The sequence below is a fragment of the Bidens hawaiensis genome, unplaced genomic scaffold (genome assembly GCF_021521415.1).
Source record: "Bidens hawaiensis isolate Kalapana, Puna unplaced genomic scaffold, B.hawaiensis_p1.1 tig00002123_1, whole genome shotgun sequence".
Taxonomy (NCBI): domain Eukaryota; kingdom Viridiplantae; phylum Streptophyta; class Magnoliopsida; order Asterales; family Asteraceae; genus Bidens; species Bidens hawaiensis.
In genome coordinates, this window is record NW_027491112.1 from 3,201,038 (window position 1) to 3,273,126 (window position 72,089).

Genomic DNA, 72,089 nt, shown 5'->3' on the forward strand with positions numbered 1-72,089 from the left:
CTTGTTTTTGTAGATTTATCATACTTCATAAATTTATTGTTAACACTTATCTTCTTGTGCAGGCGTGGATGTTGACGCATTCCAGGGTGGAGTTCCGAGTAATACCTCTCCGCCGATGACGGTAGGCTTGGTCAGCCTTCCTGAGGTGTCGACCCAGGCCCCTGCGCCTGCTCCCGCTGGTTCAGTTGCTCAGTCTGAGCCGACTGTTCCAGCCGAGACGACGTCACCGCCGGTGGTAAGTGCGATTTTTACAGCATCTTTCACCGAGCCGGCGGTTACGATTGCTGAGGATTCTGCGGCAGCGACTGCGGCGGCTGCCACCATGCCCCCGCCACCGGCACCGACGGCCGGCCCATCAGGTACGCATGGGAGTACTCGCCAATCTTTGCCACCTTCCCATCTGCCTGATCTTTTGGATGGATTTCCTTTGGGTTCAGGTGATGGGTTCGGCGGCTATCGGCTTGTTATAGACCCTACAGGTGCGTAGGGTTCCTTTGGCCCTTTTTCACTTGTATATATATATATTTTTTATTTTATTATTTTTTTTTTATATATCATCTTTTCCTAACTGCTTTTTTGTTTTTTGCAGTGTCGGATTCCAATGAAGTGTATGTTCCGCGATGGAACATACGCCGAGGAACAACCCTTCGTACCCCTGTGGAGTGCGTGGAATGGGCTCGCCACGCTGCTCCCCATGGTGCGTTGGGGGAAGCCATGGCTAGCTACCAGGAGGGTAGGCTAACCAATGAGCTTCGGGTTCTCCAGGCCCAGATGCAGCCGCGCGTCGAGCTGCTTTGTCGTGAAAACGACAAGTTGAAAGCAGCTCGCGCCAAGGAAGTATCTCAAGCGCGGGCTCTTCGGGAGGAGAACCAAAAGTTGGCCGCAGCTGCTGCGGAGAAGGAGAAGGCCTTCAAGGCCCTCGAGGTTGAGGTTCAAGCGCGACTCGAGGCCCGCTCCAAGGCTGCCCAAGCTGTTAACGAACAGCTTCGGCTGGCTAAGGAGACTGCGAGGAACGCAACCGAGAGGGCCACCAAGGCTGAAGCCGTTGCTGAGCCTTTACGCGTGGAGAACGAGGAGCTCAAGGCCAAATTAGAGGCTCTCCAACGTGCTCATGATGCCTTGGCAATGGAAGATGCCAAGAAACTCCAGGAGATCTTGGACCAGAGGGGCGTGCTTGATCACACCGAGCGGAAGCTTAAGGGCGTTGAAGAGGCTGCTGCAAAGGAAGTTCTACTTGCCAACCTTAACAAAAGCGAAGCTGAACGCGCCCACACCCAAGCTCAAGCCGCCCTCCAAGAAGCTCTGGTTGCCAAGGAATGGCTTCTTCGAGAAGCGTTGCCTCAGGTATTTTAGCTTTGTCTTCACGCTTTCCTTTGTACATAGAAAAGGTGACACTTGTATATTTTCTTTGTAGGTTGTGCATCGGGTCTTTTCAGAGACATCTTACGACGATGCTATGAGCGCAGCCCTCAACGCTTCTCACGAGGATGGGGAACGGGCTGGCTTCCTGCTTGGTCTAGGGTTCGTTGAGAAAGGCTTCCCGCCTTCCAACTTCCCTTTGTACAATGTTGATACTGAAGCCATATATGACCAAGCAGTAAATCAATATGCTGCCTTCCCGCATCCAGTGTTGGAGAAGGTGAACCAAGTAGCTGCTGCTGATGATGGGTTAGCTATCCTTAAAGCTTTCCTCGAACCGCCCCGTTCTTCTGATGGAGCGGGTCTAAGTGGAAGCGGCCCTGAAGCTTGATCCTGAAGATCCCTTCCCACTGCTAGGATAGTCATACAGATGTATTTATTTTCTTTTCGTAGGCGGGTAGTTACCCGGCCATTCTTGTAATAATCCGTTTGTGAAATATTAATCTTTTTGCGTATAAGATTGTTATTTCCTTCTTTGGGTTTCTTGCTTTATAAACTTATGACTTGCATACTTAGTTTAAATTAGCAATTTTCCAAGTGTAGAATAAGTTAACCTGTTGAACGTGGTTGACAATGGGTTAAAGTTTTGCTTCCTCTTTCATGATTGTGCGGGTAGAACCGTCACTTGCACTTAGTAGGATGGCTAAACTTTAACCTTCATCTGACCTGCGTGTAGGTTTTCCTCATCTTTTGAGGATAAGTGAACCTTTGAACGTGGTTGATAATAGGTGTGAGGTTTTGCTTCCTCTCTCGTGATTGTGCGGATAGAACCGTCACTTGCACTTAGTAGGATGGCAAAACTTTACCCATATCTGACCTGCGTGTAGGTTTTCCTCATCCTTTGAGGATAAGTTAACCTTTGAACGTGGTTGATAATAGGTGTGAAGTTTTGCTTCCTCTTTCGTGATTGTGCGGGTAGAACCGTCACTTGCACTTAGTAGGATGGCAAAACTTTACCCTTATCTGACCTGCGCGTAGGTTTTCCTCATCCTTTAGAATTTTGTTTTGAACCGTTCGACGCGCGGTTGTCAATAGGTTATTGTTCAGTTTCCTTTCATGATTCATGCGGATAGACCGGCACTTTCATTTAATGGGATAATTGAACTCTTCCCCTTCAACTGTCCTGCTTGAAGGTTTGTCACGTTATTGGGTTTGTGCGGGTAGGACCGCCTTCCCACGCAACGACTTCACGTAATGTGAATGCCGTCACTAGTGTTGCATAGTCTACCGTTCGACGCGCGGTTGTTGATAGGTTATTGTTCAGTTTCCTCATTATGATTCGTGCGGATAGACCGGCACTTTCATTTTTGGGTGCTGAACTTTTCCCCTTCAACTGACCTGCGTGAAGGTTGTCACGTTATTGGGTTTGTGCGGGTAAGACCGCCTTCCCACGCAACGACTTCACGTAATGTGAATGCCGTTACCAGTGTTAGAAAAGTATAAATGTAAAATCATCAGCTTCGATGTTCTAAAGAGAATCATTTCCATTAGAAGTGGCTCTTGGCCTTTTCTTTACAAATTGGAATTGATTTACATGCAAACTGTGTAAATGAGCTCCCTTCCATGTTGTTGGGATGGGAGCGCCATCGAGCCGACACGCACCTGGTTCGGGATCTCGTTCTTTACGCAGCATGTAGTCTCGATATTGAAGCTGGAATTTTGATTCGTGTTTTCCCCAGCTGGGGTTCTACACGCACCCGCCTGCTCAGCCTTCATTGCGCCACGAGGTGCGCGAGCGTCCCATCTCTGACAAATGCTTCGACCATGTCTTTTACATCTATGCATTCTTCAGTGTTGTGGCCCTTTGTCTTGTGAAAGTCACAGTATTTGCTCCGATCAGCATCGTGACGATGTCGGATTATTGGAGGCTTTGGCCACGGGAGCTCTTCAGTGGCGAATATCTCAGTGACGCTTTTGGTGAGTGGCGTCCATCTGGAGTTTCGGTGCGGCTGTACATTATCCCTTCCGCCCAATCGATGTTGCAAGCCGGATGAGGTGTCAAAGTTTACCCTTGACTGCCAAATGCCTAGCTTTCGCTTTTTATTTAGTCGGGCGGTGAGGACGTTGTCTTCTCTCGTCTTCTGAGTGTAGAGGTTTGTGCTTTGTGGGAGATCTCTACCCAGTTGCTTCTCCGTTTCCGCATAGCGTTTTGCTGCTGTCATGATGGCATCCCATGTGGATGGCATGCCATCTTTACCCGTTAGGGTGCGGATGAGCTCTGGGTCATGCGCGCCCTGGATGAAGGCAGCGCGAACAAGATCTTCGCTGATATTGCCCAAACTTAGCTTCTTTGAGTTGAAGCGAGTGATGAAGTTTGGCAGAGATTCATCTTCTTCTCGTATGCATTTGAGGATTGTCCATTGCTCCTCGGTATACTTCCGTTGCTGGCTGAAGTGTTGGCTAAACTTCTGCTGGAAGTCTGCCCAGTCGTAGATGTGGTTGACCGGTAGACGATCAAACCAAGCTCTAGCAGCCCCAACAAGCGTCATTTGGAACATGTAGCACCACGTGGGTTCCGTCCAATTGCTGACGGTTGCCCCCGCTATGAATCTGTTCAAATGATCGTCTGGATCAGATATACCGTCATATGTGCCTATGTTAGGCATTTGTTTGGCACTTTTTGGGGCGATTGCTTCCGCAATGTCCCTTGCAAACTTGGACGTTCCTGCATTTGCAACGTTTGGTCTGAACGTTTTGGAGAAGTCTCGTGGACTTCCACCTGTGCTTTTTGGTTTGAAGGCTTGTCCAAAATGCCTTTTCGGTTGGGATTCCATTTCCTTACGCTTCCCTTTTGCCCTATGGCGAGGGTTCGCGTCGGAGTCGGATTCCTCCGAGTCATCCTCCCAGTATTCGAATTCGTCGGCCTGTTGTACGGAACGCAAGCGTTCGTTCAACTCAGCCTGGAATTCCTTTTGTCGTGCCTCCGCCCATGCCTTGACTTCATCGAGAGTTTGGCGGGGGAGTCTTCGTTTCTCAACCTGGGTATCAGTGGATCCCAGTAGGCGATCATTTACTGCACTTGCCCCAGGATGAGTAACCGGGGTAGTGTTCGTAAAATTTACTTCACTTGTCCCGGCTTGGGTAACCGGGGTAGTGTTCGTAAAAACTGTGTTACCGGTCACCCCAGTAGCTGGGGTTGTGGTTACCGGAATTTCTCTAACCATCTTTGTAGAAGTTTGAAAAAACTGGAGAAAAATAAAGTTCTAGCTTTATGCACGGATGGCGCCAATGAAGAAACACTAACCGGACCCCGGACAGATTACTGGTAACCTGGGGGTTGGATAGCTGTTTCCCACGAGGGGTTAGACCCTTGGAAGATGGTTCTTCTGATAACCTGCAAAACAGACACCGTGAGCTCGTCACTGAGAAGGGGGGGTTCCTCCTTGTGACCACCATCCGGCGTGAGAATCAGACTAGATTGCTCTTTAAATATAAAAGTATATTAAGAGATTGCTAGAGCAGATATCAGGTATAATATGATGATAATAGATAAGATGAGTTGGTCATACCATTTGTGGTATTTATAGCCGAATGTAGGTTTCCAAGGAGGTATGGCCGGCTACAACAGTGTTCCTGTTCCACCAACAGTAGCCTACGCACGTGCCCTGCTGGTAGTTGGTGGGTAGGCAGCGGCTGATAGTGACCAGGCCTGCTGTATACTATTCCTTTTCTACCAACTGCCAGCTACGCACGTGGTATGACAAGAGTTGGTGAGTAGGCAGCGGCTAATAGTGACATACAGTGTAGGAGCATGCTGCTCGCCATACTGTTGTCCATAAGCTGTCGTATCTTTAGTCAGATCTTTTTCCCATACCTCGTCAGGTACAGTACAGAAGATCTTCCCATATCGTACGGACTGGCTTATTTGGGCGGGAGTATTCCCCCTCCCGCCCTTGTGCGGGATTGTTCCCGGCTTCGCTCATTCCTTCAGGTGACACTGAATGGTTTGAGAGCTAAGTGCCTTGTGCGTGTAGCCTTGCTGCGCGGGTGGCCTTCCCTAATGGCTTGTATCCGAGGCTGCGGGGACAGGCGGAGTCCTTCACCATTGGGAGGCATTTCCTGCGGGACCAGCTTGCGTACTGCGCGTAAGGACGTCACGTCTCTGAGCATGGTTGGTCCTGCGGATCCAGTTGGTTTCTGCGCAGACGTTCCTGTTTAAGGTGAGTCTTGCGGGTCCAACTGGGCTCTGCTGGGACCTACCTCTTCAAAAACATATCATAGGGATCAAACACACATGAAATCTGCTACAAAACTTAGTGTTTGTGATGGTTATTGTGGTAGTGAAAATCCATTTGCGATCGCGGTTACAAATTTTGCCATTGAAGTTGTGACTTGTGAGGTAACTAGTTTTTTTATTGTTGTGATTTTAGTTGCAAGTAGATCGCTTAATTTGCGATTTTGTTAGCAAAACTTAGTCATTGTAATCAAGTATATGTGACACAGTTAGAATTAAGAATAAACAAGGTGAAAGAATGTGATGATATTTGACACCATTAATTGATGGAATGGGTGAAAATAGATGCATATTACTATATTAGTGAGTGTTGTTGATGTTGATTCATTGTAAGGAAATATGGACTAATTAAGGGCTGCTTCACAAATTACAATCATGTCTTTTAAGTTATAACATATTCAACTCGTCTATTAACGACTTAAGAATCCATGGTACGTAAACCAAGACGAACGCTTCTGACTTCTTTTTTGCAAAGCTAGGATGGTTGAGCCGAAATGTTTCCAAGCTTTACCATAATTTGAATGTACCATCATACCATATTCCGTTTGATGATCGTGATGCTAAGTCAAGCTTCACTTCTTCACTCTCTTGATGCTTTAGTTGTTATAACAAAAACTAACTACCATTGGTGGGTTATTTGGGTTACACCAAGACACATTTGGCCATAACAAGTTATTAACTTATGCAATGAGAGCTTCAGTTTATTCAATGTTTATGCTTAATTTCATCATATTTATTCAACTGCTACTAGCCATATATTCCAAACTTATTTCATCTCTTGTGTTACTTCTAATCCCATCTCGTGTGCTCACACAAACGCATACATAGCTTATTATGTCGATCATCTTATACATTCACTCGATAGAGAATCATAATGGAGAACTCTATAACTTAGTTATACTAGCATATATTATCTTGTAACACTCATATGGATGATGATACCTAAATAAATTTCTTCTCCTTCAAGCTCTCAATGGTATCTTTGATGCCATCTTCAAGAGATATATAGTCAATCCCAAAGCTTCTTACTTTTTCATTAGAAATTTGATACTTGACAATTGGACCATCATCTGCACACCTACAGCCATCCCAAATGTCCAAATTTATTAACCTCATTACTATATGATATATATCATTTATGTTAAAATGCTCATGTTTATTTGTGGCTAATTTAGACTTTAAAATGACCAAAATGTCCATTTGATATGTCAAAGTCTAGAAAAGGTCCATTTGACCAGCTTCTTCCCATAATGTCCACCTCAACCCCGTCGATCTGCATACTTTTTAATTATTAGTCAGTAGTATTTTTAACCAATAGGATTCTGCCACTTGTCCAGAAAATTTCGTCAGAATCCAAAAAAATCTCGCCAGACTCCTAAATAATCCTGTTGGCTCTGACAATTAAGTTTTTTAAAATTAAGCTTTATGGCGCGTGGCAGAATCTTGTTCATTGAAAATATTGTTGGCTAGTGATTAAAAGTTCATGGGTCGACGAGATTGAGGGTGAACAGTATGGGAAGAAACTTGTCAAAGGGACATTTTATTTTCTTTGACCGGTTAAATGGACACTGTGGTCATTTTCATGTTTTCTTTTACTTCACATTCAACGTTATGTCCTTATGACCTGTCAATTTTAACGAGTCCAGTATCGTCAGATTACAAACCGTTTGTGTGCTTTTAATTAGATAATGAGATTAAAAGAACTTACTTATCAGGAAGCTTGAATGAAGGATATAGCTTGTGTATTATTTGTACTAGTTCAGAAAAATGGACAACACTTTCAGCCATGCAATATCTTCCACTTGCATAAGGGTTCTCAAAAGCCAAAATATGTGCATTAGCTACATCCTTGACATGAACACACCCGACAGTGATATTGCTGTATGTTGATGCTGCTTTGTAGTGAATATATTAGTTAACAAATTTAAGAATTTTTATTTTTATTGTGTTGTTTTACTATTATGTATTATACAAGATAAAGAATGCACAAAAGGTTTTTGTGTGTGAGCGCAAAACGTTTTGATATGTGACTCAACGTGTCATGTTTAGTGTGAATGTGTACATACGCGCATACCATTGATCAAGCTGAAAATGGCCCGTGAACTTGTGTTGAGGGTTGGCTGCAAGAGCGGACCGATGACCATGGCAGGGTTAATGGTGACCATGTCTATTGCTTTCTCCTTAACAAATTTCCATGCAGCGTCTTCGGCCAAAGTCTTTGAAAGAGGGTACCATAACTAAAATACCAAGAAACAAACCATATCATGTGTATCCTATCTATATGTGCTCATGACCTCAATCTTTTTTGGGTTCATAAGCCGGATTCTAAAATCCGGACCCTTTTTTAAATTCTATTTTTCGTTCAGGATCTTAACACGCCGTTCTTGGAGTACAATTTCCAAAAAGCACACATGTTCGAGTGAGTTTTAGTGAAAAGAAAACCATTCCAAGTATACAAATTCTTTGCTCTCCATGTCGAAAACTAAAATTTTAACGAAGTTAAACTCTAAATCACCTATTCACATCCAATTTGTGGAAAATGAAAAAAAGAAAAAAAAAACACAAAAATATATAGCAATTCCATACCGGCCCGGCCCACAAGGAGGGCAGTGTGGCCGATGCACCCCGTCCTGACACCCCATAGGCCCGAAACTTTTTTTTTAATTTATATACATTTTTATAAAAAAAATATATGTATTTTTTTATGTTTAAACTCCATTACCAAACTCATTTAAGCCTATTTTTATACGAAATTTTATTTGCACAACTCAAATCATAACCAAGTAAGCCAATATAAAAATTTGATAGTTTAAAGTTTAAACTCAACAAAAATCCCTTTTACTTATGGTCCAAAAAATTTTCGCCTTCGGTCCAGAAAAATTTAACAGTTCTCGAAGACACCCTGAATTTCCATAGAAAATTCGAGAAATTATAGCTAAGAGAGTTGTGATTGAAGTGTACGAATCAAATGGAATTAAAGCAGTCAAGTCCTAAAAAAAAATTGGACCCTTAAATATTGGGCTCAAGCTTTGGTTATTATTTTTTATGGTTGACCACCAGCCAAAGGGTTTTGGGTTCAAGTCTCAAAAGTTAAAACAAAACATCAAGGATTAATTTGGTCATAAATATTTGATAAGTGAAAAGGTGTATTAACACACCTTTGTTTCCTTACAAAACTCATGATCAGAAAACCAGCTTTCATCAACCACAACTTCTGGAGTCAAAGGTGAACCATTGTACAATACTGCAGCCACTGATGAAGTCAAGACTACCCTTTTGATGGATTTAACCTTAGAACATGAACTCAAAACATTCAGTGTTCCTTTCACTGCTGGATCAATCAGATCTTCCTAGATTAAAACAAAACAAAAAAAAAAAAAACATAAATTTCTTGTCATAAAACCTGAAAAAAAAAGAAAGCAAATTAAAGTGAAAGAACCTGTGGGTTATCGGTATGAATAAAGAAGGGAGACGCGCAATGAAAAACACCATCGCAACCTTTAACAGCATCATCGAACGAACCATCTTTTAATAAGTCTGCTTCAAACAAATGAAGCCTTTCTTTTGCTCCATCGAGTGCAAGCAAATGCTCGGTTTTCTTCGGATCACCTAAATGATTGATTTGCGTAAGGGAAAATGACCAAAATGTCTATGTAAATCATCAAAGTAAAAAAAAATGTCTATTTGACCATATCATTCCCAAGATGTCCACCCCTAAATCTCAACGAAACGATGGCTTTTAATGATTACTCGATAGGATTTTTAACCAATCAGATTCTGCCACTTGTCCAAAAACTCTCGTTGGAAATAAAAAGTAATCAGTCCGACGGTTTTATGACGTGTTGCAGAGTTTTGTTGGTTGAAAATCTCGTCAACTACTAATTAATATTAATATAAGGAACTGAAAGAAAGAAAGAAAGAAAGAAAGAAAGAAAGAAAGAAAGAAAGAAAGGAGTAGTTACTGAGGTCACGAACGGTGGCTTTGACAGTGTAACCACGATGGAGCAAGAGTTTAACCAGCCATGAAGCTATGTAACCGGAAGCACCGGTCACACACACCACCATCTTCTTCTTCTCTTCTTCTTCCTGTTTACTCATTATTGTGTGTTTAGATTTTATGCAGGTTCTGTGCATGTTTTAGTGGAGGGTATTTGTTGCATTACAACTAGTATTTGAGGTGGAAAGTTGGTGCGGGTAAGGTAATGGCAAACAAAGAGATTATCATCCTTACTAATAAATTATATCAAAATGGTCATTAACTTTCTTGCTTTAGAAAATAAAATGTGATTTTTAAATAAGAGACCGATGGTACAATAACACGTGGTTCACCTACCATCCTCTCTATGTGGTTCATCAAGTTCCATTGAAGATGAACTTGAAATAATTAGGTGTAATTTCGAGTTTTAACTATATAGTGTTGATTAGTTGCTCATGTAACTAATAGAAAACATGAATAAAATAATAATAATAATAATAATAATAATAATAATAATAATAATAATAATAATAAACATATGACCGTGTTACAGTAGGAAGAGTAGTAACCGCAACATAGTATGATGTAGTCGACATGTTTGTCGTCATGTTCGAGTTCCCCTTTAGGATGTATAGTTAAGGATGGTGTTAGGGTTCTTGAGAGAAACCCGATTTAGGAGAGAAGATACATAAAATTGTATATGAAATTAGGTTATGATGTTAATTTATTCTCTCTAGATATACACCCAAGTGGAAACCCTTTATTAGCGAATAAGGGTATATATATATATGGTAAGGTTAATGTAAAAAACAATATTTTTGTGAGAAGAATAAGAATAGATCTAGGGCCTTGGATCTATGATCTAGTGGTTGAGATTGATAGTTTCTAAATAATTGTATTGTTTCATATTTACATTGTATAGTGTCATATTTAGATGGTTTGTTTTATTTTAAAGCTCTTCTCACACTTCTCAGTACAAAACACTTGTTTTTTATTTGAACTCTTTTATATATATATATAAAGGATCCAATACAATAATCCCTAATCGTACATTACGTACGCGACTCGCATCCCCGTCGATTTCAAATAACATGCGGTGGGAATATTGTAATATTCATCAAATCGTTGCTCCCATCGATTTCGTCCACCTTCAACATGTCCGTTCAGCAATCCGTCACCATCCAACGATTCTGTCCACCGTCCACCATCCAATGATTCCGTCCACCGTACACCATCTTCCTCCGTCACGACCTGTTGATAAAATTGACCAATTGAAATTGTTGAACTAATTGACCAATTAAACTTTGAAATTGGTTCAAATAAGCATCAATTTGAAGTTTTAATTGATCAATTTTGAGTTTTGGTTATGGGTTTTAACTGAACGTTTAAAGTTTTAAGCATCATTTGCAGAAACCCAGTTGCAGACATTCCATATTTTGTTCATATGATCGAATCGATGATTAAATTAACGGTCGATTGACGATTGTTTGATGATTATGAGATTATATGAAGTGATTTCAGTGTTCAATTTAATGTTTATAGGTGTTTAATTTTTTTTGTTAGTTTTAGAAGTTCTGAACACCTAGAACTTTTTAGAACTTCTAAACTTTATCAGAAGTTCTAAACTTTTTTTAACACCCAGAGCTTCTTAGAACTTCTAAACTTTATCAGAACTTCTAAACTTTTTTTAACAACCTGAACTTCTTAGAACGTTTAAAGATGTTCATTGTTTTTTGAACACCCAGAACTTTATTGAGTGTATTAGAACGGTTAAAGTTGCTCTTTTTTGGTCAGAACGTTTAAAGCTCTTCAGTTTTGTTTCAGAACGTTTAAACATAATATTTTGAACCCTAATCAGAGCTCGATTGAGTGTGTTATTTCTGCAATTCCATAATTGATTGATGATTCTAAAGCCTCTTGTGTTTATTTTGGTCAGAACGTTTAAACTTTGAGCAGAACGTTTAAACATGAACCCTAATCATAGCTCAATTAAGTGTGTTAATTTGCATTTTCATAATCGACTGATGATTCTAAAGCCACTTACACATCAATTCGATTGATTAAATCATCAATTTTTGATCAATTTGAAGATTTTTAATGTTCAGGGACGTTCTATTTCAATTTTGGTTTTTGACTTTAGAGATTTCATACTTTAGGCTATGATTAGAGTTTAGAAATTAGATCAGATTGAGCGACAAGTTCCGAATTTGGATTAGAGTTGATTTTTAATCGACGAAATTTGATTGCGAACTACTGTTGGGTTATTTACGAAACTTCCACCACGCGTTTTTTAATCAAATGCTCTGGAATGTCGCGTACCTAATGTATGATAAGTCATTATTATACGTTAACTCACCCCTATATATATAACTAGTTTGAGGTCCGCGTATTACACGGGTAATTGATGAAAAAAATTTAAACTTTAATCATTAAGTGAAATACAATCAACAATATGATCATATATATTGTTAATACAATTACAATTCACATTAAAATTACATAAATTATATAACTAAGATTACACAAATATGTTAAAAAAATAAGTAAAACCTTCCTTGTACACTACATTTGTAATTGTATTGGTCGGTATACATTGTTTATCAAAAATCAAAATTTTAGTGCATGTCTGCGTGTAACTCTTGATAATGTAACATAAAGGTTTGTTTATAACTCTTCCGTGTGACAAGTAAGGTTATTCAACTACATACCAACCCTAGATAAATGATAATGTATTCATGAAACTAACAAAAAAAATATTCATACATACAAAATATCATACATTTTAATCAATTAATATGATGCCATTTGAGATCATCTGCTTATTTTTATCCAAAAATCATGATTATCCCAGAACCAGATTACCTGAACTTTGATTAGATAATTATACTTTATAATTTAAAATTGATTGATCATGATAAATTTGTTGTCATTAATATTATGCGTCTGACAACTTTTTAATTGATTTTATATTTTACAATTAACAATTGTATAATCAAGCAACTTATATAACCGAAAATAAAAATATACCAAATGGTTTGTTTCATTTCATATGAATGTAATTGCTAGAAAAATGACAAAGACAAACTAACCTTAAAGCATGTTCAAATAACAGTGATTATTCTGAATTAACAGAATATTAGAAGATTTAAAGTTACATAAAGTGAATGTAGTGATTCTTATTTACAATAGTTAAAAGTATTATATTAGGAATGTTTAAGTTTTGAATACTAATCCCGTGTTATGACTTAATATTATGGGAAGTTGTTGGAATATTTAACTAATCGATAGATACATATTTTAACTTATAGAAAAAAAAAATTGAAGCAAATATTTCGGATTTTATGGAAGCGTGGTAAATAGCTAACTTATAACCGGGTTAAAGATTTACTATAATCCATAGGTAATGAGATTGAAACAATTTTTTTGGTTTAACGTCTTGAATGCTTTTAGTTAAGTAATTTATCTTATAAGGCATATGAAATTAAATATATTTGAAAATAATATAAATTAAGCCATAAAATATATATTTCTGAAGTATTTTGGTCTGAGTTATGGAAGAAAATATTAAAAACTAAATATTAATCTTCTTATTGCTAAAACTCTTTATACTAAAAAAAATCATATAAATAAATAACAAATAGTTTATGTAGTAAATCATTATATATATAGATTATAATTATAATTTTCAAGATATATATAATAGGTATTCTCCATGCTTGCAATATTTATATAAAATGTCTAGAGAAAATTAAGAAAAATACACATTTTCCTGCGTTTAAATGTATATGAGAAATTTTTAAATCCAAATTTGAAACTAATTTTATATAAAAAAATTATGCATTGCTGCTTGAATCTTAATTAGTTTAAAAACAATTTATAGTTTCTATACAAATCCAAATTATTCGACAATGCTGCACATTTATTTTTTTAAATTTGTAATTACTTGTGACTTTAAAATTTTATTCTAACGTGCCTACAACTTCAATTTTGTTATTTCCTTATTTTCTTAGTTCACATTCAATGTTAATAAATGGATCGGTTAAGATTCACATTTAATAAAAATTGAATTCATTTATTGAAATTGTTTAAAAGATAATAACCATATATTAAAATGAGTTGGAAAAAAAGTGAGGATTGATAACAGATTGACAAGTAACAATAATGAGTAGTCTTTTATTAGAATAAAAAGATAAGATATATTAATAATTTTGATCTATTATAATATAAATGATAACGATGACCATATTAATAAATATATAATATATTTATTCTTACATATGGACAACACATAAAGAAAGACATGGTTTTACGGGATGCTAGGAACCATAGATTGTACATAGTGGACATGGAGGAAATGCCCAAATGAATGGAGGATGGATTACAGGAAGAATAATCACAAGATGATTTTGAGGAACGAACAACCCAGGTAATCGCAGGGACGAAAATCGTAATTTTGAAACTATTAATGGAGTATAACCACATATTTGAACAAATCACATGGACGAAAATCACAATTTACTCTTATTTTTTTATTAAGCTAATTAAATATAACAATCCAAAATCATAATAACTTCTTGTCCATGTTAGAAATATTCGCTCTTAATTAGTGTGTGTATTATGTGTGTTTTGAGTATGGGTGTGCATGGGTCGGTTTGGAGCGGTTTTGAGCCAAACCCATAACAATAACCGATATGTCGGTTAATGGATAACCATAACCATAACCGATCCGTTATGGCGGTTTCGGTTAATCGGTTTTGAAGGTTAAAGCGAGTCGGTTATGGGTCGGTTAACCGTAACCAAAACAATATTATTGAGCCTAAAAGTTTAATACCAAATATTAGAAAAAATGACTTGACATAATTCAACAAAATATATAATCCCTAATATTAATATCAAATGTTGAAAAAATGGCATTAAATAATCTAACAATGAAATTTAAGTTAATTTGATAACAAAAGTTGAACCGAATACATCAAAATGGTATAATCCAACAGTATGTTTGTTGAAAATAAATCTCAAACATATTTTTGGTTAAATAAATGGGTCGGTTTGGTTATGTCGGGTTTGGAAGTATCTATAACCAAAACCGACCCGTATTTGGCGGTTTTCAAAACTTCATTAAAACCAACCCACTGGTTATGACAGTTATCGGTTAAAATCGGTTCAGTTATGACGGTTATAGTTCAGTTAATGATTATGACGGTTAAATTGTCTACCCCTAATTTTCTGTGAGGCATGATTGAGAAGGAATATAATATATAGGAATGCATACAATATCCCCAAAAATCTTAAAAATTGTTATGAATATATTAATATTGTCATTATCAATACTTAATATAGATTATACTTCTCCTTCAAGTTTTCTTCTGCTGTATATATCTCTTTATATCTCATTATTCTATAAACTTGATTCATGAAATACCTATCTCCCTAAATCTTCTTCTCAACATGCCAATTGCCTTTTTGGTGGGGATTGCTGCACATAGGAAGGTATGTCGATATTATATTGTCAATGCTCTTTATTATCTCAAACATAAACTATATTGTAACTTATACAATTTTGGGTTGTGTTAGAGATAAGTCTTATTCTTTTAAATCTTCAATATAATGCATATAATTTTGGATTTAATCAAGATCTATATTTGTTATTCCAATATATACACTTATACTATAAATAATAATCGAGTATGTTGAGAGAAAATATGTTTGTGTTCTGATCGTGTTATGTGATGATCGACAAGACAAGAATAAATTAGAGAACTTTATGGAAAAAATAAATAAAATAAAAACTTTTATTGAGCTATTATTCAATAGTATGTAATTTAATATAGTTCAAGTTTCTCCATCATGTTTTAAAATCTTTTTATGTACGCAATCTTTCAATTTACAAAAATAAACTATTCATCAGATATATAGGTATAAAGCTGTATTTAAATATCGTTTTGTTAGTATTATTATTATTAATAATATTCTTTAAGTAATTGGTAAACACAAAACCTGTTGAATCTCATGGAGAAAAGCAAATCTTGGACGGGGGAAAGAACATGTAGAAAATGTTCAAAATTTTGTATGTTTTTAGTTAAGGGAAATTGCAGTAATGTCCATTCTCTCCTATCGGAGTCATGGTCGTTGACTGTCGGTGCCGACAGGACAGATTGAACACCGCAGCGTCGCCTCCTCTCTTTTAATCATAAGTGCCCGTTTTATTATGTATATTTGTTGGAAAAATCTTTTGGTTAATATGTATTAGTTATGTATCAATTGACAATGTCAGATCAAAAAAGTTAAGTAGAAGTAGAAAAAGAACGAGAGGCCCGAAAAAAAAAAAGAAACCCGCTTGGAACAACTTGAACAAGAGCAACGAGAGGCCCGAAAAACATAGAAACTCGCTTGGAACAACTTGAACAAGAGCAGGTACGGCAACGGGCCAAACGTGAACGAGAGTGTGCTCCACAAGTTAAATGCGAAAAAAAGATGAAAGAAATGATGAAAAACTTTGTGGATGGTTTATTTTAGAAATTTTCTGTTTTTTTTTTTTTGTAAATTTCTGGTTTATTTAAACTATTTTTAAGTTTTTTAGCATTTATACATGCACGTTTGTCACAAATTTATTAGGGCAAATATTAAAATAAAAAAAAAACCTCTCACTTTTCTCACCAATTTAATTGCAGGAAAATTCTCAAAATAAACGTTTATGAATACGTTTTTTAGGTTTTAGGTGTTATTTTCAATAAAATTTCCAAAATAGGTATTATAAACTAGTCGTGACGAATAATTTATGATTACACACGAGTAGATTGTATAACCAATTAAAACTTGACACGTGTCCATAAACTAACCGTAACGACCAGTTTAACCAATCATTTACTCGTAAAGATTAAATAAGTTTCAAGCCGTCGTAATCAACGCCCACGAGTAAATAAGAAATCATTTAGTCGCGACGGGTAGATTTTAAAACTTTACGAGAAACGAGTAGTTTATTAAACTAACCACGACGATGTGTTTGTTTACCAAACATCGAACCGGTTAGTTTCACAAAATACTAACCAAAATGATTAGTTTAATAGGTCAACTAGTCGTTACGAGTAGAGCATGGTCAACGACTGGTTTGCAATCACCATACGAGTATTATACTAGCAATTAACTCGTCTCGATAAGTTTACATGGTAAACAGTACGCATACGAGTAGTTTATATGTAGTTAACTCGTCAGGACTAGTTTACCTTATTTACATTCCCGATACGAGTATTTTATTAGTAATTAAATCGTCCTGATAAGTTTACCTGATTTACATTATGCATACGAGTAGTTTATATGTAGTTAACTCGTCAGGACTAGTTTACCTTATTTACATTCCCGATACGAGTATTTTATTAGTAATTAAATCGTCCTGATAAGTTTACCTGATTTACATTACCCATACGAGTAGTTTATATGTAGTTAACTCGTCATGACTAGTTTACCTTGTTTACATTCCCTATACGAGTAGTTAACTAGTAACTAACTCGTCTTGGATAGCTTAACGTAACAATCTACTTGTCGCAACTCGTTTTACTAGTATTTCGGTTTATTTTATAAATTTTTAAAAATTAGTTCTTACTAATGAAAATGAAAGAAAAAACACTCTCACACATTGTTTTTACTAAATAAACGAAAAAAACACTACCACACATGGGATTTTGCAAAATATTAGAAAATCGTAACCGAGCCCGCGGCAAACTACTAATTAATGTTACAAAATATAGAGAACAGTATTTGCAAAACAGAACAATATTTGTAATGCTTTTAGTAACATTAATTAGTAAAATATTAGAGAACAATATTTGTAACATTACTAAGTAAAATATTAATTAGTAAAATATTTGTAAGCAGGACAATATTTGGCAAATATTTGCAAAATATTAGAGAACAATATTTGTAACATTTATTAGTACTTTGCCGAGGGCTTGGTTACGATTTTCTAATAATTTGCAAAATCCTATGTATGGTAGTGTTTTTTTCGTTTATTTAGTAAAAACAATGTGTGAGAGTGTTTTTTCGTTCATTTTAATTAGTAAGAACTAATTTTTAAAAATTTATAAAATAAATCGAAATACTGGTAAAACGAGCTGCGACAAGTAGATTGTTACGTTAAACTATCTGAGACGAGTTAGTTACTAGTTAATTACTCGTATAGGGAATGTAAACAAGGTAAACTAGTCACAACAAGTTAACTATAAATAAACTGCTCGTATGGTTAATGTAAATCAGGTAAACTTATCAGGACGAGTTAATTACTAATAAAATACTCATATCGGGAATGTAAATAAGGCAAACTAGTCACGACGAGTTAACTACATATAAACTACTCGTATGCGTAATGTTTACCATGTAAACTTATTGAGACGAGTTAATTACTAGTAAAATACTCGTATGGTGATTGCAAACCAGTCGTTGACCATTCTCTACTCGTAACGACTAGTTGACCTATTAAACTAACCATTCCGGTTAGTATTTTGTGAAACTAACCGGTTCAATGTATTTGGTAAACAAACGCAACGTCGTGGTTAGTATGACAAACTGAAAATTTTTCTTACTTTTTCTGACACTCGTCACGACTTGACTCAAATTTTCGGGACGAAAATTCTTTAACATGGGAATGATGTGACAATCGTCAATTTCAGGTTAACTCCGTTAACTCAACTCCGTCAATTCAAACTTAAGATCATTGAATCTATAACGCACACTTCATTACATTTAAACTAGGGTTTAAATGACGCTTAACACTTACTACAGGTGTAGTCTTTCGGGAATTGCACCGAAACGCAAACGAGTTGACGCAAACGAGTTGACGCAAACGATTGATGAATAAACGAAAAACGTCAAAACAGTAATTATGTGATAATTATGTGTTAGACTTATGTGTTATGTGATAACATGGTTATAAATGTTAACTCAAGATGTAAACAAGTTAGTTAAGCTACATAAGTAATACTTAGAAGTGGAGGGGCTAAAGTGTAACATAGTATTCTATAAATACTATGTTATAATAAACCCTAACTCTTATTTTTTTCTCCCAAAACCGATCAGCCACCCCCTCCATCCCTCTTGGCTGCCGTCACCTTCACACACACATAACACCAAGAAATCAAGCCTTTGATTGAAGAACTAGGTGCTAGGAAGGTATAATTGATTATCCTATACATCCTTGTTACTTGATTTTGATGTTTGTTGGGTTAATAACAAACCCTAAGCTGCCGATTTCTTGTATGGTGTGTGTTAACATGATTGTTGTTGAATTAATGATGATTGATAACTAGTATTGATGTTGTTACATGTTGATTGTTGTGTCTATGATTTGAGTTCAAACAAAAACCCTAATCATGTATGTAATGGGTAATTGATGTGCATGGATGGTGTTTATGGAGTCTAGAGTGTTATATGAATGCATGATAGTTCATAGATTGTTATTATGTTGAGTTTGGATGCAAACCGTTTCTGGACAGAATGTGTATATGATGTTTAAGTGACTGTAACGAAGTGTAAACGTGAAAATTGGTTGAGATTATTGGTACTACAGTAAACTAGGTTGAGTCTAGTTTCTATAAAGTATAAATTTGTAATTTTTGGACAAGTAGAAGTTAACTTTTATGATTTTACAAAAACGTTGTGCAAAGCTGAGCTGTTAGACCTGCTGTTAGGTTGTTTTGTAAATGTTATATCTCATGAACTACGAGACCAATTGGGTTGGTTCCACTTCTGGAAGTTGACTTATTGAGTTAGGAACCTAACCCAAGTGGTCTTGCATTTATTGGATCTTTCGTTTAACGGGAATTGCAAATAATATTCTGTTGCGCATGAATTTGACTGTTATGAGTTTGCTGTAATGATTTGATGATTTTGAGAAAACTATGTGGAATAAATGTTCTGGAAACCTAAGACATATGTTCTTCTGTGATGATTTTTGGTAAATTAATTGAGATGCTATGATCGGTGAAATAGTACAATCTTTCTAGTAGGATTTCTGTCTCGGTGAAACTAGCTGCTGAGTTGTGTAAAAATGCATGAAACATGATACTGGCTAGTTAATTGTTATTTGTTGACCAAAATACCCTTGCGGGGAATAATTGCTAATTGATTGCCATGATTTGACCAAATTGCCCTCATGGGGAATAATGGCTAGTTAATTGTTATTTGTCGACCAAAATGCCCTTACGAGGAATAATTGATAGTGATGTACTTTATGAATACATGACACGTATATGATTGCTTACACATGTAATGTGTCACAAATACACTAGTTAAAGTCACACACGATTCACAAACGAAACACGAAACATGTTATGTGCATAGGTATTATGTGCCGGGTCTAGAGACTCGATAATATTCCGACACTTAGAAAAATCTCTTTGTTGTTTTAGAACGCTAGAGAGAGTTTTTCTGTGACGCGCATCTTGGTGATTTAATTTGGGAAATTCTTCGCAAACATTGAGTTTCACTTTCCCCTCTTTAAACTGTTTTCAAACGCTTTTCACTTGGGGGAGATAACATACTCCACAACGCATTTAAGATTTTGTTATAAATTATATATCACTTGTAAAGGCTAAGTGGCAAACGAAACATTTGAAGTCCTACACATCGAACCGATTAATATTTTGAATAGCGAGTCACTGTTGAGTAGTACTACTGGGTTTGACAAACCCCACCCAACGCTAAACTCGACTGGAGGTCGAGCGGGTGTAATTTTGGCTAACACGTACCATGGTCTGGAGGACCTGGTGACAAGGCACTTAATAAACGAGTCAGCTTCGGTGTCGAACACTTAGTAATACTTGTTGTATAGACTAGCTACCTATCGATATATAATTGACATAACACTATCTGGTAACGCAAAACGCTGTAACGCAAAACGCTGTAACGCTGTAACGCAAAACGCTGAACGCAAACGCTAAACGATTTATTTTTATATAACTTGTGAACTCACCAACCTTGTGTTGACACTTTTAGTATGTTATTCTCAGGTAGCCGAGGCGGGCGCGCGGTTTAGGAACATGCATTGCTTGAAAAACTTTTAACTATGCAAACTTACTTTTAACTGTTATCATTGGTTTTAAATCGTCCTGCGTGACGTAACATTGTTTCTATGGTTTTACGCTTCCGCACTTATTTTCATTTAAACGTTTTTATGGTTTGATTATAACTGATGATTCCGATCCTGTTAGTTCACACCCTCTGACGGTAAAACTCCGTTAGTGGATTTTGAGGGTGTGACAGTTAGTTTAATAAACTACTCGTTTCTCGTAAAGTTTTAAAATTTACTCGTCGCGACTAAAGGATTTTTTATTTACTCGTGGGCATTGATTACGATGCTTGAAACTTATTTAATCGTTACGACTAAATGATTGGTTAAACTGGTCGTTACGGTTAGTTTATGGACACGTGTCAAGTTTTAATTGGTTATACAAACTACTCGTGTGTAATCATAAACTATTCGTCACGACTAGTTTATAATACATATTTTGAGAATTTGTTGGAAATGACACCTAAAACCTGAAAAATGTATTCATAAACGCTTATTTTGGGAATTGCCTATGTTGTACACATGCAAAGTACACTATGATGATGTGGACAAATCTACGTGTTAAAAATATGCATGTAAAATAGAATGTTTTCCCCCTTTTATTAGGCCGTATGTAGTGGACGATAATATATGAGCGACGCAACCCCCCCCCCCCTCAATAGGGGAGTGGGGGGCGACTTCTTTTTGTCGCTTGTTGTGCTTATTATTATTATAATGTGTGTGTAATATATATGTATATATATATTGAGCTACAACGCCATTATACCCCAAAAACAAAAACTCACTCTTTGTTGACAGGCGCCACATAACGCAAGTCGCCCTATTTTGTAGCCCCTCCACTACACATAGCCTTAGGGATTTCATAGTTATAATGTATTCTCTTTGTTATTTAGGGTATGTTTGGTTGGAAGTAATGGAATGAATAGGGAATGGAATTAACAAAAGAATGAAATTGATGATTACCATTCTTTTTCCTTCTTTGGTTAACCTATGGGAATGAAATGAATAATTACTGTATGTTATTTGGTATAAAAAAATGTATGAATGAAATAGAAATAATAAAAATATTTCATTCCCAAAATATATTTTTTTACAAAAAAAAAAATTGAAATGGCGACGGTGGTGGTAGCTCCGGCGAAGAAAATGGTGGTGGTGGCGGTCAGGCGGGGTGGTTGTGGTAGTGGCGGTGGTAGCATTGGTAGTGATGGCGATGGTAGGGTGGCAGCGACCGTGGTGGTGGTCAGGCAGCAACAATGGTGGTGGCGGTTATGGTCAGGTGGCAGTGGTAGCGATGGTGGTAAGGTGGTGGTGGAGGTGGAGGTGGTGGCGATAGTGGCGGTTTGGTGGTGGTGGCGGTTTGGTGGTGGTGGTGGTGTTGAGAAGGTAGGGTGAGGGAGGAATGGAATGAAAAAAAAGGTGGGTGAGAAGGAATGGTTTTGATGGAATGAGATTTCATATGGGTGATTCTATTTCATTGGGCAACCAAACATTACTTTTTTCATTCCCACGTAAAGTATCATTCCATTTCCCATGTCATCCCTGCATACCAAACGTTACCTTGGTGTTTTGTTTTTTTGGTCTTTGTAATCATAAACACAACTTTATAAGGATGTGTGTAGTGGAGGGCTATAAAATGGGGTGTTTTGCGTCATGTGGTGCCCAATCAGCAAATTGTGAGTTTTTGTTTTGAGGGTGTATTGGTGTTGTAGCTCAATATATAAATCACACACAAACAATTGTAATAATAATAATACAACCAAAGTGAAGCAGGGCGACAAGAATTCATCCCCCCCCCCCCCCTCACACACACACATTTCGCCCCTTTGTCGCCTGGGGGAGCGGTGTCCCAGGGTTTTATCACCTCAAAATGGGGATTTTATCGCCCCACTACGAAGGGCCTAATAAGGGGGAAATCGGGTTGTTTTGCCGAATACGAGTACGGAAAATTGGGTTATACTACCCGCGTGTGTTTTGTGATTGTAGCCATTAGTGGGAGTCACCATGACCATTGGGGTATTTTTATACGAATTTGTTCTTTGATAGGGTGCAACTATCAGAAGAATGAGGAAGATGGCTGAGTAATCCCCATAGACCGCCACCTTTGTTTGCGGGGTTGGAACACGGTTCGAATTGGATCTGGTTCGGGTGAAAATGGGTTTTAGGATTTAGAATTGATTATGGTTTTAACGTTTTGAAGTGATTTTTTAATGAATATGACTTGGAGGTGAGATTTGGGGATTCGGGTTTTAGAGATGAGTGAGAAATTGGAAGTATGAGCGTATTTTGGTTAACTAATTTTAGGTATTTGTTATTTTTGGATTTAGTTTAACTGGGACAGTTTGATATGGATTTAAAATGTTTAAATTATACAAGAGATTTTAAAAAATTTGTTAATTTTTTTTATATAATTACAATTTCAGGTAAAGCTATACAATACAATTTGTACTTTCTACATAGTGAGTTGTACCAATTGCTTAACTATATCTCCGCTGTCGATGTTGTACCTGTTGTAGGTGGGTTTGTACTTCTGCTATCATGGGCCTAAAGGGTTATATGGCAGTTGGGTTTGATGCCATGTTTACTTTCTAGAACACAGTAATCTAACAAAGCTCATATATTCACTTCTTCATATTAATAACATTCACAATTCATTCACTATTTTATGTGAGTAATGCTTTTGTAATTATGAGTGGTTTTGGTTGTTGTGAATGATGACGAGAGAAAATTTTGTTATATTTTTTTATATTTAAAAAGCTTTTATAGAATCATATAAATTTTTAATATTTTTTGAAAGTAATTATAAGTAATTATGATAACATATTTTTTAGTGTTTTAATTATTAATTTTCGATTTGGATACCCCATAAAGGCATAAAGTACCAACGGGTTGGGATAAGTTATAATACCAACTTTGTCAACTCCTACAACATCAACATGATCCAACGTTTATTTGTATGGCTCACCATGTAGTTTATTCTTTATTCGTTTCAAATTACAATCATATGTTTCTCATGTCACGAACATGCGTAGTGATTGGAGGAATGTGTTACATGGTGTCAAGTTATTAAGTAGATGTATTATATTTTAGAGGTGTAATGGTGAGAGAGATGTTGGAAAAAAGTGTTACGGTTTTAGTGGTTGGTAACAGCTATGTGAATTAAAAGTTAATAAAAGTCGTCGGCCTCACATGTTTGGCTGGGAAATATTTCTCGGTTCTCCTCTTCTCAGTCACTTCTCAACTTGGTGTTCCTCCCCATTCTCCCATTCTTCTTGTCCCTCTTCCCTTCCACTACAGGCGGTCTAACTATCTTTTTTTTTAAAAGTGTTTGGAACTACCTAAACACTTGAGCGAGCTTTCATGAGACGTGGCGTTAACCGTTCATACTGATGTTGATGCTCCAAGCCTAACTCACCTGGAATACCATCAAGAAGGAATCCCACAATTGTGGGAAAACCCCCTTTAATCAAGTTTCAACCCTGAGACCTTAATTAAGATCACAAACTTTAAACATCTCTCCATGTCATTTGACTCTATCCTTAACTATCTTATCTTGCTCTTCTGATAACATAAAATGAGGCTTAGTTTCACATTCAAATCTAGTATAATTTTTCCTTTTAATATTATAATCTCTCATCTTACCCATTAACAAGTCATTAGTCAAAACCAATTTGTTGATTGTGTTGTAAAATAGTCAAATTTTCATCATAATTTTCTAATATTCTAATACCTCATCTTAGGGATGAGCTAAATCGTTACTGGTACCGGTACCAGTACCGATTTGGTACCGTCGGTACCGAATCGGTACCAAAGTTTTGAGTTTCGGTATTGGTACGGGACCGGTATTTCCCGAACTTTCACCTTCAATCCCGGTATCGTCCCGATCTCATACCGGTCCCGTACCGGTACCAGTACCAAGAATTCGCGATTTTCGAGACCGGGACCGGTCGGTACTTGGGGGAGCAAATTCACCTTCAATTGAATGATATTGGCCGATAATAATCCCTATTAATTTTATCACCACTGGCGGTCCCAAATTCAAAAAAGTTGGCCCCCAATGGTCCCCCGTTAAATATGACTTACCGGCGTTATAGTTTTTTCTAAATTTCAAACCAATGTTTTAGGGCTTTTGATCGTTAGGAGGATACGACTTGATTGGTGTAAACCTTAGTTCGAAACGTTGCTTCAAAATGACGAAACAATGCTTCAATTCGGGTGTTTAAACTTACAATTAATCAAAATCAAGTCGTTTGGATCATTGTTTGGAGCTAAGTTTTATATCATTCGACTCGTATCTTCCTTCCGATTAATTGGCCTAAAAAGTTAGTTTGAAATTCGGAAAAAAAGTATAACGTCGTTAAGTCCTTTTTAACGGGGGATAACATCTCATTTATTTATGAAATAATTTATCATCAAACCATAAGTATATTATTAACTTTCATACAATAAAAAAATAATTCAAAAAATAAATATTATTTATCAGCATGTGTTTATCCCCTTTGCCTTTGACACTTTTGGTTTCTTAGCTCCGGATGTCGTGGACCTTTTGAATAGGGTTCAGAAAGTTGTGCATAGTAACGTATCGGCTCATAAGAATCAAAACTTTGTTTTTAGTAGGATTGGGTTTGCTATCCAAAAGGGGGTTGCGGCGCAGCTTGTTGCCCGCTTACATGCCACTTCATTGTAAATCGTTTGGATGTTTCTATGATATTAAAAGAATTTAATTGCTAAAAAATAAATAAATAAATATTAAAAACAAATAATATAAAACAACCCCGTAATATGGGGGATAAAAACTAGTTATAAATAAAGAGAAACGATATTCATTCCTGGCCATCAACATTAAGGTAGCGTTTGGTATGCAGGAATGGAGGACGTAATGGAATGACCCATTGTAAGGAAATGGAAAACTTAACTATTTTTAGGATATCTGGTGACTTCGTTTACAACTTAAATTTATGAGTTTGAATGTATATTTCACCATATAAAAAAAATAAGGAAAAAATATTTATAATCTTTGTACAGACATATGTTATAAGTACTAAAACTCACTTAATTGCTATTATACAATTATTCATGCATACAACCACAATTACATACATACATACTCAAAGTGCTTGCAAAGTAGATTTAGCAGCAAACTTTAGAACTTGTTCAAGGTAGTAAGCAGTATCCGGCGGATGAGAGTCCAACCGCGGTCTCTCAGGTAATATCCACCGCCCATCACCACCCCTCACCATCCCTTTATTCTCATCCTGCCGCCAGTACGCTGGCACTCCATACTCCTCTTTCAAAAAATCACAACTCTTATTCACAAGCGCGATATCCCTATTCGTCATAGAACAAAACGCTAATCCTCGACCAACATAACCGTCGACCAAATGCAACAATGCTTCAAGATTATGAGCACAACTAATATCATTTGTTCGTTTTAAAAATGGTGATTTGTTTTGGTCTAGTTCGATTTCGGTTCCAACATGAGCGTAACTCCATGGGAATGAAATCTTCTCTTCTATGTACTTTTGATGTTTTGTTTTCTCGTTAGCGAAAATCCCGGGTACCTTTGGTACCTTATCATGAACATTAACCACACGTAGAACCTTAATTCCAAGGTTTTCACAACGTTCTTTGAATTTCAAGTTACCTACCTGAAATAAATCATATTTTTTAAGTATTAAATATATAGAAAAAATGGGAAATTTCCCAAAATAAACGTTTATGAAAACTCATAAACGTTTTTCAGGTTTTAGGTGTCATTTGCAATAAATTCCCAAAATATGTATTATAAACTAGTCGTGACGAGTAGTTTGTAGAACCAGTTAAAGCTTGACATGTGCCTTTAAACTAACCGTAACGAGCAGGTTCACTAATCATTTACTCGTCACAAATAAATAAGTTTATGCCTCGTAATCAACGCCCACGAGTAATTCGTAAGTCTTTTATTCGCGACGACTAGTTTACTCGGTTTACATTCTCTACACGAGTAGTTTATTAGTAGTTAACTCGTCGCGACTAGTTTAACCTTACAATCTACTCGCCGCGACTAAAAAACTTAAATTACTCGTGACCGTTGATTACGAGACATATAACTTATTTAGTCGTGACGAGTAAATGATTAGTAAATCTGCTCATTACAGTTAGTTTAAAGACACGTGTCAAGTTTTAATTGGTTTTACAAACTACTCGTCACGACTAGATTATAATAACTATTTTGGGAATTTCTTGCAAGTGACACTTAAAACCTGAAAAACGTTTTCATAAAAGCTTATTTTGAGAATTTTCCCAGAAAAAATTACCAATATAGACTTGATTAACCAAACTAATTGTAAATAGGCATTGAATGAGCTATTAGGCTAATGAGTTGTAATGCCTACACTTTTTGGGAAAGACAATTATTTGTGCAATAATAGTTAGGCTAAGGTAGAGTATCATTCGCGCTTGAGCTAAGGTGGAGCCTCACTATCCACGTCTGAGCAACCATTGTTGCTCATACGCTGATCAATAACTGTAAGGTACCTTAGCATAATCATTATTGCACAAAATTTTATTCCCAAGAAACATAAAAAAAAAACAAGTGTACAACAACGCTATAACCCTTGTTTATACATTTTTGTAGCCCGTGACACGTGTCATAATAAGATTTTGCCATCTCAGATTACATGATATTTCGTGTCAGCATCTTTGGTGTGCCTAATAAGTTATATGTCAAGATGTGATTGGTCATGCAAATTTTGGTAAAGACAGTATTGCATGCCTAATTTGAAATTATTTAAGGTCAGCATGTCTATTTTAGTAATTATCCCGTATAATTTTGGCTAAGCGTACCCTTGGACCGGAAAATGAGAACACTGTGATCGGTATCTTCTGACCGGTGTTCGTAAAGTTTAACTTCATCTCAGCGATGTCGTATGCACTTAATAAAGCGAGTGCCGCTCCAAGACTGTGGCCGGTTATTGTAATACTGAGATCTTCACCATCATACCTTTCTTTAATTCTCTTGATCTCAGAAAGAATTTGTTCACGAGCCGAAAACGAGCTATAATGGCATGAATGTTCTTTTGTAGTGTACAAATCAAAGAACCCTGATTCTATTTTAATAGATGGATCATCACTAAAGTGAGCAGGATGCAATATATCTTTCAAATCATGAATCCATTCGAGGTATGTTACAGTACCTGTTAGGATACATTATATTTAGAGAGAGAGATTATCATGTAATTAAAACAATTTGAATTGTAAAACGATTATGTTTTTAGTAATAGTCAACAATAATCAAGCATTCATGAGTAATGAGTATCATCTTACAATATCTGTTGGCTCAATTGCTATTTGGTCCGATAAATAAGATTCAACCCAATAATTAAAAAAGTGTTTTAATGGGTTACTTAATGGTCAAGTTGGTGTTATTAGGTTTCTTGTTAGCCAAGATAGAATTACCATAATAATTAGGATCAACCGAGTAAGCAGGGCTGGCCCATGGGCCAGCAAAACCAAACAAGGGCTTTAGGCCCATATTTAATTAAGGCCTCCAAATCCAATAAAAATATATCAAATAAATATATATATAATGGGCAATTTAAAATCAAAACTATGCATTAGTTTGGTGGTAAACATGTAGTTTGCTAAGTTGTAGGTCATGAGGTCAAGACTGGCAGGGGTGATTCGTGGGACAGCGATAGTAAGTTAGGGCTTTAGGTCCACACTTAATTAAGGCCCCCCAATTCCCAAAAAAAAAAATATTATGTGTAGATATATTATAATGGGTAAAGTAACTCAAAGTAATATATTGGTTTGTTGGTAGGATTGGTTGTTATTAAAGTATAGTTTATGAGTTCAAAACTTTAAATAAGCAATTTTTATTCTTAACAATTTTCATGAAAATGACACAAAATTTTGTTTCGACTTAGGCCTTCACATTTGTTGAGTTGACCCTAAAGACCGGTTCAAGGGGGTTCTTTTTTCTTTCACAACTGTCATGAAAGATTAGGCCTCTAATATTGTTGAGCCAGTCCTGCGAGTAAAGGTTTATCAAGAGAGACACGTGATATGTGTAACATAGGTTTTTGAGTTATATGCATCTAAAATATACTGAGAATTATTCAATATTCGTTGGGTTTTCGTTTTGGTAACGTATAATAGTTCGGTTCAGAAAATCCAAAGAGAGTTATTCAATATCCGTTTCATGTGTGTTTTTGTTTTAGTTTTAGTGAGTTTTAGCAATTCGTTCTTGATTACCTCGCCATGCGATGACAATATCCCGTCGTCCTAACCGCCGGACTTCATTTTCATCGGTGGAAACGGCAACGTAGCCCATCCAGTTAGCATGTTGGCTCCAAACACTTGAAAGTTTCGATCTTTGGAAGAAATTTGGAAGATTGATATTGGAAGTTGCATAAACATAACGACTAATACTATACCCATAATCACCCATACCAAGTTTTTCAAAGAAATGGGCACCTTGGTATTTACAAGTTCCACAATATTTGGATCGTGGGTCGAAGTCAAACGAGTCGTAGCACGCTTGAGCGAACTCGCCATAGCGTATTATTTCACGACGGAGGTGGGAGTTCAAGGGGTCTAACAAGCCGGTCCAGTTGCACGAGCCTTGGACTTCAGGCCATATTTGGTTAAGGGGTCTATGATCTTCTTGAAAGAGTGGAAAGTTGTTTTCATCTTTTTTGGATTCTTGGATGTTTGGTTTTGGAGTTAGGATTGGAAGTGATGAGCAAGTTATGAGGTTTGGTGAGTTTGATTTGCTATGAAAGTTGAGTTTTAGGGTTTTGTGGTTTGGACAAAGTTGTGGAAAGATGTGTTTAGGATGTTGGAAGGATGGTGATAAGTTTAGAGATGATGCCATGGGTGTGATGAAGATGAAATTGTGAAACTACAGTGTTTTAGTTATAATACTTTGCTCATATATGCCATGGATATGTTGCTGGTTGATGGTTCAGTAGCAAAAACAAAGTCTCTTAAACATCCAAACGTAACACTTTCACCCTTGATAAAACGAAACGAAATGAAAGAAATTAACTTTGAGTACTTTTTATAAATATCTTTGGAAATAGTTGATGGGTAACCACAAGATAAGAGAAATAAATTTGTACGTCTAGGTCTTGATAAATGATGTAGGTCACATTAGAAAGCAAAAGCAAAAGTGACATATCTTTTAACGATTCGTCCAAAAATTTGGGGATTAATTTTATTTTTATTCTTTTGATTCTTTAAAACGATTAAAAAAAGTGACAGGCAAACGGGCAACAAGCTGCGCCGCAACCCCCTTTTGAATAGCAAAACCAATCCTGTTAAAAACGAAGCTTTGGGACAAAAAAAAAAAAAAAAGCTTATGATAAATGGTGAGTTAGCAATGATCATTACAAGTTTACAGATTACAACGTAGTACTAACCTCTTTGATCAAGCTTATGATACACCTATATAGAATCAAACTGATCGTCAAATAGATTGAAGATCACTAACGAATATTTTACATGATATATATATTACGAATACATTTTCTTTGGTCTTTTCTGACGAATGATCTAGTATATTGACCTGTGTAAAATTCGAATATACAATTAATTAAGATAACATATTCTTCAAATATACTCGGATTTGTAAGGAAGTATCGAAAATTTTCTTTGGTCTTCAAAGTTTGTTTGAATCATTGGTCTCTATACTAAAACATTGTGTATGACGTTGAATTCTTTATATGTAGCTGAAACTTCAGCAAGTGTAAAATATGCAAAGATCGATAATACAAATTGATCTATACATATTTTTTTTAATGGCTAGTATTATTAAAGCAATAGACTAGCAAGTGAGTAGTTGCATGGTACACCAAAATTACACCTCGATGGTTCAAAATGAAAAGGAAACTCACCCCTTCCAATCCAAACTAATCATGCATTTTCCCCATATTTTTTACCCATATGAACGTTTGACATTTGATGTATTCTTTAGTGCTTGTGATTGATGCCCCTATGTTGTTAAGAGTAGTTTAATTCCTTGCCTATCAAAGACACCAACATGTCGTTAAGTGTTCAAAACATAACTAATGAAGATTAGAGGACTATTTATCAATTTATAACTGGTTAGGGTTATCAAACTATCAAAGTATATACTATTTAAACATGATTTACTAATAACACACTTCATTATCAAGTTATTTAATCAAGACTTGGAAGCTTGTTTTAGTAGTTTATAAGGTGACACCTTAAATATTATTATATTGGTCGAATAATATATAGTTTTATATCGTCATTCTTCCTTGTAAGTTGTAAGCACAAGAAAGATGTAATGATAAAGTGACACTTTCTTGGCGTTTATGCGGTATAAGACTATTAAGTGATGTACAATCAACATTTTTTTTTTAAATAGTTTCTCACTTAATTAAAAACAATCAACTATTTTCTCTATGACCAAGTAATATCTCCCTTTTAATTAAGAAAAATGGATTTTGATGATCTAACATTTTTACTTATTTTTTTTAGCAGAGAAGTTTTTTTTAATCATCAGTGTATGTGAGATTTGAACATAAAATCTCTCTCTCTCCTAAACTCATGTGTTTAAAAACTTTGTCTTTCTCAATGGACCACTACCCCATTGATCAATATTTTACAGTAGCCAATAATAATCTCACATAAGGACATTTTGCCACCAGTGCCATCTTTTACACTATTTTTTCTCATTAGAACTCTGTTAAGTTTTATCTTAAATTCAAGCCGATATTGTATGATTTTTGACCGGGAAGAATATACGAGTCAATTTATGTAAAACTTACCTCAAAATGATGCTTCAACTCGGGTGTTTAAACTTCCAATTTTTAAACCGTTTGGGGTACAGTTTCGATGTAGTTTTTACATGAGTTAACTCGTATCCTCCTTCCGGTAAATAACCCTAAAACATCAATTTGAAATTCAAAATTAAGTTTTTTTTTTGTACGGAGGAGGTCCAATTAGAAAAAATAGTGTAAAAGATGGGACTTGTGGCAAAAATATTCTAATGTGGGATTATTATCGATGAATTGCAAAAATATGATATTATTAAAATGGGTCAGGTTATTCTAAAACTACGGAAAAAAATGAGAATGATGAGAACGATTTGTATGCACAAGAAAACCCTTAAAAAATTAATAAAAATCAAAAGTCAAAATTTAGTAAAAAAATGAAAAACGTGAAAACACAAAAATGTTTCCACCATCTTCCTCGCTAAAAAAACCCTCGAAAAGTACACAATGTTGAGGAAAAAAGATCATTGTGTTTTTTGTTTATTTTCGTCATTAGTTGTATCTTTTTTTCTTGATATTGTATCTTTTTTTCTTGACATTTTATCTTTTTTCTTGACATTGTGTTATATTACTTAACAGTGTGTTATATTTTGTTAAGCATTGTGTTATATTTTGCGACATATTGTGTCTTTTTTTTATCGTTGTGTTTGAAGAGGTAGGTCCCAGCAGAGCCCAGTTGGACCCGCAAGACTCACCTCAAACAGGGACGTCTGCGCAGAAACCAACTGGATCCGCAGGACCAACCATGCTCAGAGACGTGACGTCCTTATTCGCGGTACGCAAGCTGTTCCCGCAGGAAATGCCTCCCAATGGTGAAGGACTCTGCCTGTTCCCGCAGCTGCGGATACAAGCCATCAGGGAAGGCCACCCGCGCAGCAAGGCTACACGCACAAGGCACTTAGCTCTCACTCAGTGTCACCTGAAGGAATGAGCGAAGCCGGGAACAATCCCGCACAAGGGCGGGAGGGGGAATACTCCCGCCCAAATAAGCCAGTCCGTATGATACGGGAAGATCTTCTGTACTGTACCTGACGAGGTATGGGAAAAAGATCTGACTAAAGATACGACAGCTTATGGACAACAGTATGGCGAGCAGCATGCTCCTACACTGTATGTCACTATTAGCCGCTGCCTACTCACCAACTCTTGTCATACCACGTGCGTAGCCGGCAGTTGGTGGAAAAGGAATAGTATACAGCAGGTCTGGTCGCTATCAGCCGCTACCTACCCACCAACTACCAGCAGGGCACGTGCGTAGGCTACTGTTGGTGGAACAGGAACACTGTTGCAGCCGGCCATACCTCCTTGGAAACCTACCTTCGGCTATAAATACCATAAATGGTATGACCATCTCATCTTATCATATCTTATCACATTATCATCATATTATACCTGATATCTGCTCTAGCAATCTCTTAATATACTTTTATATTTAAAGAGCAATCTAGTCTGATTCTCACGCCGGAGGGTGGTCACAAGGAGGAACCCCCCCCCTTCTCAGTGACGAGCTCACGGTGTCTGTTTTGCAGGTTATCAGAAGAACCATCTTCCAAGGGTCTAACCCCTCGTGGGAAACATCTCTCTAACCCCCAGGTTACTCGTAATCTGCCCGGTGTCACACCCTCAAAATCCACTAACGGAGTTTTACCGTCAGAGGGTGTGAACTGGCAGGATCGGAATCATTAGTTATAACCAAACCAAAGAAAACGTTTAAATGAAAAATAAGTGCGGAAGCGTAAAACCTTAATTCAAAAGTTGCGTCACGCAGGACGACTTAAAACCAAATGTAAATGTTAAAATTAAGTTTGCAGAGTAAGATGTTTAACAATTAATGCATGCTCCTAAACCGCGCGCCCGCCTCGGCTACCTGAGAATAACATACTAAAAGGGGTCAACACGAGGTTGGTGAGTTCACAAGTTATATAAGATAAATCGTTTAGCGTTTGAGTTCAGCGTTTTCGTTAAGTGTTTTGCGTAACCACGTTACGGCGTTTAAAAGTTTTGCGTAACCACGTTACGGCGTTTAAATGTTTTGCGTAACCACGTTACGGCGTTTAAGTGTGTAACCACGTTACAGCGTTTAAGTGTTACCAGATAATGTTATGTCAAATTATATATCGATAGGTAGCTAATCTATACAACAAGTATTACTAAGTGGTTCGAGACCGAAGCTGACTGTTTATCAAGTGCCCGTCACCAGGTCAACCCAGACCATGGTAAGTGTTAGCCAAAATTACACCCACTCAACCTCCAGTTGAGCTTAGCGTCGGGTGGGGTTTGTCAAACCCAGTAGTACTACTCAACAGTGACTCGCTATTCCAAATATTAACCGGTTCGATGCGTGGGACTTCAAGGGTTACGTGCCGCTTAGCCTCTACAAGTGATATATATAATTTATAACAAAATCTTAAATATGTGTTTATCTCAAAAATGCGTTTATCGGAGTATGTTATCTCCCCCAAGTGAAAAACGTTTGAAAACAGTTCAAAGAGCGGGGTAAGTGAACTCACTGTTTGCGAAGAATATTCCAAATTAGATCACCGAGTGATGCGCGTCGTAGAAAACTCTCTAGCGTTCTAAAATAACAAAGAGATTTTCTAAGTATCGGAACGTTTAACGAGTCTCTAGACTCGGCACATAATACCTATGCACGTATCATGTTTCGTGTTTCGTTTGTGAACCGTGTGTGATTTAAACAAGTACAATTGTGATACGATACACGAGTGAGCAATTACTTTCGTGTCATGTATTAATAACATACTTACAAGCAATTATTCCCGTAAGGGCATTTTGGTCAACAAACAAAGACTAACTAACCATTATTCCCCATAAGGGCAATTTGGTCAATTCATGGCAATCAAACTAGCAACTATTCCCCGCAAGGGTATTTTGGTCAAAATACAACAATTATATAAAAACTATCATATTTCATGCATTCCTACACAACTCAGCAGCTAGTTTCATTGTGACAGAATTTCTACTTGAAAGATTGTACTATTTCACCGATCATATCATCTCAATTAATTCACCAAAAATCACCACTGAAACATACATGTCTTAGGTTTCCAGAACATATTTTATATTATTTTTATTCCATATAGATTTCTCATAATGATCAAAACACTACAGTAAACTCATATCAGTCAGATTCATGCACAACAGAATGTTATTTGCAATTCCCGGTAAACGAAAACTCCAATAAATGCAAGACCACTTGGGTTTGGTTCCTAACTCAGTGAGTCAACTTCCAGAAGTGGAACCAACCCAATTGGCCTCGTAGTTCATGAGATATAGAATTTACAATATAACCTAACAGCAGGTCTAACAGCTCAGCTTTGCATCACGTTTTTGTAAAATCATAAAAGTATACTTCCACTTATCCAAAAATTACGAATTTATACTTTATAGAAACTAGACTCAACCTAGTTTACTGCAGTACCCACAATCTCAATCAATTTTCACGTTTACACTTCGTTACAGTCAGTTAAACATCGTATATATATTCTGTCCAGAATCTGTTCACATCAAAACTCAACATCATAACAATCTATGAACTATCATGCATCCATATAACCCTCTAGACACCATAACTACTATCCATGCATATAAATCACACCATACATACAAGATTAGGGTTTGTGTTTTAATTCAAATCAAGAACAACAATCAATCATGTATCAATATCAATCTAGTTATCACTTTATCATCAAATCAATTCAAGAATCACATGAACAATATAACACCTAGAATCGGCCAGCTAGGGTTTGTTATTAACCCAACAAACATCAAATTTAATCAACAAGGATGTGAAGGATGATCAAATATACCTTCCTAGCACTTAGTTCTTGGATCAAAGACTTGAATTGATGGTGTATGTGGGTGTTCTTGTGGACGGCAGCCGTGGAGAAGGGAGGTGAGAGAGAGCCGATCGGAACTTGTAGGTTAGGGTTAGGATAATAATAATAGTTAGGGTTAAGTTAATAATATATTTATAGATATACAAGTTACATTCTAATCCCTCTACTTTCCAAGTGTTGTTTTTCTAGAACATTCTATCATACTTGCACAATAAGTTAACATGACCATAATATTATCACATAGCACATAATCCTAACACATAGTAATCACATAGTTCGTGTTTTGACGTTTGTCGTTTATTTATCAACTCGTTTGCGTTTCGGTGCAAATCCCGAAAGACTACTACACATGTAGTAAATGTTAAGCGTCATTTAAACCCTAGTTTAAATGTAATGAAGTATGCGTTATAGATTCAACGATCTTTAAAGTTTGAATTAACGGAGTTGAGTTAACGAGGTTAACCTGGAATTGACGATTGTCACATCATTCCCATGTTAAAGAATTTTCGTCCCGAAAATTTGAGTCAAGTCGTGATGAGAGCCTGAAAAAGTAAGAAGAAAAATTTTCAGTTTGTCATATCATCCCCTAGTAAGAAGAAATTTCGTCCCGAAATTTAATTCATACCTTCGGTGATGTTTGACGGTTTGCCGGGTTTCGCGGTTTTCGGTGTTTGGTTAGCCCTTCAAAAAGGTGAGGATACTTTTTCATCATTTGATCCTCGCGTTCCCACGTGAACTCCGGTCCACGTCTCGAGTTCCAACGAACCTTAACGATTGGAATTTTGCTGTGTTTGAGTGTTTTGGTTTCCCAATCCAAAACTTCGACTGGTTCCTCAATGAACCGTAACTGTTCATCAACTTGCAGTTCCTCCAAAGGGACTACTTGGGTTTCATCAGATAGGCATTTCTTCAAATTTGATACGTGGAATACATCGTGTACGCCACTGAGTTCTGTTGGTAGGTCCAGTCGGTACGCCACCGGACCAATGCGCTCAGTTATCCGGTACGGACCAACATACCGTGGGTTGAGTTTGTTTCGCTTACCAAAGCGAACTACACCTTTCCAAGGTGAGACTTTGAGTAACACCCGATCGTTCACTTTAAATTCGAGAGGTTTTCGGCGCTTGTCGGCGTAACTCTTTTGGCGATCCCGTGCTGCTGCCATGCGATTTCGGATTTGAACAATCTTTTCCGAGGTTTCGAGTACCAGTTCTGGACCAGTGATTTGGCTGTCACCCACCTCTGCCCAGCAGAGTGGTGATCGACACTTCCGTCCGTACAGCGCTTCAAACGGCGCTGCCTTAATACTTGCGTGGTAGCTGTTATTATACGAAAACTCTACCAAGGGTAAGTGGGGTTCCCAACTTTTTCCGAAATCTAAAACGCATGCACGCAACATATCCTCCAGGGTCTGAATAGTCCGTTCACTTTGCCCATCCGTCTGAGGATGGTATGCTGTACTCATATCGAGACGTGTGCCCAGTGCGCTTTGCAGCGACTTCCAAAAGTGTGAGGTAAAACGAGAATCTCGATCGGAAATGATCGAGACAGGCACTCCGTGTCTAGACACCACTTCTTTCATGTATACTCGAGTCAGTCTTTCCATTTTGTCCGTTTCCTTAATCGCTAGGAAATGTGCCGATTTAGTCAACCGGTCAACGATCACCCAGATGGTATCGCATCCCGTCGGTGTCTTAGGCAAACCCGTAATAAAATCCATTGAGATGTGCTCCCATTTCCACATTGGGAGTTCCGGTTGTTGCAGTAGACCAGATGGTTTCTGGTATTCAATCTTGACTCTGGCACAAGTCAAGCATTTGCTCACGTAGGTGGCAATGTCGGCTTTCATGTTCGGCCACCAGTAAAGTGCCTTTAAATCATGATACATTTTATCTGAGCCAGGGTGGATAGAATATCGGGACTTGTGAGCTTCGTCCATCACTAGAGTTCTCAACTCTCCGTATCGTGGAACCCAAATCCGGTTCTCAAAATATCGGACCCCGTCCGATCTGGTTTCAAGTTGCTTGTTCATGCCCCGCATGAGTTCCGATGGAAGATTTTCATCTTTCAAAGCTTCCAGTTGCGCATCGCGAATCTGATCGGGTAAGCTGGCATGAATCGTAAGTTGCAATGCTCTTACTCGTCTGGGTTTATCTGTTTCTTTTCTGCTGAGGGCGTCGGCCACCACATTGGCCTTGCCCGGGTGGTACTTGATGGCACAATCATAATCTTTGAGCAGCTCGACCCAACGACGCTGTCGCATGTTCAGCTCCTTCTGATCGTAGATATGTTGGAGACTCTTGTGGTCGGTGTAAATGGTAAACTTGGTACCGTACAAGTAATGCCTCCATATCTTAAGAGCAAACACCACAGCTCCGAGTTCCAAATCATGGGTCGTGTAGTTCTTCTCGTGAACCCGTAGTTGTCTAGAGGCGTAGGCTATAACCTTCTCGAGTTGCATCAGCACACAACCGAGACCTTGTATAGATGCGTCACAGTGACCATACCGTGTTCTGAAAGCCGTCTTTGAAATATCTTCTTCGCGCACTCTCAACTGGTGGTAACCGGATCGTAGATCGATCTTCGAGTAGTAACTCGATCCCTGAAGCTGGTCAAATAAATCATCAATTCGGGGTAAAGGATAACGGTTCTTGACCGTCACCTTGTTCAATTCCCGGTAGTCGATGCACATTCGGAAAGTCCCGTCTTTCTTTCGAACAAACAAGACAGGGGCTCCCCATGGCGATGAGCTAGGTCGGATAAAACCTTTATCCAACAAATCTTGCAACTGGGTGGACAACTCCTGAAGTTCCGCCGGTGCGAGCCGATACGGGGCTCGTGCTATGGGTGCTGCACCGGGTGTCAACTCGATTTGGAATTCGACTTGACGAATAGGAGGGAGTCCGGGCAAATCCTCCGGGAAAACTTCCGGAAAGTCTCGCACAACCGGTATGTCTTCAATTCGTTTCTCCTCCGCGGGTTTCTCAACAATCTGCGCCAAAATTGCCGGATGACCCTTTCGTAGATACTTCTGTGCTTTCATAAGGGTGATGATGCTGTTGGTCATGCCGCTTCTCTCGCCTCGGACCGAAATGATCTCGCCGGAAGGGGTGGTAATATGGACTATTTTATCATGGCATATAATCTCCGCTCGGTTCTCGGATAACCAGTCCATGCCGACAACGACATCGAAACTACTAAGCGTAAAAGGAATAAGGTCGATGTCAAAAACATGACCTGACAGTTTCAACTTACATCCCGCAAGTATATGAGTTGTTACTACAGTTTTACCATTAGCTAATCCAACAGGAAACTTAGCGTCTAACGGGGTTGGAGTAAGGTCTAAAAGTTGGCTAAAGGCTTTCGACACAAAACTCCTATCAGCTCCAGTGTCAAACAAAATAGAAGCAAAATAATCGTTTACAGGGAACTTACCGGACACCACATGCGGATCATTGCGGGCTTGACCCGATCCAATCACAAACGCTCTTCCTTTGCCATTTCCTCCACCGTTACTGCCACTTCCATTGCCCCCATTGTTGTCATTATGTTTCAGCTTGGGGCAATCCTTCCGGAAATGACCTTCCTGTCCACATTCAAAACATCCCTTAGTCGTCATCGGTTGCTTAGGAGCACCCTTTGCCGCAAGGTCTCCTCTACATTCTTTCGCTTGGTGACCTATCTTTCCACATCTTTGACACTTGACACGGTCACACTGGCCAACATGATGATAGTTGCACCTGTTGCACTTTGGATACTTCCCAGCATATCCGCTCGAAACCTGCCCGCTACCGTTGTTGTTGGAGTTGTTGTTGTTGTGATTCTGAGTGTTAAAGCTCCGGGTGAACTCGGGTTTACGGTAGTGTTGTTGCGGTGGGAGGTTCGAGGATGAAGATCTGGTGTTGTCGAACTTTCTCTTCCCGCTGTTCGGGTTGCTGTTGTTGTTACTGTTGCTGACGTGGTCATTACTCGGGTTGTCACGGGCTTTAACAGTCGAACCCCTCGGTGGTAACGCACCCTGGGTCACAGCCTGATCCGTCAGTTTGTGAGCCAAACGGATCGCTTGTTGGATCGTGGCTGGTTTGGAAGACGTCACCATACCCTGAATCTGTGGTGCTAACCCATCAATGTACATCTCTATTCTCTTGCTCGGCGGATCCACCATCCGCGGACACATCACAGCCAACTCGTGCGAACGAGTAGTGTAGGCTTCAATCTCCGAACCTACCATCTTTAGTGACCAAAATTCTGATTCTAACTTCGAAATTTCTTCCCTCGGACAGTACTCCTCTCGCATCATGCTTTTGAACTCCTCCCAGTTCATCGCGTTAGCCAGTTCCAATCCAAGGATCTGGACGTTCGAATTCCACCAAGTGAGGGCGGAATCCTCAAGTGTCCCAGCAGCGAATTTGACCCTACTGGCAGGGGGACAGTTACACATCTCAAAGGCCGACTCGGCCTTCTCAGCCCAACGCAGGAAGCCTATAGCTCCCTCAGTGCCCTTAAACGTACTGGGCTTGCAGTCACGGTAGTTCTTGAAGGTACACGTTCCATTCGGACCTCCTGTTTGATTCTGAACGTGTGCGGCTAAAGCGGCCGCGACATGGTCATTCAGCAGAGTTTGGAGTTCAACTGCAGTCATGCTGATGTTACCACGTCCTCGTCCAGCGTTTCTTCCAGCCATTTCCTAGAATCACAGTATAAAGATGTTAAACATGAATTTTTCTTTCATATACAACACACCATACATGTAATGAAAAGATAAGTAAGAAAGAAATAAGAGACAACATCACATCACAACCACACATTAGTCTAAATAAAAATTCATGATTAAAACCATTGTATCCGCCACAAAGTATTTCCAATCAATCCTCAATTCATAGAAAAATAATAGTTAGGATGGAGACAACCCCTCCATCTAAGCATCATCATTACTAGATGTCGTCATCTGAGGACACCTCTGAGTGTGCCTCCTCCTCAACCGGTTCTTCCTCCGGTTCTTCTTCGGGATCTTCCTCGGGATCTTCTTCGGGATCTTCCTCAGGCTCCTCTTCGGGATCTTCTTCAGGTTCTACTTCAGGCTCTGCCCCAGGCTCGGCCTCAGGCTCTGCCTCAGGGTCGGCTGCGTTCTGAGCAATCTGCATTTGTAGGATATCGCAACGCTCTAACGCTATTTCGGTTCGGGTCCTTGCTTCTTGGAGTTGCTCTTTCAAGTCTATCATTTCGGCTTGCATCTTCATCATAACCTTCGTTTGTTGATCACTAGCCCCTTGCATATCCTTCATTGCCGCCGCCATGCGGGCAACCTCCTCCTTATTCTCGGTTTCGTCTTTTAACAATCTGGAAACGTTCTCTCTCGTGTAGCGCATGTAACCCACATCACGCTCCAAACATGAAACAACGGCTGCGAGAACTCTCTCTACAGGTTCGGTTATGGGTGGTAGGGTGTTGGGATAAGCAGGGTGGTTCGGGTGTGGCAACGGGGGAACTTGTTCACGGTAGACCATACGTCTGATCATGTTAGGGTACCAATCCCAGCTAACGTTGTTTTCGTAAAGGCTTCCGGATAGGCGGTACCTCTTCGGTGCGGGAGCTGCGAGTTCCGGGACTACGCGGGGTGGCGAGGCGGTAGGTAACTGAGGTTCCTTCCCGTGAGCATGCGTCATCGAATCGGATGATGATGAGGGTGGCGTCGACATTCCTACAGGTAAGCCGTGTATGCGCGCGCGTATGAGCGAAAGAGGTAAGAGATAAGATTACAAGACTACACAAACCTATGCAGTGCGTATTATTATAACTAATGGGTCGTCGCGGTTATAGTCTAGTATGCATGCAGTTTCTAGTTCGCTATAACCAATGGCTCTGATACCAATCTGTCACACCCTCAAAATCCACTAACGGAGTTTTACCGTCAGAGGGTGTGAACTGGCAGGATCGGAATCATTAGTTATAACCAAACCAAAGAAAACGTTTAAATGAAAAATAAGTGCGGAAGCGTAAAACCTTAATTCAAAAGTTGCGTCACGCAGGACGACTTAAAACCAAATGTAAATGTTAAAATTAAGTTTGCAGAGTAAGATGTTTAACAATTAATGCATGCTCCTAAACCGCGCGCCCGCCTCGGCTACCTGAGAATAACATACTAAAAGGGGTCAACACGAGGTTGGTGAGTTCACAAGCTATATAAGATAAATCGTTTAGCGTTTGAGTTCAGCGTTTTCGTTAAGTGTTTTGCGTAACCACGTTACGGCGTTTAAAAGTTTTGCGTAACCACGTTACGGCGTTTAAATGTTTTGCGTAACCACGTTACGGCGTTTAAGTGTGTAACCACGTTACAGCGTTTAAGTGTTACCAGATAATGTTATGTCAAATTATATATCGATAGGTAGCTAATCTATACAACAAGTATTACTAAGTGGTTCGAGACCGAAGCTGACTGTTTATCAAGTGCCCGTCACCAGGTCAACCCAGACCATGGTAAGTGTTAGCCAAAATTACACCCACTCAACCTCCAGTTGAGCTTAGCGTCGGGTGGGGTTTGTCAAACCCAGTAGTACTACTCAACAGTGACTCGCTATTCCAAATATTAACCGGTTCGATGCGTGGGACTTCAAGGGTTACGTGCCGCTTAGCCTCTACAAGTGATATATATAATTTATAACAAAATCTTAAATATGTGTTTATCTCAAAAATGCGTTTATCGGAGTATGTTATCTCCCCCAAGTGAAAAACGTTTGAAAACAGTTCAAAGAGCGGGGTAAGTGAACTCACTGTTTGCGAAGAATATTCCAAATTAGATCACCGAGTGATGCGCGTCGTAGAAAACTCTCTAGCGTTCTAAAATAACAAAGAGATTTTCTAAGTATCGGAACGTTTAACGAGTCTCTAGACTCGGCACATAATACCTATGCACGTATCATGTTTCGTGTTTCGTTTGTGAACCGTGTGTGATTTAAACAAGTACAATTGTGATACGATACACGAGTGAGCAATTACTTTCGTGTCATGTATTAATAACATACTTACAAGCAATTATTCCCGTAAGGGCATTTTGGTCAACAAACAAAGACTAACTAACCATTATTCCCCATAAGGGCAATTTGGTCAATTCATGGCAATCAAACTAGCAACTATTCCCCGCAAGGGTATTTTGGTCAAAATACAACAATTATATAAAAACTATCATATTTCATGCATTCCTACACAACTCAGCAGCTAGTTTCATTGTGACAGAATTTCTACTTGAAAGATTGTACTATTTCACCGATCATATCATCTCAATTAATTCACCAAAAATCACCACTGAAACATACATGTCTTAGGTTTCCAGAACATATTTTATATTATTTTTATTCCATATAGATTTCTCATAATGATCAAAACACTACAGTAAACTCATATCAGTCAGATTCATGCACAACAGAATGTTATTTGCAATTCCCGGTAAACGAAAAATCCAATAAATGCAAGACCACTTGGGTTTGGTTCCTAACTCAGTGAGTCAACTTCCAGAAGTGGAACCAACCCAATTGGCCTCGTAGTTCATGAGATATAGAATTTACAATATAACCTAACAGCAGGTCTAACAGCTCAGCTTTGCATCACGTTTTTGTAAAATCATAAAAGTATACTTCCACTTATCCAAAAATTACGAATTTATACTTTATAGAAACTAGACTCAACCTAGTTTACTGCAGTACCCACAATCTCAATCAATTTTCACGTTTACACTTCGTTACAGTCAGTTAAACATCGTATATATATTCTGTCCAGAATCTGTTCACATCAAAACTCAACATCATAACAATCTATGAACTATCATGCATCCATATAACCCTCTAGACACCATAACTACTATCCATGCATATAAATCACACCATACATACAAGATTAGGGTTTGTGTTTTAATTCAAATCAAGAACAACAATCAATCATGTATCAATATCAATCTAGTTATCACTTTATCATCAAATCAATTCAAGAATCACATGAACAATATAACACCTAGAATCGGCCAGCTAGGGTTTGTTATTAACCCAACAAACATCAAATTCAATCAACAAGGATGTGAAGGATGATCAAATATACCTTCCTAGCACTTAGTTCTTGGATCAAAGACTTGAATTGATGGTGTATGTGGGTGTTCTTGTGGACGGCAGCCGTGGAGAAGGGAGGTGAGAGAGAGCCGATCGGAACTTGTAGGTTAGGGTTAGGATAATAATAATAGTTAGGGTTAAGTTAATAATATATTTATAGATATACAAGTTACATTCTAATCCCTCTACTTTCCAAGTGTTGTTTTTCTAGAACATTCTATCATACTTGCACAATAAGTTAACATGACCATAATATTATCACATAGCACATAATCCTAACACATAGTAATCACATAGTTCGTGTTTTGACGTTTGTCGTTTATTTATCAACTCGTTTGCGTTTCGGTGCAAATCCCGAAAGACTACTACACATGTAGTAAATGTTAAGCGTCATTTAAACCCTAGTTTAAATGTAATGAAGTATGCGTTATAGATTCAACGATCTTTAAAGTTTGAATTAACGGAGTTGAGTTAACGAGGTTAACCTGGAATTGACGATTGTCACATCATTCCCATGTTAAAGAATTTTCGTCCCGAAAATTTGAGTCAAGTCGTGATGAGAGCCTGAAAAAGTAAGAAGAAAAATTTTCAGTTTGTCATATCATCCCCTAGTAAGAAGAAATTTCGTCCCGAAATTTAATTCATACCTTCGGTGATGTTTGACGGTTTGCCGGGTTTCGCGGTTTTCGGTGTTTGGTTAGCCCTTCAAAAAGGTGAGGATACTTTTTCATCATTTGATCCTCGCGTTCCCACGTGAACTCCGGTCCACGTCTCGAGTTCCAACGAACCTTAACGATTGGAATTTTGCTGTGTTTGAGTGTTTTGGTTTCCCAATCCAAAACTTCGACTGGTTCCTCAATGAACCGTAACTGTTCATCAACTTGCAGTTCCTCCAAAGGGACTACTTGGGTTTCATCAGATAGGCATTTCTTCAAATTTGATACGTGGAATACATCGTGTACGCCACTGAGTTCTGTTGGTAGGTCCAGTCGGTACGCCACCGGACCAATGCGCTCAGTTATCCGGTACGGACCAACATACCGTGGGTTGAGTTTGTTTCGCTTACCAAAGCGAACTACACCTTTCCAAGGTGAGACTTTGAGTAACACCCGATCGTTCACTTTAAATTCGAGAGGTTTTCGGCGCTTGTCGGCGTAACTCTTTTGGCGATCCCGTGCTGCTGCCATGCGATTTCGGATTTGAACAATCTTTTCCGAGGTTTCGAGTACCAGTTCTGGACCAGTGATTTGGCTGTCACCCACCTCTGCCCAGCAGAGTGGTGATCGACACTTCCGTCCGTACAGCGCTTCAAACGGCGCTGCCTTAATACTTGCGTGGTAGCTGTTATTATACGAAAACTCTACCAAGGGTAAGTGGGGTTCCCAACTTTTTCCGAAATCTAAAACGCATGCACGCAACATATCCTCCAGGGTCTGAATAGTCCGTTCACTTTGCCCATCCGTCTGAGGATGGTATGCTGTACTCATATCGAGACGTGTGCCCAGTGCGCTTTGCAGCGACTTCCAAAAGTGTGAGGTAAAACGAGAATCTCGATCGGAAATGATCGAGACAGGCACTCCGTGTCTAGACACCACTTCTTTCATGTATACTCGAGTCAGTCTTTCCATTTTGTCCGTTTCCTTAATCGCTAGGAAATGTGCCGATTTAGTCAACCGGTCAACGATCACCCAGATGGTATCGCATCCCGTCGGTGTCTTAGGCAAACCCGTAATAAAATCCATTGAGATGTGCTCCCATTTCCACATTGGGAGTTCCGGTTGTTGCAGTAGACCAGATGGTTTCTGGTATTCAATCTTGACTCTGGCACAAGTCAAGCATTTGCTCACGTAGGTGGCAATGTCGGCTTTCATGTTCGGCCACCAGTAAAGTGCCTTTAAATCATGATACATTTTATCTGAGCCAGGGTGGATAGAATATCGGGACTTGTGAGCTTCGTCCATCACTAGAGTTCTCAACTCTCCGTATCGTGGAACCCAAATCCGGTTCTCAAAATATCGGACCCCGTCCGATCTGGTTTCAAGTTGCTTGTTCATGCCCCGCATGAGTTCCGATGGAAGATTTTCATCTTTCAAAGCTTCCAGTTGCGCATCGCGAATCTGATCGGGTAAGCTGGCATGAATCGTAAGTTGCAATGCTCTTACTCGTCTGGGTTTATCTGTTTCTTTTCTGCTGAGGGCGTCGGCCACCACATTGGCCTTGCCCGGGTGGTACTTGATGGCACAATCATAATCTTTGAGCAGCTCGACCCAACGACGCTGTCGCATGTTCAGCTCCTTCTGATCGTAGATATGTTGGAGACTCTTGTGGTCGGTGTAAATGGTAAACTTGGTACCGTACAAGTAATGCCTCCATATCTTAAGAGCAAACACCACAGCTCCGAGTTCCAAATCATGGGTCGTGTAGTTCTTCTCGTGAACCCGTAGTTGTCTAGAGGCGTAGGCTATAACCTTCTCGAGTTGCATCAGCACACAACCGAGACTTTGTATAGATGCGTCACAGTGACCATACCGTGTTCTGAAAGCCGTCTTTGAAATATCTTCTTCGCGCACTCTCAACTGGTGGTAACCGGATCGTAGATCGATCTTCGAGTAGTAACTCGATCCCTGAAGCTGGTCAAATAAATCATCAATTCGGGGTAAAGGATAACGGTTCTTGACCGTCACCTTGTTCAATTCCCGGTAGTCGATGCACATTCGGAAAGTCCCGTCTTTCTTTCGAACAAACAAGACAGGGGCTCCCCATGGCGATGAGCTAGGTCGGATAAAACCTTTATCCAACAAATCTTGCAACTGGGTGGACAACTCCTGAAGTTCCGCCGGTGCGAGCCGATACGGGGCTCGTGCTATGGGTGCTGCACCGGGTGTCAACTCGATTTGGAATTCGACTTGACGAATAGGAGGGAGTCCGGGCAAATCCTCCGGGAAAACTTCCGGAAAGTCTCGCACAACCGGTATGTCTTCAATTCGTTTCTCCTCCGCGGGTTTCTCAACAATCTGCGCCAAAATTGCCGGATGACCCTTTCGTAGATACTTCTGTGCTTTCATAAGGGTGATGATGCTGTTGGTCATGCCGCTTCTCTCGCCTCGGACCGAAATGATCTCGCCGGAAGGGGTGGTAATATGGACTATTTTATCATGGCATATAATCTCCGCTCGGTTCTCGGATAACCAGTCCATGCCGACAACGACATCGAAACTACTAAGCGTAAAAGGAATAAGGTCGATGTCAAAAACATGACCTGACAGTTTCAACTTACATCCCGCAAGTATATGAGTTGTTACTACAGTTTTACCATTAGCTAATCCAACAGGAAACTTAGCGTCTAACGGGGTTGGAGTAAGGTCTAAAAGTTGGCTAAAGGCTTTCGACACAAAACTCCTATCAGCTCCAGTGTCAAACAAAATAGAAGCAAAATAATCGTTTACAGGGAACTTACCGGACACCACATGCGGATCATTGCGGGCTTGACCCGATCCAATCACAAACGCTCTTCCTTTGCCATTTCCTCCACCGTTACTGCCACTTCCATTGCCCCCATTGTTGTCATTATGTTTCAGCTTGGGGCAATCCTTCCGGAAATGACCTTCCTGTCCACATTCAAAACATCCCTTAGTCGTCATCGGTTGCTTAGGAGCACCCTTTGCCGCAAGGTCTCCTCTACATTCTTTCGCTTGGTGACCTATCTTTCCACATCTTTGACACTTGACACGGTCACACTGGCCAACATGATGATAGTTGCACCTGTTGCACTTTGGATACTTCCCAGCATATCCGCTCGAAACCTGCCCGCTACCGTTGTTGTTGGAGTTGTTGTTGTTGTGATTCTGAGTGTTAAAGCTCCGGGTGAACTCGGGTTTACGGTAGTGTTGTTGCGGTGGGAGGTTCGAGGATGAAGATCTGGTGTTGTCGAACTTTCTCTTCCCGCTGTTCGGGTTGCTGTTGTTGTTACTGTTGCTGACGTGGTCATTACTCGGGTTGTCACGGGCTTTAACAGTCGAACCCCTCGGTGGTAACGCACCCTGGGTCACAGCCTGATCCGTCAGTTTGTGAGCCAAACGGATCGCTTGTTGGATCGTGGCTGGTCTGGAAGACGTCACCATACCCTGAATCTGTGGTGCTAACCCATCAATGTACATCTCTATTCTCTTGCTCGGCGGATCCACCATCCGCGGACACATCACAGCCAACTCGTGCGAACGAGTAGTGTAGGCTTCAATCTCCGAACCTACCATCTTTAGTGACCAAAATTCTGATTCTAACTTCGAAATTTCTTCCCTCGGACAGTACTCCTCTCGCATCATGCTTTTGAACTCCTCCCAGTTCATCGCGTTAGCCAGTTCCAATCCAAGGATCTGGACGTTCGAATTCCACCAAGTGAGGGCGGAATCCTCAAGTGTCCCAGCAGCGAATTTGACCCTACTGGCAGGGGGACAGTTACACATCTCAAAGGCCGACTCGGCCTTCTCAGCCCAACGCAGGAAGCCTATAGCTCCCTCAGTGCCCTTAAACGTACTGGGCTTGCAGTCACGGTAGTTCTTGAAGGTACACGTTCCATTCGGACCTCCTGTTTGATTCTGAACGTGTGCGGCTAAAGCGGCCGCGACATGGTCATTCAGCAGAGTTTGGAGTTCAACTGCAGTCATGCTGATGTTACCACGTCCTCGTCCAGCGTTTCTTCCAGCCATTTCCTAGAATCACAGTATAAAGATGTTAAACATGAATTTTTCTTTCATATACAACACACCATACATGTAATGAAAAGATAAGTAAGAAAGAAATAAGAGACAACATCACATCACAACCACACATTAGTCTAAATAAAAATTCATGATTAAAACCATTGTATCCGCCACAAAGTATTTCCAATCAATCCTCAATTCATAGAAAAATAATAGTTAGGATGGAGACAACCCCTCCATCTAAGCATCATCATTACTAGATGTCGTCATCTGAGGACACCTCTGAGTGTGCCTCCTCCTCAACCGGTTCTTCCTCCGGTTCTTCTTCGGGATCTTCCTCGGGATCTTCTTCGGGATCTTCCTCAGGCTCCTCTTCGGGATCTTCTTCAGGTTCTACTTCAGGCTCTGCCCCAGGCTCGGCCTCAGGCTCTGCCTCAGGGTCGGCTGCGTTCTGAGCAATCTGCATTTGTAGGATATCGCAACGCTCTAACGCTATTTCGGTTCGGGTCCTTGCTTCTTGGAGTTGCTCTTTCAAGTCTATCATTTCGGCTTGCATCTTCATCATAACCTTCGTTTGTTGATCACTAGCCCCTTGCATATCCTTCATTGCCGCCGCCATGCGGGCAACCTCCTCCTTATTCTCGGTTTCGTCTTTTAACAATCTGGAAACGTTCTCTCTCGTGTAGCGCATGTAACCCACATCACGCTCCAAACATGAAACAACGGCTGCGAGAACTCTCTCTACAGGTTCGGTTATGGGTGGTAGGGTGTTGGGATAAGCAGGGTGGTTCGGGTGTGGCAACGGGGGAACTTGTTCACGGTAGACCATACGTCTGATCATGTTAGGGTACCAATCCCAGCTAACGTTGTTTTCGTAAAGGCTTCCGGATAGGCGGTACCTCTTCGGTGCGGGAGCTGCGAGTTCCGGGACTACGCGGGGTGGCGAGGCGGTAGGTAACTGAGGTTCCTTCCCGTGAGCATGCGTCATCGAATCGGATGATGATGAGGGTGGCGTCGACATTCCTACAGGTAAGCCGTGTATGCGCGCGCGTATGAGCGAAAGAGGTAAGAGATAAGATTACAAGACTACACAAACCTATGCAGTGCGTATTATTATAACTAATGGGTCGTCGCGGTTATAGTCTAGTATGCATGCAGTTTCTAGTTCGCTATAACCAATGGCTCTGATACCAATCTGTCACACCCTCAAAATCCACTAACGGAGTTTTACCGTCAGAGGGTGTGAACTGGCAGGATCGGAATCATTAGTTATAACCAAACCAAAGAAAACGTTTAAATGAAAAATAAGTGCGGAAGCGTAAAACCTTAATTCAAAAGTTGCGTCACGCAGGACGACTTAAAACCAAATGTAAATGTTAAAATTAAGTTTGCAGAGTAAGATGTTTAACAATTAATGCATGCTCCTAAACCGCGCGCCCGCCTCGGCTACCTGAGAATAACATACTAAAAGGGGTCAACACGAGGTTGGTGAGTTCACAAGCTATATAAGATAAATCGTTTAGCGTTTGAGTTCAGCGTTTTCGTTAAGTGTTTTGCGTAACCACGTTACGGCGTTTAAAAGTTTTGCGTAACCACGTTACGGCGTTTAAATGTTTTGCGTAACCACGTTACGGCGTTTAAGTGTGTAACCACGTTACAGCGTTTAAGTGTTACCAGATAATGTTATGTCAAATTATATATCGATAGGTAGCTAATCTATACAACAAGTATTACTAAGTGGTTCGAGACCGAAGCTGACTGTTTATCAAGTGCCCGTCACCAGGTCAACCCAGACCATGGTAAGTGTTAGCCAAAATTACACCCACTCAACCTCCAGTTGAGCTTAGCGTCGGGTGGGGTTTGTCAAACCCAGTAGTACTACTCAACAGTGACTCGCTATTCCAAATATTAACCGGTTCGATGCGTGGGACTTCAAGGGTTACGTGCCGCTTAGCCTCTACAAGTGATATATATAATTTATAACAAAATCTTAAATATGTGTTTATCTCAAAAATGCGTTTATCGGAGTATGTTATCTCCCCCAAGTGAAAAACGTTTGAAAACAGTTCAAAGAGCGGGGTAAGTGAACTCACTGTTTGCGAAGAATATTCCAAATTAGATCACCGAGTGATGCGCGTCGTAGAAAACTCTCTAGCGTTCTAAAATAACAAAGAGATTTTCTAAGTATCGGAACGTTTAACGAGTCTCTAGACTCGGCACATAATACCTATGCACGTATCATGTTTCGTGTTTCGTTTGTGAACCGTGTGTGATTTAAACAAGTACAATTGTGATACGATACACGAGTGAGCAATTACTTTCGTGTCATGTATTAATAACATACTTACAAGCAATTATTCCCGTAAGGGCATTTTGGTCAACAAACAAAGACTAACTAACCATTATTCCCCATAAGGGCAATTTGGTCAATTCATGGCAATCAAACTAGCAACTATTCCCCGCAAGGGTATTTTGGTCAAAATACAACAATTATATAAAAACTATCATATTTCATGCATTCCTACACAACTCAGCAGCTAGTTTCATTGTGACAGAATTTCTACTTGAAAGATTGTACTATTTCACCGATCATATCATCTCAATTAATTCACCAAAAATCACCACTGAAACATACATGTCTTAGGTTTCCAGAACATATTTTATATTATTTTTATTCCATATAGATTTCTCATAATGATCAAAACACTACAGTAAACTCATATCAGTCAGATTCATGCACAACAGAATGTTATTTGCAATTCCCGGTAAACGAAAAATCCAATAAATGCAAGACCACTTGGGTTTGGTTCCTAACTCAGTGAGTCAACTTCCAGAAGTGGAACCAACCCAATTGGCCTCGTAGTTCATGAGATATAGAATTTACAATATAACCTAACAGCAGGTCTAACAGCTCAGCTTTGCATCACGTTTTTGTAAAATCATAAAAGTATACTTCCACTTATCCAAAAATTACGAATTTATACTTTATAGAAACTAGACTCAACCTAGTTTACTGCAGTACCCACAATCTCAATCAATTTTCACGTTTACACTTCGTTACAGTCAGTTAAACATCGTATATATATTCTGTCCAGAATCTGTTCACATCAAAACTCAACATCATAACAATCTATGAACTATCATGCATCCATATAACCCTCTAGACACCATAACTACTATCCATGCATATAAATCACACCATACATACAAGATTAGGGTTTGTGTTTTAATTCAAATCAAGAACAACAATCAATCATGTATCAATATCAATCTAGTTATCACTTTATCATCAAATCAATTCAAGAATCACATGAACAATATAACACCTAGAATCGGCCAGCTAGGGTTTGTTATTAACCCAACAAACATCAAATTCAATCAACAAGGATGTGAAGGATGATCAAATATACCTTCCTAGCACTTAGTTCTTGGATCAAAGACTTGAATTGATGGTGTATGTGGGTGTTCTTGTGGACGGCAGCCGTGGAGAAGGGAGGTGAGAGAGAGCCGATCGGAACTTGTAGGTTAGGGTTAGGATAATAATAATAGTTAGGGTTAAGTTAATAATATATTTATAGATATACAAGTTACATTCTAATCCCTCTACTTTCCAAGTGTTGTTTTTCTAGAACATTCTATCATACTTGCACAATAAGTTAACATGACCATAATATTATCACATAGCACATAATCCTAACACATAGTAATCACATAGTTCGTGTTTTGACGTTTGTCGTTTATTTATCAACTCGTTTGCGTTTCGGTGCAAATCCCGAAAGACTACTACACATGTAGTAAATGTTAAGCGTCATTTAAACCCTAGTTTAAATGTAATGAAGTATGCGTTATAGATTCAACGATCTTTAAAGTTTGAATTAACGGAGTTGAGTTAACGAGGTTAACCTGGAATTGACGATTGTCACACCCGGGGTCCGGTTAGTGTTTCTTCATTGGCGCCATCCGTGGGACCAGCTAGAACTACATTTTTCTCTAGTTTTTTCAAACTTCTACAAAGATGGTTAGAGAAATTCCGGTAACCACAACCCCAGCTACTGGGGGGAATACCGGTAACACAGTTTTACAAACACTACCCCGGTTACCCAAGCCGGGGCAAGTGAAGTAAATTTTACGAACACTACCCCAGTTACTCATGCTGGGGCAAGTGCAGTAAATGATCGCCTACTGTGATCCACTGATACCCAGGTTGAGAAACAAAGACTCCCCCGCCAAACTCTCGATGAAGTTAAGGCATGGGCGGAGGCACGACAAAAGGAATTCCAGGCTGAGTTGGACGAACGCTTGCGTTCCGTACAACAGGCCGACGAATTCGAATACTGGGAAGATGACTCAGAGGAATCCGACTCCGACGCGAACCCTCGCCATAGGGCAACAGGGAAGCGTAAGGAAATGGAATCCCAACCGAAAAGGCATTTTGGACAAGCCTTCAAACCAAAAAGCATAGGTGGAAGTCCACGAGACTTCTCCAAAACGTTCAGACCAAACGTTGCAAATGCAGGAACGTCCAAATTTGCAAGGGACATTGCTGAAGCAATCGCCCCAAAGAGTGCCAAACAAATGCCTAACATAGGCACATATGACGGTATATCTGATCCAGACGATCATTTGAACAGGTTCATAGCGGGGGCAACCGTCAGCAATTGGACGGAACCTACGTGGTGTTACATGTTCCAAATGACGCTTGTTGGGGCTGCTAGAGCTTGGTTTGATCGTCTACCGGTCAACCACATCTACGACTGGACAGACTTCCAGCAGAAGTTTAGCCAACACTTCAGCCAGCAACGGAAGTATACCGAAGAGCAATGGACAATCCTCAAATGCATACGAGAAGAAGATGAATCTCTGCCAAACTTCATCACTCGCTTCAACTCAAAGAAGCTAAGTTTGGGCAATATCAGCGAAGATCTTGTTCGCGCTGCCTTCATCCAGGGCGCGCATGACCCAGAGCTCATCCGCACCCTAACGGGTAAAGATGGCATGCCATCCACATGGGATGCCATCATGACAGCAGCAAAACGCTATGCGGAAACGGAGAAGCAACTGGGTAGAGATCTCCCACAGAGCACAAACCTCTACACTCAGAAGACGAGAGAAAACAACGTCCTCACCGCCCGATTAAATAAAAAGCGGAAGCTAGGCATTTGGCAGTCAAGGGTAAACTTTGACACCTCATCCGGCTTGCAACATCGATTGGGCGGAAGGGATAATGTACAGCCACACCGAAACTCCAGATGGACGCCACTCACCAAAAGCGTCACCGAGATATTTGCCACTGAAGAGCTCCCGTGGCCAAAGCCTCCAATAATCCGACATCGTCACGATGCTGATCGAAGCAAATACTGTGACTTTCACAAGACAAAAGGCCACAACACTGAAGAATGCATAGATGTAAAAGACATGGTCGAAGCATTTGTCAGAGATGGGACGCTCGCGCACCTCGTGGCGCAATAAAGGCTGAGCAGGCGGGTGCGTGTAGAACCCCAGCTGGGGAAAACACGAATAAAAATTCCAGCTTCAATATCGAGACTACATGCTGCGTAAAGAACGAGATCCCGAACCAGGTGCGTATCGGCTCGATGGCACTCCCATCCCAACAACATGGAAAGGAGCTCATTTACACAGTTTGCATGTAAATCAATTCCAATTTGTAAAGAAAAGGCCAAGAGCCACTTCTAATGGAAATGATTCTCTTTAGAACATCGAAGCTGATGATTTTACATTTACTTTTCTGAACACTGGTGACGGCATTCACATTATGTGAAGTCGTTGCGTGGGAAGGCGGTCCTACCCGCACAAACCCAATAACAGGAAAAAACCTTCACGCAGGTCAGTTGAAGGGGAAAAGGTCAACACCCAAAAATGAAAGTGCCGGTCTATCCGCACGAATCATAAGGAGGAAACTGAACAATAACCTATCAACAACCGCGCGTCGAACGGTTAAACTATGCAACACTGGGGACGGCATTCACATTACGTGAAGTCGTTGCGTGGGAAGGCGGTCCTACCCGCACAAACCCAATAACGTGACAAACCTTCACGCAGGTCAGTTGAAGGGGAAGAGTTCAATTATCCCATTAAATGAAAGTGCCGGTCTATCCGCATGAATCATGAAAGGAAACTGAACACTACCTATTGACAACCGCGCGTCGAACGGTTCAAAATAAAATGCTTAAAAGGATGAGGAAAACCTACACGCAGGTCAGATATGGGTAAAGTTTTGCCATCCTACCAAGTGCAAGTGACGGTTCTACCCGCACAATCACGAAAGAGGAAGCAAAACTTCACACCTATTATCAACCACGTTCGAAGGTTAACTTATCCTCAAAGGATGAGGAAAACCTACACGCAGGTCAGATATGGGAAAAGTTTTGCCATCCTACTAAGTGCAAGTGACGGTTCTACCCGCACAATCACGAAAGAGGAAGCAAAACTTCACACCTATTATCAACCACGTTCAAAGGTTAACTTATCCTCAAAAGATGAGGAAAACCTACACGCAGGTCAGATGAAGGTTAAAGTTTAGCCATCCTACTAAGTGCAAGTGACGGTTCTACCCGCACAACCACGAAGAGGAAGCAAAACTTTAACCCATTATCAACCACGTTCAACAGGTTAACTTATTCTACACTTGGAAAATTGCTAATTTAAACTAAGTATGCAAGTCATAAGTTTATAAAGCAAGAAACCCAAAGAAGGAAATAACAATCTTATACGCAAAAAGATTAATATTTCGCAAACGAATTATTACAAGAATGGCCGGATAACTACCCGCCTACGAAAAGAAAATAAATACATCTGTACAAGACTATCCTAGCAATGGGAAGGGATCTTCAGGATCAAGCTTCAGGGCCGCTTCCACTTGGACCCGCTCCATCAGAAGAACGGGGCGGTTCGAGGAAGGCTTTAAGGATAGCTAACCCATCATCAGCAGCAGCTACTTGGTTCACCTTCTCCACCACTGGATGCGGGAAGGCGGCGTATTGATTTACTGCTTGGTCATATATGGCTTCAGTATCAACATTGTACAAAGGGAAGTTGGAAGGCGGGAAGCCTTTCTCAACGAACCCTAGACCAAGCAGGAAGCCGGCCCGTTCCCCATCCTCGTGAGAAGCGTTGAGGGCTGCGCTCATAGCATCGTCGTAGGATGTCTCTGAGAAGACCCGATGCACAACCTACAAAAGAAAATGTACAAGTGTCAAACACCTTTTCTATGTACAAAGGAAATCGTGAAGACGTAAAGCTAAACATACCTGAGGCAACGCTTCTCGAAGAAGCCATTCCTTGGCAACCAGAGCTTCTTGGAGGGCGGCTTGAGCTTGGGTGCGGGCGCGTTCAGCTTCGCTTTTGTTGAGGTTGGCAAGTAGCACTTCCTTTGCAGCAGCCTCTTCAACGCCCTTAAGCTTCCGCTCGGTGTGGTCAAGCACGCCCCTCTGGTCCACGATCTCTTGGAGCTTCTTGGCATCTTCCATCGCCAAGGCATCATGAGCACGTTGGAGAGCCTCCAATTTGGCCTTGAGCTCCTCGTTCTCCACGCGTAAAGGCTCAGCAACGGCTTCAGCCTTGGTGGCCCTCTCGGTTGCGTTCCTCGCAGTCTCCTTAGCCAGCCGAAGCTGTTCGTTAACAGCTTGGGCAGCCTTGGAGCGGGCCTCGAGTCGCGCTTGAACCTCAACCTCGAGGGCCTTGAAGGCCTTCTCCTTCTCCGCAGCAGCTGCGGCCAACTTTTGGTTCTCCTCCCGAAGAGCCCGCGCTTGAGATACTTCCTTGGCGCGAGCTGCTTTTAACTTGTCGTTTTCACGACAAAGCAGCTCGACGCGCGGCTGCATCCGGGCCTGGAGAACCCGAAGCTCATTGGTTAGCCTACCCTCCTGGTAGCTAGCCATGGCTTCCCCCAACGCACCATGGGGAGCAGCGTGGCGAGCCCATTCCACACACTCCACAGGGGTACGAAGGGTTGTTCCTCGGCGTATGTTCCATCGCGGAACATACACTTCATTGGAATCCGACACTGCAAAAAACAAAAAAGCAGTTAGGAAAAGATGATATATAAAAAAAAAAAAAAAAGAAATATATAAGTGAAAAAGGGCCAAAGGAACCCTACGCACCTGTAGGGTCTATAACAGGCCGATAGCCACCGAACCCATCACCTGAACCCAAAGGAAATCCATCCAAAAGGTCAGGCAGATGGGAAGGTGGCAAAGATTGGCGAGTACTCCCATGAGTACCTGATGGGCCGGCCGTCGGTGCCGGTGGCGGGGGCATGGTGGCAGCCGCCGCAGTCGCTGCCGCAGAATCCGCAGCAATAGTAACCGCCGGCTCGGTGAAGGATGCTGTAAAAATTGCACTCACGGCCGGCGGTGACGACAACTCGGCTGGAACAGTCAGCTCAGAGTGAGCAACTGAACCAGCGGGAGCAGGCGCAGGCGCCTGGGTCGACGCCTCAGGTAGGCTGACCAAGCCTACCGTCATCGGCGGAGAGGTACTCCTCTGCGCTCCACCCTGGAATGCGTCAACATCCACGCCTGCACAAGATAAGTGTTAACAATAAATTTATGAATGATAAATCTACAAAAACAAGGATGTTTGTACTTACGGGTTTTCTTGAGCCTGAACGTACGGACGGGCGGGGACGAGCCCGATGGAGCCGGTCTCTTAATGCCGGTCACCGTCGTCGTCAATGGTTCTCCGGAGGTAACAGTCGTAGCCTCCGGAACAGTAGTCTTCTCACCACCGGGGTTCCCCGCCACCTCTTCACTATCTGACTCGGTGTCAGATAGGAGCACCGGATCAGCTGTGGAGGCCACCTTCTCCTTCCCTTTCCCGCCGGCAGCCTTCCTCTTCCGCACCAGCGGAGGACCATCTGCGGATTCCTCAGAAGAAGACAGGATGTCAGGAATTCCGGCAGCGGGTACAGCATTGAGGGGTTGAGGATAGAGTATCGCCTTACCTGGCCGCCGTTGGCTCAGGATCTCGTGGCCCAGCGGATAGACCTCCACAAACCGATCCGCCGTTTGCTCCAGGATGGGCAACTCGTTCTCGTCTAGAGCACGAGTGCCCACCCGCACGGGACCGTCAGCTTCCCGCGGGTACAGGAGCGACTCCAAATCGTTCCCCTCTGAAAGAAGAAACAGTTAGAAGACAAACTCATATCAGCAAGAAAGATAAGACATACCATAAGGAATAGAGTTCAAACCGTATTCGAGAAGGATGGGAAACCGAGACGCATCCTTCCATACCCGGCTCATCCCCAGCATCACCATCCCGGACTCCGCAAACCGGTAAACCGGAGATTGGACCCGGGATATCTTCGCGAACCATTCCGCCTCCTGGTAGCTGGAAGCGTGAAGGCTCGGAAGCGCTTGTCCCTTCTTAAACTTCATGGCAATGGGGATGGCGCGGGCAGAAATGTAGAAGAACTCCCGCTTCCACGATCGGAGACTGCGCTCGGTCACGCAGATCTTCAAACCCTTAATACGGGTTGTCAGGGTGTACCACCCTTGGATGCACCTCCAAGTATAGAAGGTCATCAGGCGGTCCACATAGGGCTCAATACCCAGAATCCGGCACACCCACTCGAAGTGCCGGATCTTGGCAATCGCCATCGGATGCAACTCGGTTAGGTGCACACCGTGCCTCTCCAAGACACGGTACATAAACTTTGTCAATGGGAACCTAAGATTCCCATAAACAAAGAATGCAGCATATACCCCGATCTTGCCACTGGGGGCATCGTACACAGTCTGGTGGGGTTCAGGAAACTCAGGCTCAAGAGACTCAAGCATGAATTTCCTGACGACATACTGGTACTGATCGACAGGTAGAGCACACTGGCACTCGCCAGCAGTACTCCTATCGTCGGCTACAGCTTCAGCATCATGGGAAGACATATTGCAGAGAAAGAAGAAAACGATTTCGGGAAAATACTTGCCTGAAAAGGGGAGTATTTGCCGGAAATCGCTAAGAAGAAGAAGAGAAGGGTGAAAGTGTGGATTACAAAGAACCCTCTCCCCCTTTATATAGTAATCGCAATTAATGCGGTGAATTTAATGCGGAGTAGAGAGAAATCGAAGGTGCAATGAAACTATGACACGTGGCAAAAAGCAAGCTGGAAACAGCTGTTGAAAGGACGTGTGCCAGTAATTTTGCGGCCACGCGCCCGAAAAATCGCGCCCACGCGCCTGAAAAAGCGTCTGGAATGACCATATAATGTCACGTCACCATAACTTCCTGCACGTCCTGACACAGTCAGAAGAAACCGTAGCACGACGTTTCAGAGGTTTGGACTGTTCCTATCTTTCCACCAACCTTTCAAATTTCAAAAATTCAAAATTTAAAAATATTAAAAAGTAAGCGGGAAAATACCCCTTACCTTGGCAAACAAGTAACCGTAAGACGGATGCGGGTACAGTGTAAAGGCAAAACCCTTCACGCACCTAGCACCCGCAGGGAATTGAAGCCAAGCAAAACCTTGGCAAACAAGTAACCGTAAGACGGATGCGGGTACAGTGTAAAGGCAAAACCCTTCACATACCTAGCATCCGCAGGGAATTGAAGCCAGCTTTGGCGAACAAGTAACCGTAAGACGGATGCGGGTACAGTGTAAAGGCAAAACCCTTCACGCACCTAGCACCCGCAGGGAATTGAAGCCAAGCAAAACCTTGGCAAACAAGTAACCGTAAGACGGATGCGGGTACAGTGTAAAGGCAAAACCCTTCACATACCTAGCATCCGCAGGGAATTGAAGCCAGCTTTGGCGAACAAATAACCGTAAGACGGATGCGGGTACAGTGTAAAGGTAAAACCCTTCACATACCTAGCACCCGCAGGGAATTGAAACCAAATATTCCTCGGCAACCAAGTAACTATAAGACGGGTGCGGGTACAGTGTAAAAGCAAAACCCTTCACATACCTAGCACCCGCAGGGAATTGACGCCAGGAATACCTTGGAAGTAAAGTAACCGTAAGACGAGCGCTGGTACAGTGTTAAGGCAAAACCCTTCACATACCTAGCGCTCCGCTGGGAATTGAAACCAAGAAGGATCTTCTGGGCAATGCTTGCGGAAACGGAAATAACATCCCCGCATAGCGGGAACGTCGAGAACTACGTTGTTTGAAGCTCCAGGATGGAATTGGTGGTTTTAACATAATTGATCACTATGTTCAAAACTACCAAAACCTCATGGAGAATCCACACAAGTGGGACTCAACGCTCCTGACTTGCGAGGAGGTTACAGACCCACCCGTATCATACCCAAAGACCAAGCAGGAAACTCGGGAATTTCTGCAAGTGACAAGGACTTCCGCGGGAAGAATCCCCATGGAAAACCTTAAAAAACCCTTTTCAAAACCCTTTGCTTAAGTCCAAAAGTTCACCTCACTTTATTAAACACGCATGAGAAGAACATTGGACTGGGGGGACTTGAAGAGGTAGGTCCCAGCAGAGCCCAGTTGGACCCGCAAGACTCACCTCAAACAGGGACGTCTGCGCAGAAACCAACTGGATCCGCAGGACCAACCATGCTCAGAGACGTGACGTCCTTACGCGCGGTACGCAAGCTGTTCCCGCAGGAAATGCCTCCCAATGGTGAAGGACTCTGCCTGTTCCCGCAGCTGCGGATACAAGCCATCAGGGAAGGCCACCCGCGCAGCAAGGCTACACGCACAAGGCACTTAGCTCTCACTCAGTGTCACCTGAAGGAATGAGCGAAGCCGGGAACAATCCCGCACAAGGGCGGAAGGGGGAATACTCCCGCCCAAATAAGCCAGTCCGTATGATACGGGAAGATCTTCTGTACTGTACCTGACGAGGTATGGGAAAAAGATCTGACTAAAGATACGACAGCTTATGGACAACAGTATGGCGAGCAGCATGCTCCTACACTGTATGTCACTATTAGCCGCTGCCTACTCACCAACTCTTGTCATACCACGTGCGTAGCCGGCAGTTGGTGGAAAAGGAATAGTATACAGCAGGTCTGGTCGCTATCAGCCGCTACCCACCCACCAACTACCAGCAGGGCACGTGCGTAGGCTACTGTTGGTGGAACAGGAACACTGTTGCAGCCGGCCATACCTCCTTGGAAACCTACATTCGGCTATAAATACCACAAATGGTATGACCATCTCATCTTATCATATCTTATCACATTATCATCATATTATACCTGATATCTGCTCTAGCAATCTCTTAATATACTTTTATATTTAAAGAGCAATCTAGTCTGATTCTCACGCCGGAGGGTGGTCACAAGGAGGAACCCCCCCCCCCCTTCTCAGTGACGAGCTCACGGTGTCTGTTTTGCAGGTTATCAGAAGAACCATCTTCCAAGGGTCTAACCCCTCGTGAGAAACATCTCTCTAACCCCCAGGTTACTCGTAATCTGCCCGGGGTCCGGTTAGTGTTTCTTCAGTGTTGTTTGCTCATTTTAGGCATTGTGTCGTTTTGGTGTTTTTTTTCGAAATGAGAGTGACGGGCGAAACATTTTGGTTTCTAATTTTTTTCTTATTGTATTTATATTTTGAGTTATGATATTTTTTAAAGGTTTTTTATGTGCTCACACTTTCCATTTTCATTTTGTAAACCTTTGAATCTTAACTTTTCCCTATTAAAATACCTTTTTTTTCTTTTCTTTTCAATGAGAGTATCCAAGTAAATTCTCTACTTTTAACTCACATAATAGTTTTTTTTTAAAAAACGAACATTTGACTCACTAACATACCATTAACCCACATAATCATCCACATTCCAAATTCAACCCATCAAATTAGTTGAGCTGGTCAATTTCTTAAGGTGGAATTTGCTTTTCTTTCCTAGACATTATTCATTGGATTTGTGAAATATATAGTTTGAAAGCCACCGGTATATAATATCTCTTTTGATGATCCTTGGTTTAAACTCATCTTGTTAAAAAAATATTATTCTAGATGCACGCCTTTTGTTTTGGTGTTAAATGTTTTTCTAAAGTATTAAGCCGACTACTTTAAAAAAAAGGAAAATGCATATGTTTTGGATTTTAGCGATAAGAAACGTGACACGTGGGACAATCGAGGTGGGGAAGAGCCCAGCTTTGTTTAGTGGAATGAGGAATCAGGCTTGTTTGAATCACCATTGACTCCTAGAACAAAAAAATATATGCAAAAATAGCCTAAAATAGCAATAAATGGTTTTTAGACACGATTTTATAGGCTCATGAGCTCACTAGCGACATGTTTATAGAGAACGTGATATTTACAACTTTTACAACATGTAAGCATATGTCGGATCTAGATAGTATTTTTATGAGAGTCGAAAAGTTTTAAGAGACGGTTGTTGTTGATAAATAGTGACAAAATTTAAAGGTTTTTTTTTTATGTGAAACGACTGCGAGACTTAACTAATATTTTTTGGGAAGATCGAGATTTTAGAGTATAAATAACACTAAAATAATTTCATGGATATGCCATGGGTCCGTCAATATTGCTAGATATTGAATTTTATCAGTTTGTTCAGGTCGTGTCATATGGTAAAAAGATGAAGCCATCTTGCTCAACTGTTATTTTGAGAATTCGTCCATCACATTAAATTTTTTTACACTGATAAAATAAAATGGAACTCACATCAACCAATAAGTTTCAAGAACAATAACAAAATATACGGAAGTAAGCTAAATATTATAAGAAAATGAAATAATCTAGCAACGTATAAAATAAATAAAGTATAAAGCATATAAATAACATAATCATTTAATCAGTTATCTAATCAAATAATAAATAATCAATGAGAAAAACCTTTTTTAAATGTACATGAATTAAGGATCAGCGGGCTACGCAGACTTAGTGGTGTTTGGGATTCCTTATTTTCATTGACTTATAACTTATAAATATTTTGAAAAGTTAATAAGGTGTTCGGCAAACCATAAGGACTTATGGATTTTAACTTAATGAGAATGCAAAATAAAGAGGTTTTGAAAAATTAGGAATTTGTAACTCATTAACTTAATGGGTTTGATTTATCTATTACACCCTTCCAACCTTCAAAACTCATTACACTCCTTTTAAAAAAGAGTGTCCTTATTGGTCATTTTGGTTTTCCCCAGCACATAAGCTAATCCAAACATTTTTTTACAAACTTCTTTTAAAAAATCATAAGTTAATAAGGTCTTTAACAAAAAGTTTTTTTTTCACTTAAATAAGCAATCCTAAACACACCCTTAACTTAGAAAAATCAAAGTATGATGATATAAATAAAAAATAAAAAAAAACAGAGAGAACTTCCGTTTTGATCCCTGTGGTTTATTGATTTAACCTGTTTTGTTTCAATCAGCAAACCTTTAACAATTTGAGTCATTAAATTTTCATATAGTAAAATTTCAATCCAATTGATTAACGGAGTCATACTTCTCTATTAAACCTCATCCAAGTTGAGGGTATTTCCATCTATTCATATTATAATAATTGTTAATTAATATTATAATGTTATGTATTATGTTAACATAGAGTAAACGAATAATAATAATTGTTAACAAAGTAAAGGAGTCGAGCCCAAGTCGAGCTCGAGCTTGAAAAACTACTCAGGAACTGAGCTAAAGCTTTAGAAATAGAAATCGAAACGAGCCGAGCTCGAGCTCGGCTCGTTTCGATTTCTATTTCTAAAGCTTTAGCTCGACTCGTGGTAGTTTTTAAAACTCGAGTTAGACTTAGGCTCGGCTCATTTACTATTTGTTAACAATTATTATAATAGGATGACCTTTCTAGTGGCTTTTTTCCGTCCCTTTTGGGACCATTCAACATTTTCCCAACCAAGCATAGGTAGAAGCCCTCTTTCCCATACACAACGACGGTTTCAAGCAAGATTAATAGTTTATAGTCGACTGGTTGCTTCTCCTCCAAACTTCGTTTTCATCGTGCTCGTTCCGCATGCGCTTCGCGTCTCTACTTTTGTAATAGAAAGTAGACTTAAGCCTCACCCCTCCATGTATGTGAATTTACCGAGTGTCTTCCTTCCACACAAGTTCTACCTACGCTTACAGATTATAAGATCTCATACATAAGAAGAGCCTCCAGGATCATTCATCATCCTCAGCAGCTTGAGCAGGATGAATGCAAATAGCAAGACGTTGTGCTTTGTGAAGTGAGACTGGCTGCCCTAAGTTAAGTGCTTTCTTATAATATATAACAATTAGTAACATAATCTGTAACATTATAATATTAATTAACATTTATTATAATTTTTATTCATCGAAAGAGAAAGGGGATTTAAAAATAATTTGACGAAAATACCCTTCATCTATTAATCAATTAGACTAAAATTGTTACTATATGAAACTTTAATGACTCAAATTGATAAAGGTTTGTCACTTGAACCAAAACAGTTAAAATCAACAAATACAAGGATCAAAACAAGAGTTCTCTCTAAAAAAATTAATAATAATAATAATAATAAAAGTTTTGGTGAAGAGGATTTTGGTAGTTTGGCACTTTGCCATTGTTTTAAAAATGGGCCTCAAACTTTTGTTAATAATTTTATTGTTTTTTTTATGGACACCACAAACATTCCTCTTCATGGACCATCCTTGTTACATTCAAAAATAATTGAGAATAAACCTAAAATTAGTAAGGGTTAGGAACCAAATAATAATATGACCAATCCAACAAACTCATGAACAATGTGTTGGAAAAAAGTCTCTTAAGGGGAGAGAGTTTAAAAACAATGAGAGACTAAATGTGTAGATTTAAAAGTGAGATCAAAGTATTATTTTCCACATACATATCACGAGATATCATGAAAGTAAACCCATGCTTAAAAAGTTATTGATTATCAAATTTTGGGTGTTATATACTTTAAGAAATACAATGATTGCTTCCATATTGAATAGCTATAATACCATTTAAATGGTGTAGTGCTTATAGTGTGGCACAATAATGAGTCGTCCCACGAAGTGAAAGCAACCACCAAAACCAACACTTCGTTCCTCTATTAATAGCACTCGACGATAGACACGTTTTTTTATACTTTGTAGATAGTGGGAATCGCCGTTAGGACCATTAGTGTTAGTCAAACAACCCACTCTTTCACGTTTCAAAGTCCTCGGTCTTGGAGTAACCGGTCCGGGTTTTATAATCGGCTACGCCAGGTTAAATGAATGGTCCGATTTCAATTTTTAATTACTACCACACGGTATATAAGATAATGATTGTGTATAAACTGAATGTTCATAATATAACACCATACCATCTCATGGGTCATGGGCAACTTCGGTCACAAAATTCATGGTTCGACAACATTGAAAAGATCTACCGTCACACAAACAAGATGAAGTTATGCGTGTCTTACAAATGAAACACATAAGTACATAACTATGAAGAGAAACAAGATATTACAACCAAAATTCAAACCTCATATACGCGCAACATATGAATTTGCTTGTGTGACATATCTAACCCAACGATACGGATTATAAGTTTTGGACTTCTTAGCGATCTGCAAGTATTTCACCTACAAGAAAATCATATCATGTCTGAAGAATCAGTATTTGACCGTTGATACAACTAAGTGGATCATGATATGGCCCATTAACTAACTAATGGATTATGATATGGGCCATTAAGTAATGGATCAGAATTTTGTGCAATGAGTGTTGGCATTTTCTCTCAAAAACAGTTATTCTTACCTGGAGTCTTGAGCAATTGTACATCGGTATAGTGAAAGTCATGCTGACAGGTCCAGCTTCTTTTGTTATAATGCCTGTGATCCATCGGTATAGTGAAAGTTAGAACATTTGACACATCAACTATGAAGAAATTGTTATTATTTAAAAGTTTTTGATGTTAATCCTAGAAAGCATACCATGCGATTCATGTGCGAATGTTAATTTGGCACGCAGTGTATGTTCAGATCCACCAACAATCTGGAAAGAATTGTGATATTAAAAACTATATGAAAATTTGTAATAATTAAAAGGTGAAATTGTAGGTTAATTTGTGGAAAGTTAGAACTTAACAAGAAATAACCTTTTTTAACGTCCACTCGATTTTCTTATTCGGTTCCTTGAAATCAGTCACTTGTCCAACTGCTCCGGATTCCAACTCAAAACTAACCCTATAAAACTCCAACAAAATTGCATTAGGAAAATATAGCATATATATCAGAATCAAAATATATATTTATCATAAACAATACTTTATAAACATCAAACCAAAAACTACGAAATGATCATAGCCAAAAATATGTGTTTTCTTGCACCACAAACTACAAAACCCTGGAACAAGTTATAAACTTGTGCTTTAGCTTAAAATTTAAAACCACATTATGTATTCCCTACGAAGATTTCAAACTCAATAGTCAATAGATACCTAATAAATTGCATGTGATAATATTTTATATATCTTAAAGAAAATCAAATAAGAAAATTTAAGCTGGGCCGATTGACTTTGGCGAATAAAGGAAAGTATGATAGTTTTTTACAATGAAAGGTGTACAAATGAATTTGTTTTCTTTTTCATTAAACTAATGTGAGACAACAAATTTACAAACAGATGACGTAATTGCCGGTGTGTGTAACACAACTATCCATTATTAGGCTTGTAAACAAAACAAATGTTCAGTTAACCGTTCGTTAACTTAATAAACAAATGGACATGAAAAATTGTTTTGCTCATTTAGTTAAACGAACGAGCATGAACACATGCCTTGTTCCTTCATTTATGTTCGTGAAAGTTCATTCATCTATGCTCGTTTACGTTCGTCCATTTACGTTCATTTATGTTTGTTTAAGTTTGTTCGTTATGATAACTATTAAAAATATTTAGGCTAATAACTAATTACAATTTAGTGTCGTTATACGAAATTTATACATTGCCTCTTACAATTTAGTCTAGTTTAGTTAAGTATTTATCAAAATGTGAAAACTAGCCTATTAGCAGAACAAAACAAGAAATACAGAGAAAACAATATGATTATCATATGAATGAATTGACTCGTTAGGGAGTAAGGTTACTACTTCAACAGAAAAGAATACGTTTAATATAATTATGATGGTTGTAAAATATTTGTGGCTAAATTAAGTTCGTTGTGCATTACTGGAATAACCTAAAATTGGTAAAGGGAAAAGAAAGAAAAATAAATAAATAGAACATTTGACCAAACTGTTTGATACGATGTTGTATTGATTATTAATACAAAATTTAAACTGTGTATATCGGATATATTATATGAAATTTTAGTGTCTGATTTACATTAAGATATTTCAGCCGTGCGATTGAGAAAAAATAAAAAGTCATATGATAGATATTTTCAGCTAAATTTTTGTTTAGATAATTGTGACGATAATTAAATTTTAAATATTTAAAATACTATTCAAAATAACTAAACAACTCAAAGTTTAAAAAACTCACGTTTACTTTTAACTAGTGTTCACTTGGTTATGTTTGTTCTCTGTGTTCAATTATGTTTATTCTTTTACATTCGTGAACCTTTCGTTTATGCTACTAGCAAATGAACCCAAACGAACATGAACACGAACAAACTCATTTTCTTAATAAACGAACATGAACAATAAAGCCCTGTTTATGTTTGATCGTTTGTTCGGTTAAAGTTAAACGAACAAATGCAAGCCTATCCACTATCTTTAGAAACATATTTTTATTTAAGATGATAAAAGGACTTCTGAAGCTAAATGACATGTACCTGGATGTATATTTTGGCACTGGCATCTGAACTACAACTGTATTTGCAGTTATATTTTGAGGGAATTCAGCACGTACTTTCAGCATCACCTCAGCCTTCAAAAAAAAATACACATATGATATCATTAGTGTACTATACTTGGTAGACACTAATATGCTAATAACATACATAACTACAACATGAAAAACACCACTAAAAGATGTCATCCATAAAACTACCAAGTACCAACCCAGTATGGGCCAGTAGACCCGTTTTGACCCGAAGCCAATTTCAATGAGGAGAGATCTACCTTAAGAGATCCTGCTTCTTCAATCAGGGTGTTAATACGGAAAGGTGGCTTAAATTCCTGGGTCATGCGATAATTCATAACAGGGAATTCACCATCAGGGGGAACCTGGAAAACACGAGCAAAATTATATTCAATCAAAAAACACAGGGTATGTGTCGTATATAAAAGCTAAAACTTAATTATGTTACTTACAAGTGCCAAAGTTCTATCCACATCAAAACTATCAAGATGCACCGATTCATGGAAATTGCAATCATCTAGTATAACAGCTCCTGATCCACTAGAACCACCATAGTCTGTTGAACAAAGCATATTAATGATCTTCTGAAAGCAGATACTCGTTGACAAATTCTTAACTTCATATGTCAGTATTACTAGCTACTAAAAGTGGCTAAATGGGTGGATGGGCAGATTGGTAACGAGTGAAAACAGAAATTTGTTGGTTTATTTTGGATTTTTATTTCTGGGGCTCTATTTTAGTTTATCTCAATTTAGGTTAGGATACTGAGTCTTTATACCGTTTCCTTATTGCCATAAATTTTATTTTGGTTAGATAGATTAGCTTCCAAGTTTTTCCATTAGAAATAGTAATTCTGCAGAGTTAATTTTCATGTCAATAAACAAGAAATGAGTTGTGAAAATCTTTGTGTTCATGCTTTGATTGGTTCAAACGTTATGGAAGAAGCTGTGAAAACTGATTGTGTGAAGTGATCAAGCACGGGTGAAAAGAAAAAAAGGATCGTGTGAAGCGATCTAAGATCGGTGAGAGACCACGACCTGTGACATTGCAATGCCCGAAGCTAACATCGACTAACTATACTGTTCAGTTGATCATGATGGAGACCATCCTAGCCGCTCATGGTCTGCGAGAGGCCATAGACCACGTGACAAGAGACACGAGACGTGGTAGAAGAAAGAAAGAAGTTCATGGCATAAGCCGTGATCCATCAGTTAATACCCAAAGATGTTCTTCAAGTTGCAAAGTGCACAGACCCAAATGACGTGTGAGATGCACTCCGTTTTCATAGAGCATTCAAAAGGTTTGTTTGTAAACACTTACAAACATGTTTGAGCTGATAAAGATGGAGTCAGAAACCATCAATGATTAAGTTAAGTGGGTTATGATTGAGATACAAAAACCTTGGATCAACACTTGATGATGAGGTGCTAGTAAGAAAGTTCTTAAAAATTCAATGCTGGAAAAATATCTATCAATTGTGGCTTCAATGAAGTTCAGAGAATGAAAACATGCTATTTAAAGAGGCAGTTAGCCAGTTAAAGCTTATGAGGAGCGGGTAAAACCCAGAGACACAAACAAAGATACACAAGGTAAGTTAACATTACATGTGACGGTGAACAATGTAAACCAAGAAATAATGATGATTATCGCCACCAAGGCCGTGAAGGTCGTGGATGGATTAACTGGGGCAGTAGAGGTCGAGTTGGTGAAATGGCAAGAGGTTGTGGCCTGTGAGGGTCGACCTGGTTCAAACACTAACCAACAAGAACTAATGAAAAGACGAGACAACTCATGTATAAAATGTTATCAACGTGGAGATTATGGTCACTTTGTGTATAAATGCATGAACCAGAAACCAAAAATGGCTCAACAGGATGACCCGACATTGCTTTGATGTCAAGACAGTTCCAATGTCAGAACTAAGGGGAAGAATGTTGGTTTATTTCTGGAGTTCTATTTTAGTTTATCTTATTTTAGGTCAGAACATTGAGTCTTTATTGCTAGATGATTTATTTTGGTCGGATAGCTTAGCCTCCAAGTTTTTCCATTATATATAGGTGTTAGGTCTCTGTAATTTTGCAGACTTAATTTTCATATCAATAAACAAGAAAAGAGTCGTTGCAGTTCACCACATCTTTGTGGTTTTGCTTTGATCCGATTGCGCATAAAAAACTATTCTACTATAATTACTTATTGTGTTCGGCGAAAACAGCTTAGGAAACTGTATGCATTTGTAGACACCTAAGGTGACTTTTGACTCATTTCACCTACTCAACCCATTTGAGGCACGTTTCAGTTTAACTATTTTTTCTTTATCATACCCAACAGTTTTGCCCCATTGCCAACAAAATACAACACAACACGGCATTTTCTATATAAATGGGTTGAAACTGTCACCTATACCACTAATGCAGTATGATAACTAGTATATCAAGTAAACTAAAACGGCTAAAAATATATACTCAATAACTGGATGAACGAATAAACTGATTGGATAGTATAGTATACCATATACCGATCTGCCACCTCTTCCTATATTCAGGTCATCATTGAGAGCTAATCGGATTTCTGGATTCCCAGTAAGATAACTCTTCATTTGAATAGTGCCATCTATCTCAGAAGTTAGTATATATCCCTGTTGAGATCAGAAAGAAGTTACAAATATAATATAGTAATACAGCATGTTCTTATTTCATAAAAGAGCATAATCTGTGTTATAAAATAACTATAACAAAACAAAAAATACTCACACTAGAGCTGAATGTGAGACTTATTTTTTCAATTATATCCACAAAAATTTCCTCCCTCCTCCTGCCACCAGGTTCATTAGCTACAACTGATTTTGTGACAGCTGTCCCTGGCATTCTTTTGTTTCCTTGCTGCATTCACAAAAGATTGCAACTTGCAAGTTATAAGATAATCAAATTCAGGTAACTTAGATTGAAAAGAAAATATATTTACTAATGATAAAGTATTTGATTGGTTATACCATAAATAGGGCAGCTGGACCAAGAGGTGGCATATGTGCTGCATCAATCATGATTGGCTCATTGAATACACATGACTTTAGAACTTCAGTCGATGTTGTTTGCACATAACCAAAATCCTGTGTTCAAAAGTTGTTAAAACTTTTAACAATCAGACATTACAATCAGCTTTTATACAGCTAACAGTGTCAAATGGATGAAAAGACTTACAATAACTTCATCAAGTAATTCATACACAAGCACAAAGTTTTTTCTTATGGAATCTTCATTGAGAATGCCAAGGTAATCTTTGGTAACACGTGCTATTCTTTGTAGAAGCTCCAATACAAGAGAAGGTGATACATTTGCTCTAGTGGTTGCAACAAACAGTAATCCAACCACCTTTACATGAAAGTAGTTGACACCATCCACATTCTATAATAACAAAACAAGTACATCACATCATATAAAATCATCACATTAACATAAACAGTCATATTAAATCTAATTTCAGGCTCAAATCAAGTTAAAAAAAGGTGAAAGCAATAAACAAATGGAGATGATTTCATGATAAGTACATCAGTAAGAGATACAGATAATGCATAAATGTTGGATATCAGGCACAAGATCACGAGTTTCATCTCAACCAGATTGACTGTTTTCGCTTAATATATTTCTTGACACACTAATTACATACCCCCCAACCATTTATTTATGCCAATTAACTTCCTAAACATATCATGGCACAGACTCCTACTTTCTAGACTTTCAAACTAATAAGGTAAAAAGGCAAATAAAGAAACTTACTAACCGATAACTTTAAACATTCAAACTATTAATTAAATACTAATTAATCTAACTCTTTCACATGGCCCCTAAAACTTTCTCTTTTAACTCGTTTCAAGATTAACTTCAACAATAAATAGCTTCTTAAAGACGATTTAAGATAACACAGCTAGCTTAACCATCAAATATGACATGAAGACGTGTTTTAACACAAACATATAATCAGATAACATGTCAAAAGGTACCTACAAAGACAGGTGGAGCCTCGGTTTCCCCGTCCTCTTTCCAGAACTTTACTTTACGAAAAAATATCTCTGCACTTCCTTTTTGAACATCACCACGGTCTGCATATGTGAAAAATAACCATAGAAAATATTATATTTAAAAACAGGTGAATATGCATAAATGATCATTAGCCAAATAGCTAATCAAACTATCATCTCTGGATTGAAAATCCCATGTATGTAAGCTACAATAAATGAAAAAACTGAATTTGTGTGTATAATGTATGAATATGCCCAATCAAGATGCTCCTTCAAATTCACAAGTCCAGTCAAGAAGCAAATACACTGCTAAGTAAGGGTTGAGATTAAGCCCAGTAGTGTAAAATGAAGTCGATAAATGATTAAAATTAATTCATATTGACCAAATCGGAGCTTCAATTCATATTTGTAGTTGATGCATTTTTCCTATTGACCAATACTATGCAGTCGATATTGCCGATATATCGGTTACTATGCAGTCGATATTGCCGATATATCACCGATATATCGGATATATCACCGATATATCGCTCATCAATCCCTTGGTAAAATATTGGTCAGAATAGTAGTACCGATACTATCGGCGATATTGACTAATATTTGACGGATATATCACCGATATTCCCGGTATTAGTGTTTTAAGTCTTAATTATCAATTTTCAGTGTTCAATGTTAGCGTTTAAAGTCTTAATCAGTTCCTACTTGCTATGATTTTTAGTGTTTTGTAAGTTGCAAAAGATTAACTTGTTAATGGTAGGAGAGTATAATGAATTATTAGTGTTAAATTGCTATATACATAAATTTTACATGATATTAAAATTACCGATATCCCACTAATCTCACCGCAATAACCAATATCTCAGATATCGGTACTTGACCGATATCCGATATTTTTCCACATTAACTGCTTAGGACCAATATCCAAACTACATCTTTCTTTCTTTTTTTTTTTACTTTATTTGACTATCGACCAGCATGGCAAAAACTATCCATTCCCTCCTACATGTGTCATAAAAATATTATAAAGGTACACAATTAAAAGCCTAAAGTTTGAAAACTTCTGCTATGATTTAACGTAATTCTTTTTATCTGTCCCGTTCAGGCGTGACTCGATTTTTGCCCATGCTGACGAACAATCCCGGATCCGCCACCATGTCCGGATTTCATAAACAGATAGTATCAAGTTATACACTATCAACTCTTGAATCAATGTATTTTCTTATGTATGCCTATTATGTTACTA

The 72,089-nt window shown here is 39.2% G+C and overlaps 3 protein-coding genes across 3 annotated transcripts in view; all 3 read right to left on the reverse strand.

Annotated features, from left to right (window-relative positions):
* Positions 1-6,390: 6,390 nt before the first annotated feature.
* LOC143605838 (phenylacetaldehyde reductase-like) lies at positions 6,391-9,891 on the reverse strand. The gene is made up of 6 exons (XM_077081816.1): positions 9,616-9,891; positions 9,093-9,262; positions 8,812-9,003; positions 7,728-7,890; positions 7,362-7,548; positions 6,391-6,731 (listed from the first exon to the last, which is right to left on the reverse strand). Exons 1-6 carry the CDS (start codon positions 9,785-9,787, stop codon positions 6,596-6,598), a joined length of 1,020 nt encoding a protein of 339 aa, XP_076937931.1. The 5' UTR covers positions 9,788-9,891; the 3' UTR covers positions 6,391-6,595.
* Positions 9,892-25,671: 15,780 nt separating this feature from the next.
* LOC143607359 (phospholipase A1-Igamma3, chloroplastic-like) lies at positions 25,672-29,627 on the reverse strand. Its single transcript, XM_077082837.1, has 3 exons — positions 28,921-29,627; positions 27,511-27,860; positions 25,672-26,333 (listed from the first exon to the last, which is right to left on the reverse strand). The coding sequence occupies exons 1-3, from the start codon at positions 29,540-29,542 to the stop codon at positions 25,794-25,796; spliced, it is 1,512 nt and encodes a 503-aa protein (XP_076938952.1). The 5' UTR covers positions 29,543-29,627; the 3' UTR covers positions 25,672-25,793.
* A 34,744-nt stretch (positions 29,628-64,371) lies between these two features.
* The window catches only part of LOC143607369 (AP-4 complex subunit mu-like), an 8,200-nt gene continuing 482 nt past the window's right edge, over positions 64,372-72,089 (reverse strand). The window contains exons 3-14 of the mRNA XM_077082841.1: positions 70,833-70,927; positions 70,029-70,232; positions 69,821-69,937; positions 69,582-69,710; positions 69,340-69,466; positions 67,284-67,387; positions 67,092-67,196; positions 66,803-66,897; positions 65,128-65,215; positions 64,964-65,024; positions 64,788-64,861; positions 64,372-64,612 (exon numbers count right to left, since the gene is read on the reverse strand). Coding sequence (XP_076938956.1) covers positions 64,514-64,612; positions 64,788-64,861; positions 64,964-65,024; positions 65,128-65,215; positions 66,803-66,897; positions 67,092-67,196; positions 67,284-67,387; positions 69,340-69,466; positions 69,582-69,710; positions 69,821-69,937; positions 70,029-70,232; positions 70,833-70,927 — 1,298 coding nt within the window. The 3' untranslated portion in view covers positions 64,372-64,513. The remainder of the gene's footprint in view (positions 64,613-64,787; positions 64,862-64,963; positions 65,025-65,127; positions 65,216-66,802; positions 66,898-67,091; positions 67,197-67,283; positions 67,388-69,339; positions 69,467-69,581; positions 69,711-69,820; positions 69,938-70,028; positions 70,233-70,832; positions 70,928-72,089) is intronic.

What these genes read in the sequence shown, in the direction of transcription:
- LOC143607359 (XM_077082837.1), bottom strand. Translation starts at nt 29,542, where the DNA reads ATGGCATCATCTCTAAACTTATCACCATCCTTCCAACATCCTAAACAC. An exon ending in TATTGTCATCGCATGGCGAG is followed by an intron (nt 27,861 to 28,920) that starts GTAATCAAGAAC and finishes GTATCCTAACAG; the next exon opens with GTACTGTAACATACCTCGAA. An exon ending in TCTCATTTTCCGGTCCAAGG is followed by an intron (nt 26,334 to 27,510) that starts GTACGCTTAGCC and finishes GATTTATTTCAG; the next exon opens with GTAGGTAACTTGAAATTCAA.
- LOC143605838 (XM_077081816.1), bottom strand. Translation starts at nt 9,787, where the DNA reads ATGCACAGAACCTGCATAAAATCTAAACACACAATAATGAGTAAACAG. An exon ending in TTCATACCGATAACCCACAG is followed by an intron (nt 9,004 to 9,092) that starts GTTCTTTCACTT and finishes GTTTTAATCTAG; the next exon opens with GAAGATCTGATTGATCCAGC. An exon ending in AGTTTTGTAAGGAAACAAAG is followed by an intron (nt 7,891 to 8,811) that starts GTGTGTTAATAC and finishes TTGGTATTTTAG; the next exon opens with TTATGGTACCCTCTTTCAAA.